At 34.0% G+C, this 60,948-nt stretch overlaps 3 protein-coding genes and 1 long non-coding RNA gene across 4 annotated transcripts in view; 1 reads left to right on the top strand and 3 right to left on the bottom strand.

The window, feature by feature from the left end:
- The window catches only part of LOC133206087 (ketosamine-3-kinase-like), an 18,416-nt gene extending 11,764 nt beyond the window's left edge, over positions 1 to 6,652 (bottom strand). The window contains exons 1-5 of the mRNA XM_061342018.1: positions 6,587 to 6,652; positions 6,276 to 6,422; positions 3,965 to 4,048; positions 2,206 to 2,306; positions 1,103 to 1,262 (exon numbers count right to left, since the gene is read on the bottom strand). Of these exons, the coding sequence (XP_061198002.1) occupies positions 1,103 to 1,262; positions 2,206 to 2,306; positions 3,965 to 4,048; positions 6,276 to 6,419 (489 nt within the window). The 5' untranslated portion in view covers positions 6,420 to 6,422; positions 6,587 to 6,652. The remainder of the gene's footprint in view (positions 1 to 1,102; positions 1,263 to 2,205; positions 2,307 to 3,964; positions 4,049 to 6,275; positions 6,423 to 6,586) is intronic.
- Positions 6,653 to 8,516: 1,864 nt separating this feature from the next.
- Positions 8,517 to 9,062, bottom strand: LOC133171697 (uncharacterized). Its single transcript, XR_009718849.1, has 2 exons — positions 8,914 to 9,062; positions 8,517 to 8,814 (listed from the first exon to the last, which is right to left on the bottom strand). It is a non-coding gene; the product is annotated as an uncharacterized LOC133171697 (long non-coding RNA).
- A 5,569-nt stretch (positions 9,063 to 14,631) lies between these two features.
- LOC133205535 (polymerase delta-interacting protein 2-like) lies at positions 14,632 to 24,782 on the top strand. Its single transcript, XM_061341368.1, has 12 exons — positions 14,632 to 14,732; positions 17,926 to 17,989; positions 19,100 to 19,200; positions 19,540 to 19,639; positions 21,203 to 21,269; positions 21,852 to 21,962; positions 22,166 to 22,272; positions 23,011 to 23,058; positions 23,144 to 23,167; positions 23,459 to 23,587; positions 23,691 to 23,767; positions 23,977 to 24,782. The coding sequence occupies exons 1-12, from the start codon at positions 14,647 to 14,649 to the stop codon at positions 24,101 to 24,103; spliced, it is 1,041 nt and encodes a 346-aa protein (XP_061197352.1). The 5' UTR covers positions 14,632 to 14,646; the 3' UTR covers positions 24,104 to 24,782.
- A 6,909-nt stretch (positions 24,783 to 31,691) lies between these two features.
- LOC133206413 (uncharacterized) lies at positions 31,692 to 37,576 on the bottom strand. Its single transcript, XM_061342393.1, has 2 exons — positions 37,315 to 37,576; positions 31,692 to 34,447 (listed from the first exon to the last, which is right to left on the bottom strand). The coding sequence occupies exon 2, from the start codon at positions 34,236 to 34,238 to the stop codon at positions 31,884 to 31,886; it is 2,355 nt and encodes a 784-aa protein (XP_061198377.1). The 5' UTR covers positions 34,239 to 34,447; positions 37,315 to 37,576; the 3' UTR covers positions 31,692 to 31,883.
- Positions 37,577 to 60,948: the final 23,372 nt, after the last annotated feature.

Here is a 60,948-nt window from a genome sequence, read left to right on the forward strand (position 1 = left end):
CATGTGTGACTAGCCAATAAGATCATCACCTTCTAAACCATTCATGTGTGACTAGCCAATGAGATCATCACCTTCTAAACTATTCATGTGACAACTAGACAATATTAAGATCATCACCTTCTACACCAATCATGTGACAACTAGCCAATAAGATAATCATCTTCTAAACCAATCATGTGTGACACTTAGCCAATAAGATCATTGTCTTCTGAACCATTCATGTGACAACTAACCAATGAGATCATCACCTTCTATACCAGTCATGTGACAACTAGCCAATAAGATAATCACCTTCTAAACCATTCATGATACAACTAGCCAATAAAATCTTCACCTTCTAAACCATTCATGATATAACTAGCCACTAAGATCTCCACCTTCTAAACCATTCATGATACAACTAGCCAATAAGATCTTCACCTTCTTAACCATTCATGATACAACTAGCCAATCAAATCTTCACCTTCTAAACCATTCATGATACAACTAGCCAATAAGATCATCACCTTCTAAACCGTTCATGTGATAACTCACTAATAAGATCATCAGCTCCTGCACCAGTCATGTGTCTATCAGAGTGATTGATAAAACCCATTCAATCCCTCATGTAAACAAGACTATGTACACTGTCACACTGATGAAATTTGACTGTAATAACTAAAACATGCTGAATTGGTGCTTTGAGATGAAAACAAACTGATTCTGTAAGACTGAATCTCATTCTCCTATCTATGATACTAATTGATAATTTCCATTGACTTTTAACGTTTATTTTAGATAAAAGGTCCATCTAACAATATAACTGAACAATGTTATATCCTTTTTGTAACAATCTCTGCGAGTGGATCAAAGGATATAATTTTAATTAGATTTATAAATGGATCATCCTAAAGCTTTCATTTAAAAAAAAAATATTTTCTGATTTTTCAAAATAATTCAATTATTCAATTACAAAAAAGATTTCTTGTATTTTATGGTCCAAGCGAATGAAATAACTGGTAAATATTTTCATTGCTGGGATTGTTTTGATGACACAAAATTTACTGGAAAATAAAACATAGTTTGAATAACTTAATTTGAAATATAATTTTAAGCATCCTACCACCCAGTTATTTTGCCAGGTATTGTCTTGTGGTATGTATCCACAACATGTGTTTATGTCGAATCCAAACTGAGTGACGGGGGACAGCTGGCCTGCTTTACCCACATACTTCTCCATTTTCTTTGATTTCTCCAACAACTCTGAGTTTAGCATATGTAATCTGTGTTTTAAAAAAAAAACTCAGGAATGAAAGAAAATTTAATAAATATCCCCAATAAAAGAGCATAGAAACACTTCTAATAAACTGACAAAAGTTGCTTTTTTGTTGTTTGTTTGTTATTTTTAAACTCTTCCCCTTCAATTAGCTTTCCCAGAGGACTATGTTCACATATGATAAAGAAGAACAAGTCAATCAAATTGTGCAAATGTAAACATGCATATCAGACATATCAATACATATTACACAGCATCAACTGCAAAATTTGCTTCCACAAAATGACTTAATGAAAGCAGCTATATACATGTACAATTAATTCCAAATTTAGATTTTATTAGACAATTATATGTTATACATTTATAACATATAAACCACTTTAAAGATGATATTACATAATGTACCACTACAAGACACTGGATCCTTCATCCTTATAATTATAATGGCATAGCTTCTAAATGATTTTAAACAAACTTTTATTCCTTCACTCAAGAATGCTTTGTGGCAAGTTTTGTCAAAATTGGCCCAGTAATTACTGGAGAGGAATTATAAAAATAATGTCTTAAGGACAATGGACAGACACACAATAGATAAACTTTGATCAGACTTTCAGTTGAGATGAGCTAAATATTTACCTACAAACTCTCAACTCCTTACATACTTACTAAACAAATAAATTGTATGCAGGTAGATCAAAGAATAATTTTAATATTAAGTTGTCATCTGACACATTTATTACATCTACAACTACTTTGAAATACTTATATTGAATAATGAATACATTATAACCACTCTGAACTGCATCATACGAACACCCTACAACCATTATGAACTGTGCCCTATGAACACCCTATTACCTCTCTGAACTGTATCCTATGAACATCCTACAACCACTAAGAACTGTTTGAACAGTCTATTAACACTATGAGCTGTTTGAACAGTCTATTACCTGGCCATTAATTCCCCTAGCTTCCCAGCTTGTGAGGACAAACTGTTTATCTCAACATGTTCCATAATCAAAGCAGAACCTCCTTCTGGTAGGTCTATGACCTAGAAAATAAACTTCTCATTTATGACTGGCTTGGTTTGCAACCTTTAAATTTCAATGGATACCATCGTTTTGGATTACATATTATGCACAATATATATTTTTTGTTTCTTTTATCAAACCATGGTCCATCCTCTCTGGAAGACATGAATTGAACAAACCTAAATCGGCACTACCACTACCTAAGATAGCATCTTAATATCACTTATCATGGTCCTCTTGCTGTTGAAAAGAAATTTTAAAATGTTTTTCTTATATATTTTCAAGTAAAACTCTCGTATCTGTAACTCTAACCTACCCCTGTGGGCCATGACTTGAATAAAATTGAATCTACATTACCTGAGGATGCTTGCCCATTAAAGGTGCTTGGACACAGATTTGAAGTTAATATTTTCTCAAATTTTCTGTATAATTTCATGACTTATATGTTGCTATAGTATTTCATACTAAAATATAATAAAAATCTTATTTCATCTCGAAGTTATCAAAACTTCGAATTTCTTGACGCGTTGGATTTACACATCCTTGCGCTTTCACATATTTTAATTTTATTCTTAATACTTAAGAAAAGTGGCAATTTTGTTGTGCATTAATGAAAAATATTAAAACTATAACCCAGAAAACTCAGAGTAGAAATGTTCGAAAGCAAAACCCAGTCACAGTATTGTAAGTTCGTGCTCAGTCGTGTGTGCAGAGTTTAACAATTGAACACACCCGGTGAATCGTAAACATTAACAATAACAGAGCTCGTGCCCTGTTTACAAAAACAGTTTACGTTTCACGGGTGTGTTCAATTTGTTAAGCTCTGTACACATCAAAGAGCACGGACTGACAATACTGGTGAGCTGGTTTTGCTTTCGAACATTTCTACTCTGATCTTTCTGGATTATAGATGTACTATTTTTCATTAATACATAACAGAATCGCCTCTTTTCTTAAATATTAAGGATAAAGTTAAAATTTGTGTACCAGGGTAAGTGCAATGATGTGTTAATCAAACACGTCCCGGAATTCGTAGTTCCAATAATTTCCAGATAAAATAAGTTTTTAATTATATTTTCGTGTGAAATGCCATTGCAATATATAAGTCGTGATATTATACAGAAAATTTGAGAAAATATTAACTTCAAATCTGTGTCCAAGCACCTTTAATATCCCTACTCATGGCCCTGCTGATATTGAAAAGATTTTTAAATCTATACTATGTGATTAATTAAGCTTTCACAGTTTCACTTAAGTTTACTGATTACAGGCCCAGTGGCTTTTGAGAAGAAAATTGTTTAAAAGATGTCATCAAATTTGTGATTATCTTCTCTTGAAGGAGGGCATGCACCTTCATTTGAATAAACTTGAATCCTCTCAGCCAAGGATGCTTTGAGGTAAGTTTGGTGGAAATTAGCTCATTAGTTCTGGAGAAGAAGTCAAAAATTTAAAAGTTTACAGACCGACAGATGCTGGGCAAAATCTGATCAGAAAAGCTAACTTGAGCTTTCAGCTTAGTTGAGCTAAAAAATCAGATGATGAATGAAGTTAAATTAACTGCCAACTAGAATTTCATTTATTTAAATAAATTATTGAGATGGATAAGACACGAAGGAATTTTACTGGAATTTTAAAAATTTTCCATAATTATATCCAAGTTAGAATTTCTATGATGTACCTTAATTGGTTTTGGAACTTGGATAATTCCTGCTGCATATAAGTATTCCAAACTTCTATATTCCCCATCAAACATCTGTCGAGCCTGTTAATAAGTATAAAACCAAAGATTTTAACTTTATTTAATGACAGGTAACTTAAAAGGTTTAGGACTCTTTGTATAACACTTTATATATTGTTTCTACAATATTAAAAAATTTTGACCTTTGACATCAAATAAAAAAAAATTAGCCCAATTCTTAGTTGAAGGAGAGACATATATGACATTTCAGGAAACAATCTAGACATAATCTACTTCCAATACTCGTTATTTTTCCCCTGGAAAAAATCCACTTTTTTGTTTAAATATCTGCATCCATTACAATGGTAAATATCCTAAAATAGTAAAAATAAAATAAATCTAGGAAAAAAATCTTTAGAGATTAATTTATTTTTTAATTGCATATGATTTATTAATTTGTATCTAAAAAAAATTACACTGTAAATCCTAACTGAAAATGCTCTATAACCCCCAACCAACTGCTCTGAAAATGCCAATTGTCTTTTGGGAGGTGGGGTTGGGGAGGGGATAGATCTCAGGGTCCTTGAATAACTGCTTGAATAACTGGATTTTTTTTTACCTTATTATTTCAGAGAGGGTAATTTCCTCCCTAAAAGTCATATGAATATCTGTGTTTATAACTTTGGTTAAAGATGTAACAGAGTTGAAGGTGACTATGCGTTGTAAATAGTGAGGCCACACTCCTACTAGCACTAGCTAGTGGGTTAACCCTTTAGCTCAGTCGGTAAAGTGTTGGATTTTAAATCCAAGGGTTGTAGGTTCGAGCCACAGTGTGGACACACCTAGCTAATCGGTCATATTGGCACCCAACTACAAAACCCATATGGTGAGTGGTGTTTATAGAGTCTCGTATGAGAGATTTCTCAGGGGTAAGAAATCTCAAGGAAAAGAAGGGGGAAGTGTAACAGAGTTGAAAGTGGCTATGCATTGTATATAGTGAGGCCACGCTCCTACTAGCACTAGCTAGTGGGTTAACCCTTTAGCTCAGTTGGTAGAGCATTGGATTTTAAATCTGAGGGTTGTAGGTTCGAGCCACAGTGTGGTCACACCTAGCTAATCAGTCATAAAGAATTTATAAATGAACTGAGAAATTTACTATTTCTGAATGCTCTCTCTCTCTCTCTCTCTTAAGGGGATGAAGGACACATGGTCACATGACTTTGTTAAACTACGTCATAGTCTCCATTTATATAAGTGCAAAACGTGTAAAGCATCAGTTCCTGTATAAATTTTTGACAATTTTTTTTCTTTAATTACCATCTTATATTAAAAAAAATAAAAAGTTTAACATTCTTGCAAACATTAACAAATTATGAAAAAAGATTGATCCACTCCTCTGTTTTTTTTAAACTGCACGTCCAACAAGTTGGTGACGTCATACACGATCTGCTAGTACAGCAAGATCATACTCGGTGAATACAAGGGCGGTTTTATTATGTAAAAACAGGTCATAATCAGTATATGATGAAGTATTTTGAGAAACGGGGAAAACAGAAATTATTTTGGCATGGCTGATGACGGAAATCTTATGTAGGTATATCTTATTTCGCTTATTTAGCTTACGTGTGACGTCATAGTTGGTTTTTCCCGTACTCGAGAAATGTAAACATGACAAGTTTTTGTCCTGCTTATGTCGTCTTTAACGATGTGCTGTGCAATATTGAGGTCAGCTTCACCATTCGAAATTTTTACAGTTAATCAATAATTTGAAGGACTTGCATTTCAACGTAAATTTAAAAATATTGAATGATAGGATTTTTTGTAAATTACGTTTTTTGTTGTTTAAGTTGTCTTAAAAAGTTCGTAATTTTCCCTATCCAGATGCAGTGTGATAGAGGAAACTTGCCTTTTTGAATTTTAAACCCAATTCATACTCTGAAATATTTTAAAAGATACATGTTCACTTACATATTTTTTATATATGCTTTAAAAATCCAATTATGGACAGAGTAATGAGCCCGGAAACATGGAGAATTAAAACTCCACTTAGATACTGTAGGGCATAATATTTGTCAATCAATATCTCTAAAATAAGATAAGAAACCTAATGATATAACTGCTTTAAGATATGTGGGACATACTTAATAAGAAATATACAAAATATAAAAAAAATTGAATGACAAGTATTTTTTCAGCTAAAGGTCCTTCTTCCCCTTAAATGCAAATATAATTATTTCAAGTTAATTTAACATTTTATATATACATGTACTCTCTACAAGTGACGTATTTTATAACTGTTGATGACAGATACCTCTGATTTGTTGTTGACTTTGACAAATATTTTCTGTCCTGTCCCTGTTTGGTATATCAGTCCTTCGCTAATACACCCTGATCCACCCGTGCCCAAACACTTCAAGTCTTCGTCGTCCAACTCTGCACGCAATAAAGTCTCCATTCCCTACGTGAACAGGTGAAAACAATTACAATTTAATACAATGATTTATGATAGAGTATTAATTTTAAAATTTAATTCGAGCATTCATTGGATAAAGATAATACTGTGTAAATTATTGTTATCATTATTTCTTACTGTCACTTATTACAGATTAAAATAATACAAACTGTATTGTCTGTTTCTCTGCTTGATGTCAATGTAGAGAGAGAGAGAGAAAGAAAGAAAACTATAACGGGAAAAAGGACGAGCAAGCTAAAATTAGAACCAAAGCAGATACGCTTCTAATAATATTCCGATTTCAGCTGTTGACAATCAAGCACTAAACAAACTCCCCCCTCAACGAAATCCGAACCTATATATATATATATATATATATATATATATATATATATATATATATATATATATATATATATATATATATATATATATATATATATATGACTGTCATCATCAGAAAAGGGCCCTAAAGATCAAAATTTCACAAATTGAGTGGTTCCCCCCTCAATAATTTTGCTGATATATAATACTATAGAAAACATAGCTACTATATGCTTGTATCCCCTTAATGATAACGTCTGATGACCTTTTTTTTGTTTTTTTGTTTTTACTTTTCAAAGAATTTTTGGTAGGGCTCCCAAACTGAAAATGTCTGGTTGTGCCCCCCCCCACCCCCAATTTGAAATTGCTTCCTACGGGCCTGAAATGCAGGCCCGTAGGAAGCAATTTCAGTTGCCATACATTTTCAGTTGAGGGGCACTATCAACTACCAAAAATTTCTTGACAAGCAAAAAAAAAAAAAAGAAAGAAAGAAAAAGAAAAAAAAAAGGACATCAGACGTATTTATTGAGGGGGCACAAGCATGTAGTATCTATGTTTTCTAGTTTTCTATAGTAATCTATATATCGGCAAAATTATTGGGGGGGGGGGCACGGCCCCCCGTGCCCCCCCCCCCGGTTCCTACGGCTATGAAATGTACCCCATGTACGAATATCGCTGTAAGGAGATTGGGGGAAATTTTGCAAGTCCAGGCAGAGGGAAAAGAAGACGAAGAGAACGTCCAGGAAAAAATTGTTCCAGATTAAAGGAAGGACTAATGAACATTTTGATGAACATTTGACAGTTCCCCATTTCAGAGATACTGCTTTTTTTCTAGACTCCTTCCTGTAATCGACTGAAATCATTAAAAAGGAAAGAAACCATTTCAGCCATTATTTAATAAGATAAAAATTTTGCGATCTAATCCGTTTTACAATTGAAACATTATTTTGATTTATTTTCATCTTCATTTATTTTATTTTGGATACCCAATGGAGAGTGATTATAAAATTACATTACGATGAACATGTTGTCAGTTAAATCCCTATCAGACACCAAGCACATATATAACACCAACTGTGCATCATACTAACACTCATTTATTTCCGACAATTCTTGTCCCTCTCACGTAACAGCCACCCCCGAAAAAAAAGTTTGCTCATGATACCTATACTTACCTTCTGTGATGGGCTTGACAATATTACAGTCATAAGCATTACTTTATATGTATTTTGAATTCATAGAGATGTTTCATGCTGAAGCATGATAAAGCGTCAAATTATTCATGTTTAAATAAGAAAAAAGATACAGTACTGCACGGGCATTCTGAAAATGAAATGTCATAAAATCTCATGGATATATCATAACATTTGTATTTCTTACTTTTCATTTTCAAACAGATATTTTTTTAACACCCCCCCCCCTCCATTTCAGAGTGGAAATCAATTGGGAGTTCAGACTGTCCTCAGATCATTTGCCTGGGCGTTCATTTCATTTTATCAGTAGCTACACAACTGTATACTGTCTTCCAATTTTGAACTCCCCAAATACATCAAACATTTTTTATCTTATAAAACGAATAAATCTGAACACAAGCTATCCGACAATAGGTCTTGTAATACTTTTAAACACTATTAAGAGAAATGTTTTGTTGTAAAAAGTTTTCTCTACTATACAAGCATTGAAAAATATTCTACAGATTTTATTTAAACATTGCACCTACAGTAGAGATAAAAAAAAAATTGCACCTACAGTAGAGATAAAAAATGTTAACATTAATGAAGAAAAATAAATTTATTTAAATTTGAAAGTTTTTTTTCTACAGTAATAAATTACACGAAAAAATGACATTTTTTTTTTTAACTCATATAGCTGTCCTTTATAAAAGACATAGATACACATTTACATCAGTAATTTTACTGTCAGTCCAAAAATCCAAAGTGAATGCTTTCCGAGGTTTTTTTCTTAGTTGTATCCATTCATTTTTTCAACAAGCTTACGCTTGATCGGGGAATGGCATCAACACTAGATCCCTCTCTCATAATTCGATAGCGATCTTCCTTGGTCAAAGTCGACCCTGAAAGAACAGAAATGAATTATTTGTAACTAGGGAAAAGTGAAATATAAAAGTTAAAAAAAAATGTCCGTCTTTTAAGTCTGACAGAATATAACATACCGAGGATTTTGAACTGTGTTTCGATCTTCTGATACGCCCACTGGATACAAAAAAAGAAAAGATTCGCAACTACAATCATCTTGGTGTTTCCTTTCTTGCACAGTTTGCTTCGAATAACTTGGCAACGTGTTGTCAAAACATGCAGCTTCTTTCGTCTTGGATCGAAAACGTTTCACTGTTGACGTCACAATTGAATATGACGTTGCGCACGGTGTTGGTACACATTGACGTTACGTCAAAATAACGTTATTAAAGTCATAACGTTGTTACAACGTTTTAAACGTTAATTGCATATTTTAGTTGTTTAATGTGAATTTTATTTATTTATTTTTTTTAAAATCTAAATAAAATAACAGAGCACAAACTTTTCAATTTTTGAATCTTCGTTGAAAATATTAAGATGTACACTAAAAATCTTATACTCTTATAAATATTTAATAAATTGTCAGATTTTTATTATGAAATTGTCACAGGCATACATATCCCCATTCATATCCTTGATTCCTCTTTCTATTTCTTTTTTCTCACTTTGTACGCTCAGTCTTGCAAAGAGAAAACACATCAAGTAGCTTTCTCTTTCAACCGTCTCTCCTTCATTTTTTTTTTCCATTAGGTCATTTCAAGTTTTCTATTTCTATCAAACCCCGCATGCGCCTTGGTTTCTGACAATCAAGATCAGAGAAAAGCACAGAAAATCGGTTAATGCGCGGTTCCAGGAAATTTTGCGAGGGGGGGGGGTTCCAACCAATTAAAAAAATATGACTCTAGAAGATTTTGACAGCAAAAAAATTATAACTGAAAATCCCAGGGGGGAGGGGGGTCCGGAACCTCCTTCCTGACCTCCCCCACCTTTTGAATTCTGTCATTTTCTTTCTATATTTTTCTAATATGTTTAATCAGATAATGTACCTAGCATTTACAACCTTGATTTTGCGAAGGAATATATTTTTCTACGATAGAGAAAATGTGTCTTTCTACGAGAAAAGTGGAATTATGAAATCAAAACATTTAAATGATCATGTACTTTTTATGACAACCGCTGTACAAAGTAGGATTTCCCCCATAACCAGCCCCCCCCCCCTCCCCGAAATCTATACTCAGGAATCTTACACTAGAGCTAATTTTCCCCTCTTTCTCTCTCAGAGTAGGTTTTCCCCTGTTTTATCAATGTTTAAATCATATCGACATTGCTAAAGTTTATATAAAAGTCGACTGATTTTTTAATAGAAATATGAGTGTTTTCGCTCAAAAATTTTTCAAAGGATCACTTCTAGTTAAATATATGGCCGATATTGGTTTCAATCTTTAGAAAAAGCTTATCGATATCCGTTCCGGTCCCTGACTTTAGGCCACATGCGTGTAGTTTCTTGTTTTTCATGTATCGTTTTAGTTCTAGTCAACTGTCTTCATATGATCCTATATCGGTATTTACAGAAACATCCTTTATAAGAGGGTCCTTACTTGATGCCTGGGTAATGGCAACGGGACATAAAACCTTAACTGACCTTACCACGTTCTTTTCTAATCTGTAAACCTTCCTCCTGCATTTTTGACATAACATGTCGCCAATGCACACAATTTTCCCGAGGAATGAACTGCATCTACTCTGCATAGCGCAGTATCTCTCCCAATGGCACAACAGTACTATTACACAGAGATGTTCTTGAAAGACAAACACAGCAATTTTTGCTCGGCATGATTTTTTTTTCGTGACACCTGCAGTATCGAGTAACACAAAGTGAATGATTCGTGTCCTCGAACAAAGTGTGCTTACACTGAGGTATAGTTCCGGTTGATTAGTTAAAGAGAATTTTTGATCTGCATTTCCATAAATGTCTTTTATATCAACAGCAAACATATACATTTAAGGAAGAAAATAGAAGTAAAATGAAAAAGCCTGTGTGAAAAATTAAATTCGGGTTTATGAACAGGTGAAAAATTTGAAAATATAAAAGTGTGCCAACAGGTGGATTCGAACCAGGACGCTAAAATTGTCCATGGTGAGAGTCTACGGACTGTCTCTCTGAGCTATACTGACTATGTGAACATACGTCTGACATAAATATAATCCAGTATGATAGAAATAGGTTTTCGCACTTTTTGTAGGTTTTTTACGAATTTCGACCCTAGGGCAGGGGCGCCCCTAAAAAATCTTGTTTTAAATCATTCTTCAGATCAAAATCTATCAAAATTTCATAATTTAAATTAGGGGTAGGCCTGCCCTGAAGGACTTCTATTCCAAAATTTACGCAAAAATTAGTGCTTTAACGGATAATATACTGTCTTAACCAACTTTGGAGGTTAATTTCAAAGTTGCATATAAAAAAATTAGGTTCAAAATGCAAATTTGAAAAATTTATACAAATATACGATAGAAAACAACTAAAGAACATTGATTTTTAAATGTGACTTTTTCAGGAAATTGTTCTCTCCTATAGGTCAAATCTTTTGTTATAACGAAAACATCCTTTAGTATGAAATTTTAGTAGTTAAAAAAATACAATACAAGAAGCATTGCTCTTGCAAGCCGTAGGATAGGTATGACTAGGTGAAACTTGGCGAGACACTTAATCAATATTATGCACATGTAGTTTTATGAAATATAACTGGAGAAAAAAATCCATTAAAAATAAAATTCCTCGTTTTTTTTTAAAATTAAATGTTGACACAACTAGACTTTTTTATTACAATTTTTGTGAAGTTCCATTAAGATTGTCAACTGCGAGAGCACCTGTGAAAAAATTACAGAAAGTACATTTGTAACCATATGTCGCCCCTCCCCCCTCATATATAAGTACTGGAATGATATTTTATAGCAGAAGGGGTAAATTGGCTCTTGAAGGAATCACACTTTATAACTGTTACACAGAGTAGGGATTTCCCCGGAAAATTGAATGTGGTGTGGGATTTCTGATGAAGGGGAAATAATACTCAAGAGCCAGTTTTCCGAAAAAGACTTTAGAGGGGAAAGGCCGGTATAAAGTTCTTGTTTTAAGTTTGGGCATTTGTACTGATACGTTTTTGTGAATCGGTAGATAGGTTCTAGAATTATAGGAGGTCGCTAAACTGAAAAAAAATAAATGGCCTTATACTGAATTAAACTTTTTTTTTTTCTTCAGCCCAAGTAGTTAAGCTCTCTTTATAAATCAGGGGGGGGGGGGGTTACTGACATGAAAAAAAAAAAAAGAGATGGGGACGTTTCGCTATTAAAAACCCTACTAAATTGAAAAAAAAAAAAAAAACTAGCCAGAAAAAATAAAATTCAGATACCCTTTTACTTTTTCGTGGAAGGGGGGGGGGGTGCGGGGGCTCTCATTCTCATTTTAGCAAAGAAAGAGAGAGAGAGAGAGATCAATAACGTGATATGTTTAGATATTGCTGCAGCAAAATAAAAAGGGGGTATCGGCCTATGAATGAAAATTTTCAGAATATTTAAAACAAAAGATTGTTCTAAAATATTTGGAGAAGGACCTTTTACCCTAATTGGAACTCCGGACCTGCAGAAAATTGGGAAAAAAAAGAGCACGGCGATACAATTTGACGCTCCCGACGTCATTCGTATATATGTAGTGTGTAAAATGACGTTTTTCGTACCTGTGACAAAATGGCTACATCTATATTAATGCTTGCGTTTATTTCATGTAGACGATAACCGTGAAAATTATGCTATTATCTAATACAGTATGAAATGTTCTTTCAAGATACAGTAATGATTGGTATGTATACGACATTAATTTATGTATATTTGATATGTAACTGAGACATATTAAGTATTATTATACTTTCATGTTAAATACTAAAATCTGATTGGTTTAGACGCATTTAACAATCCGTAATGTTACCCTCAGCGTTAGCAACACACTTGACAACGGGTAACATTACGAAAATATCACATGCGTTCAAATCATGCGCGTACGGTTCACCGTAGAATTCTCAAAACGTCGGTTGTGCGTTTGAAAGAAGCCGAATAAACGACGTCAATAAAAGCTTGCGTCCGATGTAGCTTACTTGAAAACAACAAACGACAGACGAAACATCCTTGCGAGTGCTAACTTTAGATGATAAAGGACTTTTTGAGTAGCAAACAAACAATAAAGAGGTTGGTAAATCTTTTCCGAAGCTTTCTTAGTGAGAAAAATAGACGCGGGGAGTTTGGAAGCTTTCTAAGCGTGAACTTAACGACGATCTCCGATTTTTTTTTATGACATCCGAAATCAATAAGACATTCAGTATAATAAAATAAATAGTGCACGTTTTTGAGGGTAACAGTTGAAATTGACACCCCTCGGAAAACCATTGTCAACCTCCGCTGACGCGTCGGTTGACAATGGTTTTCCTTGGGGTGTCAATTTCAACTGTTACCCTCAAAAACGTGCACTATTTATATAATAGTACAGCGACTCGTACGTGCATAACAAAATGGCTACACTTAACAAAGCCTTACTAATATTAACGTATCAGCAGTTATATAGCATGTATCAACATAACTAATTTTAGAAACATATGTACTTAAAGATTATTCATCAAAATTTATCTTTGTGTGGCATGTATGTCTAGTATACATCGCCATGCGGGCTAATGTCAACTTTAGGAAACGATTTTTTCCTGTTGGACATATTACTTACGCACTGTAGATACAGCCCAAACTCGTGAAATTGAGAAAATGATGCTAAAAATTCAACAATATCACAAAGAATGCATACATATTATTGTATTTCCTAAATTTTATTTAATTTAGAGGATTGGAAGTGGATCTTTTTATATCTTGTAGTTGCGAGAACAATAATTTATGTAACGTTGGACACGGGAATTTCGCCGCAATAACCAATAATGAATAAAGCCATATCATAGCTAAGATATTTTTATATTATTAAAAAGAGAATTTTTAGAATAATTTATTACCTTGGATAAAATAATTAATTTCGTTTTTAATTTCTAGTAACTTTATCATCTTGAAAACGCCAGTTTCTTTACGACATCTAAAGAGTCAGATTTTATAGTACCAACACCGTGCGCAACGTCATATCCTTTTTTTTATTGGTGACGTAATAATATCCCAGCTTCCTTAATTTTTTGTTTAGTTTTGTTTGTTTGTTTGTTTTTTTTTAAATTTCTTTATTTATTTTTCTTTCTTTCTTTATCTACACGCATTAATTAATCAATTGATTAATTAATAAATTTATTTATTTATGTATTTATTTACATATTTATTTATTTTTTAAGCTGAGTGAAATTTTTCTTTAAAAGAATTGTTTTATAATAATAGCAATCACTTTTTATATTCGTAAAGAACATTTGTTCTAATTTCATGTTCTTTCCCAAACCCCTCTTTAAAAGAACAATTGTACACTTAGAGAGGCGTTTGGGGAAGAACATGAAATTTAGTATGCTGGAAAGAACATGAAGCATGGTATTGTGGAAATATCCAGCACTTTAAATTCAAATTAAATATATATATATGTATTAAATAACCAACTAGCTTTTCCTTAATTTTGAAAAGTTGCCACTTTTTTCTTTTCCAGTAAATAAATTTGCGTATTTTATTCTGCAGGTTTATTTTATTTTTTATGATATATCAATATTTCATTCCTTTAACAGTAGTTTGGTCTACCGACCTACTTGTAACATACTCCAGAAAACCTTTCTCTACTTATCCCGGAACATTTAAATCCGTTTGTGAGAATTAAGAATTACACTCCAAGGTGGCATTTCCTATATGTTTTCGTACAAAGAATGCGTCCTGTGTTGTGCTTGTCCCTTTTAAGAACAAATAGAAAGTGTATTTTTCATAATATTTGCAGAAGACATCTTTCCTTAAGGTATGTCCCTATTTTTTCTGAAAATATATGCTGTATGTGCTTTTTGTTTTATGTAAGTAAACTAAATTTGGATCCCGCGCGTCCCTGACAGAAATAATATGTTGACGGTGCGACCGCTTGGGCGAGCGCAAAACTTGTGTATTTGGATACCCTATTTACTTTTAACTTAAATCTTCAAACCGCACGAGACATCTGGAAAGTTTAATCTACAATTTATCTGCAATATCCATAAAATCAAAGTGTGATTGTTATTTGTAACTGTGAGAACGCAGTTAGCAGCAAGATGCATTTGTGTTGCATTGTGGGTCTCAAGGTTACCGAGAAAAAAAAATATTTGGATCAATGTGCACAGTGCCAATTTTTAGGTCACCTGAGTCACTCAGGTGACCTATTGCTATCTGTTTTCGTACGTTGTTGTCCAACGTGCAATGTCCATAGGTCGTAAACTTTCGAACATTTTCAGCTTCCTCTCTTTAAGCACTGAACCAATTTTGGCATATCACATCAATGGGTGAAGGGGTACAAAAATTATGAATTTCTTGCCCCCCCCCCCCGGGGGGGGGGGGGGGGGAGGGGGGGCTGAGGGATGGGGCTAAAACCATCAAAATTAGTGCTATCTTTAAAAATATTCCTCTTTACTCCTGGACACCAAGCAGTCAAACTGTTGGCAGGATTTTAATAAGAATTGAGCCCTTTATCAAAATTGTGAAATTTATGGCCCAAGCGTCAGGAGTTCTGGTGTTATGGAGGGGCTCTAATGATCATATAGTTAAAATGCCTTAACTCTTTAAAAATCTTCTTTCCTCCTGTTTAAAAAGCAGATAAACTAGGTGCATGATTATAATGATCAAGGGTGCCTCTTACAAATTGTGAAATTTGTGGCCCCAGAATGAAAGGGTTCTCCGGGAAATGGGGGGGGGGGGGCTCTATTGATTATATAGTGAAAGTGCACTATTTATTTCTTTGAAAATTTTCTCTGCTCCTAGGTTTTTAGTAGATAAACCAAGTATATAGGTATGATTTGCAGAGGCATCTCTTTCAAAATTATGAATATCATGGCCCCTGGGTAAGGGGTTCTGGTATTAGGGCAGGGCTCTATTGATGATATTGTGAAATTGCATTAATTCTTTGAAAATTTTCTTCTCTGCTGGGACTCAAGTTAGCAAAATCCTAGTGAGAACCCTGCTGCCCCTGGGTATTTAGCAGATAAACTAAGTGCATGGTTATGATGATCAAGGATGCCTCTTTCACAATTGTGAAACTTGTGGCCCCAGGGTGAAGGGATTCTTGGGGAAAGGAGGGGCTCTATTGATAATACCGGTATAGTGAAAGTGCATTATTTCTTTGAAAATTTTCTTCTTTGCTCCTAGGTATTTAGCAGATAAACCAAGTGTATAGTTATGATGAGCAAGGGCGCCTCTTCCAAAATTGTGAATATATCATAGAAATGCATTATTTCTTTAAAAATCTTCTTCTCTGCCCATCTGTATTAAGGAAACATACTGAGTGTATAGTTATGAGCAAGAATGCCTTTTCCAAAATTGTGAATATCTTGGCCCCTGGGTCAGGGGCATTGGTATTAGGGTGGGGCTGTATTGAATCTGTAGTGGAAATGGATTATTTCCTTGAAAATCTTCTTCTCTGCTACTGGGCATCTAGGAGGCAAATAAAGTATATGTAAAGTAATAAGCAAGGATGTTTTTACCAGATTTTGAAATTCTGTATCCTTCGGTCAATTTATTAATTTCTACTAAAAAAAGTTATTCCCCATTGCTATTCACCTATAATAGTTAATCACTATAAATAATGTAACTTGGAAGGTCAATTGTATAACAGAATTATATGGCAAGAAATTTTATTGTAATTTAATACTAAAAGTACTTTCATAGTGTTTAATGGTCAGGTATACTTTCAAATAATAGACAAATGAAAATTGGACAAAAATACCATATCTTTGTACAATATATAATCTTCAAAGACTAAGAGAGGCTAACGAGGGGGAATGAAATGTTTTAACTAATACATGTAGTGCTTTGTTTAGCCCACATGAGTATAGTGACAAATGGGGGATAGTACAGGCAATTAAGTAGATTAACTTTAAGATTTGTTATTGATTACTAAATTAATATTTTGCTGATCCCTGATCATCCTATTTCTCTGGTTTTTGGGTAATATAGCTTTATTTATCACTCCTTGGGCCTCTTGTATTTCTTTGTAATGACAAGGAGATATCCAGAAGGCACTGCTTTGAAAATTGTTGTTAAGTGCAAAATCCCCTATGGGATTTTTCAAAAGTTGGGATGTATGAATGTGATAAAATGCCTATGAATTACTCAATAGTCTTTCTCAAAGAAAAAACAATGTATTAATCTATGCTATAATGCTTTCTCAATAATATTCAAGTCATGTGTTTTATGATTACATAACACATATATATGAAATATTACTGAGCCATCATGAGGAGCCATAATAAGGACAGAAGTATTTGGTGTCAATCTTGAAGTTAAAGTTAAAGTATGATTATTGTTACCTGTTACCTATCCTCCTTGTTCCTGGTGGCACATAGGGCCTCCACAGAATGTCTCCACTCATTTCTATTAGCTGCTGCTGTTCTTGCTGCATTTGGTGACTGCATGTTTGACGTATAAACTGCCATTTTCTCCTTCTTTTTTACTTCCTCGATGATTTTTGTTGTTTTGTGTAAAATGATTATGATGATTAGAGTTGTCAAATGTAGATACAGAACAGTTGTAGTCTATACAGAAAATTGTCAGTGTAATCATCATTATTGTGGAGTGTATAGGTCTTGTAAAAATATATCCATGTATTTGTTCCAGGAAATTCTAAGAGGACATTTCTGTGTATTAATGGGGCTTGGAAAACAAAGTTTGACCTACTTTGACACCTCACTGAGAAATCCTCACAGAATTATGGTTGTAGCACAAATTACTGACAAGAACACCAATACTTTTTGGATTATTCTCTGTAGCATGAATTAAAATCTTTTTGTTTCTATTGATAGAGTTGTTTATCTTGTGATAAAAAAAATTGCCAAAGGCACCAGTGGCCAATGTTGGGAATACATGTACTACAGTACATGTTGTATGTATTTTTTTCACTTTGCAAGAAGGCGACCAGAATACTTAACATGGCAAATTAATGTAAAATTACTGATATATATATTTTTTTGTAGTTGTGTAGCAGTTGGACCTGCACTTGATGAGAAAGAAGAGCATGAAGCTTACGAAATTGGAGAGGTATGTTACCATGGTAACAGTATTTACTTATATAAATTGATGAAGGACAAAAATTAGTTGTTATATATCAAACATTTGCAAAAAAAACTCCTTCAAAACAGTAGCAAGTAAATGTCAAATCTGTGATAAATTTTCAATACAGATTCAAAATGATCTGCAAATAAATGGTTAGAATGAACAGTTCCATCAATATAGAAAGCCATCCATAGTCCTCTCAACACAAACAAGATGTGTTTCTGAAACACTGATGCCCCCGTGTGGCAGCTTATGGTGAAGGTTAAACTTTCTCAAATGCAAGTCAAACTCCAAGGTCAAGAGGTCAAAAATGTTGTTACCCAAAGAAAGAACTTGTGTCAATGGATATACCTGGTAGATAGCCCAAGCACCAACCATTCAACAGTTATGGTCAAGGTTAATGTTTCCTAAAAGTGGGTCAAACTCTCACTCAAGGTCAAAGGGTCAAATTAATGGTATGCAGTGAAAGACCTTGTCATAAGAAATAAACATGCTAAATATAAAAGCCCTAGCACCAACTGTTCAAAAGTTATGACCAAGGTTAAAGTTGAGTAAAGTTTGCAAAAGTGGGTCAATAACCAAGGTCAAGGTCAAGAGGTCAAATATGTTGGTACCCAAAGGAAGGTCTAATACACATGTGAAATATGAAAGCCATAGCTTCAACCAATCAAAAGTTATGGGCAATGTTAAAGTTTTTGCATACAAACAGACAGACAGACAGATGGACGGACAGGGCAAAAACTATATACCCCTTAATCTTTGATTAGGGGGGCATAAAAGCTTAGAATTTGTAATGTTTATGTATTTGTAAGAATAGACATAAGTTTGTTTTACGTATTGACTAACTCAATGTTGCAGATTTGCATTGCAAATGAAATGATATTTAGAGACATACTTAGTCTAGTAGATACAGTCAAACCTGAGGATTCATAACATTGAGGGTAAAATTCATAAACAAAAAGAGATGGAACCATCCAAATCACTTTGAGGTATCCATGGTATTTGAGATATCAATGTTGGAGAACCAAAGTTCAACTGTTCATAATTCATGCAATTCATAGATATATGGAACTTGGATTCATCCTCTGTTTTTAGACATTCATCAACAAAACTTTTGGCTACCGAGGAGTGATATTTGGACAAAATCCTGCCACACTTCACATTACAGAACCACCAGAACAAGGACTAGACAGTATGTAAGTATCTATGACAAAGATCCAACACTTCATCTAAACATGATGGGAGAATTTTAACAGTGTCAGTGGATGTCATAGCCACACTTTATAGCACAGGGCCATTAGAATTGGGTAATGTGTAAGCATTAAAATCAGCATCACACAATTCTATTTATAATCCAGTAATGCTTGTAAGATAAGTCCAGAAATATATGCTATATTTAAATATCCATTAAATTTAGAACTTTTAAGCACCAGTTTTGGTAAGTGAGAAACATGGTGAGTATGGTAAATTAGAAAATGGTCAGAGCCTAATTTTTCACTTAACAATGACAGTGTTTGTAAAATTTTACTTTGTAGAAAAACAGGAGGATTCTTGGGAGGCAGAAAGAAAGAGAAGAAACATAAATATTATCATGTATTGTGTGATGAGAGAGATATTCGCCGGAATGATGTTAGTGTATGTAATAAAACCACTAGACCACTAGATACCCTTGTAATTGTCTCTTGTTTTTATTAGCTCACCTGAGCTGAAAGCTCAAATGAGCTTTTCTGATCACCCGTTGTCCGTCGTCCATCTGTCTGTCTGTAAACTTTTCACATTTTCAACTTCTTCTCAAGAACCACTGGGCCAATTTTAACCAAAATTGGTACAAAGCATCCTTGGGTGAAGGGGAGTTTAAATTAAAGAAAAATAAAGGGCCAAGCCCCCTTCTAAGGGGAGATAATCAAGAAAAGACAAAAATAGGGTGGGGTCATTAAAAAATCCTCTCAAGAACCACTGGGCCAGAAAAGCTGAAACTTATATGGAGCATCCTGGGGTAGTGTAGATTCTAAATTGTTCAAAACATGACCCCCTGGGGGTAGGGCGGGGCCACAATGGGAATCCAATTTTTACATTGAAATATGTAGAAAATATCTTTAAAAATCTTCTTCTCAAGAACCACTTAGCCAGAAAAGCTGAAACTTATGTGGAAGCATCCTTCAGTAGTGTAGATACTAAATTGTTCAAATCATGACCCCCGGGGTAGGGCGGGCCACAATAGGGAATTCAAGTTTTACGTTCAAATATATAGGAAAAATCTTTAAAAATCTTCTTCTCAAGAATCAGTGTGCCAGAAAAGCTGAAACTTACATGGAAGCATTATTTGGTAGTTTAGATTGTAATTTGTTCAAATCATGACCCCCGGGGATAGGGTGGGGCCACAATGGGGGATCAAAGTTTTACATTGAAATATATAGAAAAAACATTTAAAAAGCTTCTCCTCAAGAACCAGTGGGCCAGAAAAGCTGAAACTTACAAGGAAGCATTCTGGGGTAGTGTAGATTCTAAATTATTCACATAATGATCCCTGGGGGTAGGGTGGGGCCACAATGGGGAATCAAAGTTTTACATTGAAATATATAGGAAAAACATTTAAAAAGCTTCTCCTCAAGAACCAGTGGGCCAGAAAAGCTGAAACTTACATGGAAGCATCCTTAGGTAGCAAAGATTCGAAATTATTCAAATCTTTACCCCCAGGGTAGGGTGGGGCCACCATGGGGAATCAAAGTTTTACATTGAAATATATAGGAAAAACATTTAAAAAGCTTCTTCTCAAGAACCAGTGGGCCAGAAAAGCTGAAACTTACATGGAAGCATCCTTAGGTAGCGAAGATTCAAATTATTAAAATCTTTACCTCCAGGGTAGGATGGGGCCACAATGGGGAATCAAAGTTTTACATTGAAATGTATAGGAAAAATCTTTATCAATCTTCTTCTCAAGAACCAGTGGGCCAGAAAAGCTGAAAGTTACAAGGAAGCATCCTGGGGTAGTGAAGATTGTAAATTATTCAAATCGTGACCCCCGGGGATAGGGTGGGGCCACAATACGTATTACAGTGGGAAAATCTGGTGAAGAACAGCATGGCCAAAGTTACTCAGGTGAGCGTTGTGGCCCATGGGCCTCTTGTTTATTTAGACTTATTTAAAATATAATAATAATCATGAGGATATTGAATATTTAGTGTCCTTCTTTTATAGGTACAAAGGACTTATACTGCAAGTGACGTTACAAACAAAATGAGTAAATTTTTAGTCCATGTAAGAGGTATGTAAGGTTATAGATATGTTCTCTTCTTTATAGTACCCCCTTCTTTCAAATTTTAAGAGATTTGTCTGTTTGTCCATCTTTATCATGCCTACACTATACAGTGTACATGTATCTCTGTCCTCTGTAGAGATAAACATTTGATGCACATACATAAGTATTCAGTGCTTAGGAAAATTATTGCTAATGAAGGTGTATAATGACCTTGGTTACTTTGACAAGGTCAAGGACATAGGGACTGGAAGTGTAACCCTTTGTGTAGGGGGTAGATGAGATGATTTAGAACTGCAGATTTGACATCAAGGCACATGTATTTAAGTTCAGAGGGTTAATTTTGAGACAGAAAAGTTCTTATGACTTACTTTACTCTGTTGTTTCTCATACACATAAAACCCACTCTAACTGAGGTAATTGAAAACAAACTGAGAGACAAGGGTGACTGAACGTCCATGTAACTTTCTAATGTAAGACAACAAAAAATGGAATTAGTTTGTAATAATGAGAGAGCAGTGCTACTTGTCATTAGCCACTGTCTCAGTATCAACATCATGTGTAGAACTATAACCATCGTTTTATTTTTAGGTGTTGACTTAGTTCCTCATGAGGATATTCTGCCCTATCAGAGCACAGAAAATCCGGTCATAGACAACAAACTGTTTGCCAAATGGCAGAACAATACAGCTGCTTTCATTGGTGAATCTTAGCCATTAAGTTTCCTTCATATGTATCAAGATCTTCATGTTTTTAAAAAAAAATTCTAATACTCCAAAAAAATTACAAGTTAGGCCAAGTTACAAAAATGTGTGTAATTATAAGCCTTCAAAACAATGCTTATAATTTTTAAAACCAATATTGACCTAATTTTAGGCTTGAGATGTTGACTTTTGTTATTTCAGAGGAGATAAGCACTCTTTCCTTTATGAGAATTACCAGTGTCTTTCAAGAAACAACAGAAAATGTCCGTGTTACTGTGATGCCATTTTATTTAAAGAAGTCGGAATACGTAAGATAATGCTCTCTCTACAGAATACCCTTTAATATCATCATTGTGTAAAAAATGGTTTTACATATATTCTTAATGGGAAAAAAACTTTATTTCTGAAGCAGTATACATGTGCCATGAATACTATATTTTTTTTTTATCTCAAATTCAGATTTTAAGTTCTCTAGGAGATGAAGTTATACAGCTACTTAAAAGCTTCTTATACAGTGTATTAAGGTTTATCAATACTCTGATAAGAGAGATTACTCTTAATTACATAAATGTCTGTTAATCCTTTATAAATTTGTCAAGTTGAAGTGTCTTTTTTGTCCAATTTTGCCCTGCAAGCTATGCTATAATTGTTAGTATTTTACTTTAAAAAATCATTTCTTGTGGAAAATCATAAAAGTTAAAGATTTTATATGAGTGAGCAGAGGGTTTATGAACCTTAATGAGTTCATATAATGTATGACATTTTAAACTTTTTTGTGTGTGAGAAAAATAATGAATGCAGTATGAAAACAAACCTATATATGTTTTGTTTAAACTTAGAATTTGATTTAATTTTTTTTTTTTTTTACAGAAAAATGCACATTTGTTTTTGATAGCTACAAATATTAATCATGTCTTATCCAATATTTTTGAATATATGCCTTTTGTGTTGAGGCTGAGTTGATCTGTTAGATTAATCTACCCATATTTGATACATACATTTGTAGGACTTACCTATATCTTTTACTTGTATATTTTCTGTGACAGGTTCCGGGATATTTTAATTTTAGCAGCAGACATGCTGATAAGACTGGGGTGAGTATCATTAGCAATCAGTGTGTGAAGTCTTTTGGTAAAAACTCCATTCTTGATCTATAGAGATACTTGTGTTTGTTTTCAGGGGGACAGTGGAGGGAAGCATTATGTGAGTACAATCTTCTGATGTCATTATATATATTTAATCCTGAAATAACTTTTAGGACTCAGCTGTAAGAAAAGCTTATCCGTTAATTTTAACCATCAACATTTTATACATGTACTTGTATAGTAAATGACAAGTTAATTTAAACTTTTTACATAGGGATCTTGATTTTAAAACAATTAGGTAAATTTAATTTCTTTGAGTTATTGGCCTTTTACTAGTGAAAAATACCTGTGTTTTTCATTTTGACAAGCACATCTCTAATATCTAAAGATCATCGATTTTATTTTGTAGTGGCGGTATGTGATAAGAATTGATAACCTGAGAGATGATATTATACAAATTCGGAATCGTAAATGGACAACGTTAAGTATTCCTAACTCTCAACGATGCTCTCCCTTATCACAAGGTGTTGTAGGGATGGTAAGTTAAGAAATGTTAGTATGTTTATTATCAACAATTCAAACAAGGAAATTAATTTGTTCTTTTTTATGCATGAATACATGTGTTCAGTTCATAATTTCAGCAACCTAAGATTTACCCTGGAAGAACTTTCCAATACTGGAGTAATGTAGAACTTGATGCCCCCAGTGGTGCTATGTGGTGAGAATGTTTGGTCATTATTTATTTTTCTAATGAAGCTTTTAAAATTTTGTATCTGTGAATAAAGCATGGATTCCATAACTTATACTTCACAAGAAGACCACATATTAGCACTACCTTTTTAGTTTTGACATTATGTACATTATACAAGAAATATCAATTAATAATGTTCAATACATTATGATATGTTCCATTCTCTTCACTGCCAGGGCTACATATGGAGTTGAGAAAGAAGATGGTGGAATGTTTACAGTCAAAGTACCTCGGGTAATGCTGGAATCACGGAAAGATAAAGACGATTTTCCCAATGTATCCCCACCAGTAGGAATGGTCTAATGTGATGTTGTCAAACTGATTCTTTAGTGATTGTAAAACTCGGCCATTTTTTTATGCCCCCGAATCGAAAGATCCCGGGGGTATATTGTTTTTGTCCTGTCTGTCTGTTTGTCTGTCTGTCTGTTGTCAACTTTAACCTTGCCCATAACTTTTGATTGGTTAAAGCTATGACTTTCATATTTCACATGTGTATTCCTTGTGACAAGACCTTTCTTTGGGTACCGTCATATTTGACCTTTTGACCTTGACCTTGGAGTTTGACCCACTTTTGCAAAATTTTATGAGACTTTAACCTTGGCCATAACTTCTGAACAGTTGGTGCTTGGGGTTTCAAACTTCACATATATATTTTTTGTGACAAGGCCTTCCTTTGGATACCAACAACTTTAACCTTTTGACCTTGACCTTGGAGTTTAACCTACTTTTGAAAAACTTTAACCTTGGCCATAACTTTTGAATGGTTGGAGCTAGGGGTTTCATACTTCACATATGAGATCCTTGTGACAAGACCTTCCTTTGGACACCAACCACTATGACCCTTTGACCTTGACCTTGGAGTTTGACCTACTTTTGAAAAACTTTAACCTTGGCCATAACTTTTGAATGGTTGGAGCTAGGGCTTTCATACTTCACATATGTAATCCTTGTGACAAGACCTTTCTTTGGATACCATTCACTTTGACCCTTTGACTTTGACATAGGAGTTTGACCTACTTTTGAAAAACTTTAACCTTGGCCATAACTTTTGAATGGTTGATGCTAGGGCTTTCATACTTCACATATGTAATCCTTGTGACAAGACCTTTCTTTGGATACCAACCACTTTGACCCTTTGACCTTGACATAGGAGTTTGACCTACTTTTGAAAAACTTTAACCTTGGCCATAACTTTTGAATGGTTGGAGCTAGGGCTTTCATACTTCACATATGTAATCCTTGTGACAAGACCTTTCTTTGGATACCATTCACTTTGACCCTTTGACCTTGACATAGGAGTTTGACCTACTTTTGAAAAACTTTAACCTTGGCCATAACTTTTGAATGGTTGATGCTAGGGCTTTCATACTTCACATATGTAATCCTTGTGACAAGACCTTTCTTTGGATACCAACCACTTTGACCCTTTGACCTTGACATAGGAGTTTGACCTACTTTTGAAAAACTTTAACCTTGGCCATAACTTTTGAATGGTTGGAGCTAGGGCTTTCATACTTCACATATGTAATCCTTGTGACAAGACCTTCCTTTGGATACCAACCACTTTGACCTTGACGTTTTACTTACTTTTTAAAAACTTTAACCTTCGCCCTAACTTTTGAACAGTTGCAGCTAGGTCTTTCAAATTTCACAGGTATATTCCTCGAGACAAGACCTTTCTTTGGGTACCAACATTTTTTTATCTTTTTGCCTGGATTTTGACTTGCATTTGAGAAACTTTAAAATTCGCCATAAGCTGCCATACGGGGGCATCAGTGTTTCACAAACACATTTTGTTTTCAAGATAATTTTAAATATTTGCTTCAGTGATTTGAAACATGTATGATCATTTTAAATTAAGCATATCTATTCAATTGTATTAGTTTTAATATTATTAATTGGAAAAATGTACCGTTTAAATGGCAAGACATAAGAATCTTATTAAAGTGTTTTGCACTTTCCCTTTTCTTTTTCTTTGTAAAGCTGAGAGAACAAAGTACATAAAAAATATCAGAAAAGATTCTTATATATTTTTTTTAAACATTGGAAATCAGTATTTTCAGTCCACATTGCTAAAGGTCATTTTAAGTTCACTTACAAATAATAACTTTCCATTATAAAAATGGACACAGTATAAGTACTCAAGGAGGTCCCTCATTAAACAAAAGTCAAAACAGTTTAAAAATTTGTGATTAAGAGCTTAGATTGGCACCTTGTTCAAAATCAGCATTGAATTTAAATCCATATGAAAGGGTAAAAAAAATGGTGCTGAATTTCAATTTTTTGAGTTCCCTGTGTTTGATGATATATTTTTTTTTTTACTATTGAGAAAAAAGAAGTTGAACTTAAGATATTTCTTATATCAGTGCGTAAATAAATACAACCAAGCTTGTGCATCTTTTATTTTTTGGGAAAATATGGAAAGTGGTAAGTGACAATTAATATAAAATTTAGTTTAAAGAGTTTTATCCTCAGAGTCTTAATATGACCATACTTTATTCTATCAGATTTATTCTTTAGAATTGTAAGGTACTTCTCTTCATAGAAGTTGTGAAAGGCTCTCAAAAATTAATAAAGAGACATGAAACCTTTTGACCTCTCTGTATGCTGTTATTTGGAGTTGGTGCTGATTTTCATTAGATGTAGATGTATTGCCCTTGAACCCCCCCTCCCCCCCAAAAAAGCGCAGTTGGTCAAATTTTTCAGGTGACCTTGTTTATTCTATTTGCAAGTCATCTTTGAGTGCTGAATGTCAAACTTAGTAAAACAAACGTAATGTAAGTTTACCATTTGGGGGGAAGTTGTTTGGAACTTAAACATATAATTAAAACAAGAAAACGTTCCTACATACATGGTACGTGAGGAGATCAAAAACACATCCCCATTCTTGTGGATTAATATCAATTATTGTTCCTTTCCCTACTGTATGTGTGGTCCTTCCCCAGTTGTACTTATCTAATAAAAAGTGTTTGTCATCAGACTACGGCTGCATTTCATTTCCGGAATATTTTAAAATATTGATCTTTTCATTTCCGACATTTTGTAGTTTTCATTTCCGACATTTTAGAGTTTTCATGTCCGACATTTATCATAAAATACTTTTCCGGCAAAGAAAACAGAATTGAAACTTCCCTTATAAAAAAAATATTAAAGAATAAATCGAGAATAATTCAGTGATATCCAAATAATAAGTTCTGCTTAGCTTTTAAAGAATTTTATTATGATTTTATGTTTGGACATATGAAAGTGTTCTGATTTTTTGCTCATCTCCTTTTCAAATCAGTCTGGTTGAGTTTGAGATCAGACAGGTTAAGATGGAATTTATAAGACAGGCGCGTAGCCAGCATGGAAGGGAAGTGTACGCAGAGAACGGCAGGGAGACGGGATGGGTGGGTTATGTTCCAAATTACACAAATCAAATTTTTTTTTTTATTAAAAAACATTACCAAATTACCATGATTTAATTCTGCTACAACAAAAAGATGTGGGGGGGGGGGGGGCAACCTTTCAATAAATATTTTCAATAGTTAAATGTTAGGTGTTTGGAAATAAGTGGGGGATAGGCCATTCCCCTGAACCCCTTATGTGCCTGCTGGTGAGGGCCCAGAAGCTCCTGAGTTTTCCAAATATTTCATTCATTAATTAACCTTAACATTAATTATAACAATATCGTATTTTAAACCATATACTAGTAGATCATAGCAATGTATTGAAAACAGTGGCAAATTAATGAACGATTTATTTGGATTTGTTAATGATTAAATAAAGTATTTAAATTAAAGGTTTATTATATAGTCGTGATAATATAAAATTCAAATAGAAACAGTTTGACACAAAATAATTGGAAACACGAACATTTGTTGGATGGTACTGAGATTTTTTCTTCGAATAAGCTCTCTCTCTCCCTCTCTTTTTTTTTTAAATGATGTGTACGCACTTGCGTATTTGCGTATAGACAGCTACGCCCCTGTAAGACATACAGTAACTATATTTGAGGGAATAAAATTATCATAGTTGAGGGAATTCATATTCACAGACATATAATTCAGTGAACATTAAATTTGGTGAACAAATTGCATGCTTATTTATTTTACAGAAGACTTTTTACTAGACTTAGTGCTGCATGTACTGTAATGTTTTTAATCGGAAAAATGGGGTTTGAAATAAATGTAATATTTATATCCTTTAAAATTCAATTTCCACCTACTTCGCTAACATTAAATTGTCAGAAAGTTACTTGTACCTAAAAAAAAAATCCGGAAATGTAAACAAATAAATGTCGGAAATAAAAAAAAAAATGTCGGAAATGAAAACAAAAAATGTCGGAATTGCAATGCAAATTCCGGAAATGAAATGCAGCGCAGACGGCTACAATCGACGTTTGATATAGGACTAAGTTGAGCAGCAATGTATGACATGTGACTATACCTGCTGCGAGTTAACTTTCTTAAATTGTGAATTAATTTCATTATTAGTCAAAAAAATTAGAATAATACTAAAATAACTCATTATACTTTCGATAAATATACAAGAGGCCCAAGGGCCTTAACGGTCACCTGAGTATAATACAACAATTTAGAGGATCCATAGAGTATAAAATAAACTGATAGATGAAGCTTTGTTGCCCAAAAGCAAGAGAAACAGGATGATCAGAATCAATGAAATAATTAGTCTAGTATTCAGTAACAACTCATACATTAAATTCTAATTTATCCCCCATTTAGCACTATCACCATGCAGACTATTAACAAACTAATAGTTCCTCTGTACTACTTTTAACCCCACATCGCAACCTGTCACATTGGCCTCTCTTGGTCTTTGAAGAACATTTAATAAGTTATTTTTGTCTCTTTTTTATCTATTTATTATTTACAAGTCTATCTTGTCATGAGCCCTGACTAGGACCAGAACACTTTACCAAATGGTCCTGATGTTCAAAATCTGGTAAAAATATCCTAGCTTATTAAAACTTTAATTCTGTTCGTCTTCAATATGCCAAGGAGCAGAGAAGATTTTCAAAGAAAAAATGCATTTTCACTACAGATTTAACACACCCCTACCCTAACACCCATGTCCCCGGGTCATGAAATTCATAAATTTGGTAGAGGTACCCTCATCATCATCATAACTATGCATTTAGTTGAAGATTTTCAAAGAATTAACACATTTTCATTTTATAAACAAATATAGCCCCCCCCCCCCCAATTTAAAATTTTGTAAGAAGCTCAATTGTTCATCATAACTATGCACTTTATTTATTTGCTCAACACTAAGGAGCAGACAGGATTATTTAACAGAATTAATGCATTTTCACTATATTATCGATAGAGACCCATCCTTACACCAGACATCTGACTTAGAGGCTATGATTCATGAAGAAGCACTCTTGTTCATCATAACTACACTCTTAGTTTACTTTATAACCAGGAGCAGAAAAGAAGATTTTCAAAGAATTAATGCATTTTCACTATATAATCAATAGAGTCCCCCCCCCTCCCCAACCCTGGGGCCATGAATTTCACGATTTTAGAAAAAGCATCCTTGTGCATCAAAACCATGCGCTTAGTTTGTTTAAATAATACCCACTAGCAGAGAAGAAGATTTTCAAAGAATTAATGCATTTTCACTGTATAATCAATAGAGCCCCGCCCTAACACCAGAACCCCTGACCCAGGGGCCATGAATTTCACAATTTTGGAAAAGGCATCCTTGTGCACCATTACCATGCACTTAATTTGTTTAAATAATGACCAGGAGCAGAGAAGAAGATTTTCAATGAATTAATGCATTTTCACTGTATAATCAATAGAGCCACGCCCTAACACCAGAACCCCTGACCCAGGGGTCATGAATTTCACAATTTTGGAAAAGGCATCATTGCTTGTCATAACCCTGCACTTAGTTTGTTTAAATAATACCCAGGAGCAGAGAAGAAGATTTTCAAAGAAATAATACATTTTCACTATATAATCAATAGAGCCCCGCCCTAACACCAGAACCCCTGACCCTGGGGCCATGAATTTCACAATTTTGGAAAAGGCATCATTGCTTGTCATAATCATGCACTTAGTTTGTTTAAATAATATCAGAAGCAGAGAAGAAGACTTTCAAAAAATAATGCATTTTCACGATATAATCAATAGAGCCCCGCCCTAACACCAGAACCCCTGACCCTGCGGCCATGAATTTCACAATTTTGGAAAAAGCAATCATTGCTTGTCATAATCATGCACTTAGTTTGTTTAAATAACATCCAGGAGCAGAGAAGAAGATTTTCAAAGAATTCATGCTTTTCACTATATAATCAGTAGAAACACCCCCCCCCTAACCCCAGAACCCCTGACCCAGGGGCCATGAATTTCACAATTTTGGAAGAGGCATCATTGCTTGTCATAACCATGCACTTAGTTTGTTTAAATAATACCCAGGAGCAGAGAAGAAGATTTTCAATGAATTAATGCATTTTCACTGTATAATCAATAGAGCCCCGCCCTAACACCAGAACCCCTGACCCAGGGGCCATGAATTTCACAATTTTAGAAAAGGCATCATTGCTTGTCATAACCATGCACTTAATTTGTTTAAATAATACCCAGGAACAGAGAAGAAGATTTTCAAAGAGTTCATGCTTTTTCACTATATAATCAATAGAGCCCCGCCCTAACACCAGAACCCCTGACCCTGGGGCCATGTATTTCACAATTTTGGAAAGGGCATCATTGCTTGTCATAACCATGCACTTAGTTTGTTTAAATAATACCCAGGAGCAGAGAAGAAGATTTTCAAAGAATTCATGCTTTTTCACTATATAATCAATAGACCCCCCCCCCCCCAACACCAGAACCCCTGACCCAGGGGCCATGAATTTCACAATTTTGGAAAAGGCATCATTGCTTGTCATAACCATGCACTTAGTTTGTTTAAATAATACCCAGGAGCAGAGAAGAGGATTTTCAAAGAAATAATGCATTTTCACTATACAATCAATAGAGCTCCGCCCTAACACCAGAACCCCTGATCCAGGGGCCATGAATTTCACAATTTTGGAAAAGGCATCATTGCTTGTCATAACCCTGCACTTAGTTTGTTTAAATAATACCCAGGAGCAGAGAAGAAGATTTTCAAAGAAATAATGCATTTTCACTATATAATCAATAGAGCCCCACCCTAGCACCAGAACCCCTGACCCTGGGGCCATGAATTTCACAATTTAGGTAGAGGGTTCAATGCTTATTACAATCATGCCAACAGTTTGACTTCTTGATGTCCAGGAGTAAAAGAGAAGATTTTTAAAGATTGCATCAATTTTGGTGGTTTTAGCCCCACCCCTGGGGCCCCAGGGGGGCAGGGACCATGAAATTCACAATTTCTGTTCCCCTTCACCCATAGATGCTATATGCCAAATTTGGTTGAAATTGGTTGAGCGGTTTTAGAGAAGAAGCTGAAAATGTTCAAAAGTTAACGCACGACGCACGACGACAGACAAAAACGGATAGCAATAGGTCACCTGAGTGACTCAGGTGACCTAAAAATGTTTTATAAGGAACATTTCTACTTTCTAGACTTGTGTCATTGACAATAGTATAGATGTCAAGCGGTCCAAAATAATATCATTTCAGATACTGCATCTCCCAATATTATCTGCAATTTAAGTCAGAGTTAACAAGAATCTTGGATGCGATTGAAATTTAGACCTAAATATGTCAGTCTCATGATCCCAATTTATGGTCTTGGGGTCTCGTCTATAAGAACCCATTGAAGAGCTCTTTGTACAGTTGTGTAAGCCAAGAGTGAGACTATAGCGATTCGTGAATACCTCACCAGCAACTTCGAAACCCAGCTGTCAATTCAGATTGTACAAAGATTTCCTACTGATTAAAAAAAGACAAAATTAAATAATTAAGGTTTAATGAATAAATCATTTGGCACAAAATGATTGGTTGTAACATTAACTTAGATGATGTGTTTAATTTATTTGTTATATATGATGTCACTACTAGTACTTCCTATATGACACATGGGTTTAAAAACATTGTAAAAAAAAGTCTTGCTGAGTAAATTAAAATTAAACACATCAAGCATGTCAGTCAAACTGGGCCTGTTTTAACAGCTTCCGTCGAAGACTTGTTCCTTTGAGTGGTCTTTTGATGGATTGAGAAGTGAGAGACAGTGCCATGCGGACCTGGGTTAACCACGGCTTCTCCTTGAAGCTGTTGGCTATAGTTAGTGATTTAATGGCGCGGTCCCTTGCTGTACACCCTTGATGTTTGGTCACCAGATCCATCATGGGATTGACGACATCCTCTTCTCTTAGACCATTATGATAGAAGAAAGGCCTACTCTGATTCTCTTGGCTAATCATAGGCAGAGGAACCGCCCCCTCGGCCGCCTTCGCCTGAGAGATTAGGGCTGCGGAAGTGATGCGCTTGCGTTTACGATTCTTTTTGTCGGTTTTGTTGGTTTCTGTGGGTGAAGATGGTGGCTCGTCTATCATCGATGTTTTTGTTTTCTCTAAAGAATTCAGGTCCGGTAAAGAGGTATGCAATTTGGGAGTTTGGAAGAATTTTTGTTTGGAGTCTTTTGTCTTTTCTTTCTGTTCAATGTACGATTCTCTATCAGAGTCGTCTGCAGCATTTTCACTAATTTTTCTATTGCGGTTCATAACTATTGGCGGTAATTTCGACGTTTGCTTCAACCGTTCCTCCGTTGGAAGCTTTGATATGTGGTCCTCCTCTGCGATAGGACCCTCGTGGTCGTGCATATCTGACTTAACTTTACGTAGTCCTCTACTAGAAAAGGCTGGTTTAGCTGCATTTTTCTTCATTTTGACCTCTGGCTCTTGAGCATTTTCAGATATCACCGGAATATTAACTTTCATAGGTGGAAGCGAAATATAATTTTCCGTACCTGTGGATTCGTTAGCTGTTGTCTGTGTCCCTCCTCTCAACAGCTTCCCCATCATAACTGACGAATCGACAGTGTTTTCTGTTAGCATTGTGTTCTGTTTCATAGAAGAGGCTTTCGGAACACGAGGCACAGCTTTCATTTCTCTCTCGGACGAGTCACTTTCACTTTGCTCTGGATGACCAAATAATCCTTTTGAGAACGAAGAAGCCATCTCCGACTTATCAAAAACATTTCCCCATTTGGTATTTCTCCTAAGCTTAAGACTTTTGAAATTTTCCAAGGCTCCCATGTTTCTAAAATACACCTCGGGATCCTCTTTCTTCAGTCCATAGACTTCATAGAACGTCTCCAATGCTTTCTTTTTGTCCTTTTCTCTAGTATCTGCCCGGGGTTTACCTGTCATGGGACTTTTGGTAAAGCCATCAACCACAGGTTCGCCATGACTCACCAATGGACCTCCGGAATATTTCATTTTCTTCAATGACGATTTGTTTGGACCAAATTTTGAGTATGCTCTGTCTTTGGCACCCTCACACCACAGTCGTATGCTTCTGAGAGTCTGGACAGTTACAGATCCAAGTTTTCCAATCGGGACTTTCGTCCACTGTCTGGTCAAAAGGAACGATGCGCATGGCTTCTTGCTTCTACGCAAAGCAATGTTAAGTGCACACAGGTCGTGTCCATCCCGGGCCATGACTGAAGTTATATCGTGATTAACAATCAACCTTAGCACATTGAGTTGACCTTGCTCCGTTGCCTCGTGGATCGGGGCTTTCTTGGTCTCGATGTGGGCCTGGCTCGTGCACCATAATTTATGAGGATGCACTCCAATAGGTTCATCTGCTCTAACACCTTGCTTTATCAGCACTCGAGCAAGATCTGCGCATCCGTAATGTGCTGCGATGAAGAGTGCAACTTTCTGTTGAAACCGACCGATTACTTCATCTGTCGAAATCTGGGCTAAAACTTGTGGGGTGAATCCCATAATACACAAATTAATGAATTCGTTCCATCCATCCCAGTTCTCTAGACGGATTGTGGAGCCACTATCAATTCCGTAATCATAGAGCACGTGACCATCGTACAGTTCCTTCCCATCCTCTGTCACCAAGCGAAAAATCGAAACTGGTAAGCCGGACCTATTTCCGGCAATCGTACGCAAATCGTCTACAAGCATAGTGAGCACATTGAGATTTTTATCCACGATGTCGATGGTTTCTTGGTTGTAAGTGGTGAATATGTACAGAGCCGGTTTGATTTCCTCCTTGAGGAGCACCCTGATGGTGGCTCCAGCTGGAATACCGAGATCGGTGAAGCACCAGCTCTCTTCCAAGTCGGCACCACTGTAGTGAAGAACAAGTATCTTCGTATCCTTTCGGTTCATTTCGTCTATATAAATATTAAGTTTAGTCTGAAACATCTTTTTGACCTCCCCAACGGTCGCCCCGATGGGAACGTCGAGGGACACGCGGTCCCCCTCAAATAATCCAAAAACTAACATTGTTGGCGGATCTTTGATTCTTTCTAACATAGTAAGGACAATCGGACTTAGAATACAATACAAAATCAAAAATCAATCGAGTTGGGCAATCCGAAAAATCGGTTTGAGAACTTCGATTAATTTTCTGCTAATATTCAAATCCACACAGTTAATCCTATGCAACGCACTTCCAATCACAAAAGAGTCTAATTGCTTGACCACAGCAATTAGTCTCTGTAATGAGGACGCCGGAAGATTACCTGTAATTAGAAAGAAGAGAGTCAGGATTAAAAGGATAATCTAATATTATTATGGTTATAAACAATGTTTGACAATTCTGACTTATAAAAAATTATTTAAAAAAAAGGACAAAATAAGGGACATGTTCTGATTAATGTTTATAAAGTGGCATTAATATTTCAATGTTTATTTTGAAATTACATGATGAAGGTAAATACATAATGATTAATCTTAATCGATCTGGTGAACTTTTAATAATAGTCAATGCACTTAATGATTGTTTGCTAGCCTACTGCTAATTCATCAAAGTGAACAATGTAAAAGATTAGGAGTATAATGAATATTTTCACGAATCATTACTCATTTATTTGACATAATATTGTCCAGATTTTGTTTTGAAAAGTAAGTGGAATTTGTAAAAGTTTAGCGTTCAAAGTGCATCGCACTTTTTTTGTTATTGAAATTCGTCTATTATTTTAAATCTTTATTTCATATGAAACTTCTTTAGCACAATAACATTGAAAGGCTCTGTGCTTTGAAGGTGAATTGGTTGAAAATATTTTCTATCTTTCATTCAATTTTTTTTTTTTTTTGCTATATACTGATCCATTTTTTAACAAGTCCATGGCCCCAGTAACCCACTACTTCAACTACCAAAGTGATTTACTGTATAATAATACGACATTTAAACCCCTCGGTTCATGGTGCAGTGGCGACCGATGTCTAAATAGATGTGTTTACTAGTAGTGGCGTTTAAATATTTGGATAATACACCGCGACAATATCAAAAATCTCATTAAAAATCAAAAGAGTTACGCCTTCCGCTCTTCTTAAGGTCCATGACATAATTAAATAAAAACGATTCTGAATTACTTCGAGAGAATCGTTAGTTTGCCCAGTAAATTACATAACCATTAGACACACTTGTGAAGAAATTATTTTTCAAAGAATAAAAATGGTCGTGGTAATTAAGAATTAAAACGTATTAAAATATGTGTCAAGTGATGTGTCATTACTCGACAGGTTCAAAGATCTGACTTGCAGAATTCATATCTTGAAGGTTTGATAATATGCTTCCCCCATTGGTAATGATTCCCAATGTAGTAGAAATATTAAAACACATTTCCAGCAGTACTTAAACTGAAGCCCCAATAAATGTTCCAACTATAACTATAACGCTCAGAAAGGATTTGAAGAACACAATCCCCAGAAGCATCAACCATGTATTACTGTTTGAACTAAATAATCAAATACGCAAAATTGTTTAAACATTTTCTTACGTAAGCTTGGATGAAAAAAAATAATACATAAAAAACGTAACTTGATAATTTTTCAATCAATCCTAAGTAATAAAGGACAAAACATTAAAAAAAAAAACCTGAGGACTTTTAATGTTTTTCCTAGTTCAAAAAGAGGCTGGGGGTGCACTAGTAGAATTGATTTTAAACTTATTTTCAAAAGAGTGAGCAATTTTATTATATCTAGTAAGATTGAATGAATGTTACAGCTATTTGGCAATATTTGTTACAGATATAGAACAAAATTTATAGTTCTACTTGAGGGTTGTTTGTCTATAAACATAAGTTTATAAAATGTCTATATGGGGATTGTTGACCGTAGTAAAAGGTTGGCAAGTCAATATTTTATTTACCATACACATTTCTATATTTAAATGGAGTTCTTTCGTCTGTTTAGTCGTGGCAATTTAACTAACGTTCTAAAGAGATTGGACTAAATTAAATTTAAGTTCAGTAGCGAATATCTTTCAAGAAATAAGAATCAAAGTTTTAAATTCAAAAATAAACTTTGAATCAATACATTTTAAATATGAAAATTCGGCTGACGGTATCAAATGAACTTTTATGTTCAATGTTACATATACTTTAAATGCAATACGATTGATGACGTATGTTTGTACAGTTCATGACATCGTGTGACTTATTTGATTTAATAAATGATAAGTTTTAAATCTTCATTGATAGAAGATGAATTGAGATGTGATATTACATCTTTATCTAACTCCTTGACAATCAGCCTTTGTTCCTGGTCGAGTTGAGGGATTTAAAAGGTCGATACGACAGTCAATAACATGGAATCGAGAAGCTGTTTCCTCCTGCATGTGTTGGATATTTCAGCTGAATGTTATATTACGTATGTCACATAGGAATATGCTGGAATGTTGGCAATTTATGGGAAAGATTTATAAATGATCATAAAAATGAGAGAGAGACATCTGATGTTGCCAAATAAATTAAATGATATTTTATTTTTGTAAGTGGAAGGGTTTGAAAATCTCATTTAAGTTTTAAAAGCAATTTTTCAACTAAATTGGATACCTGAATATAAACAAGAAAACTAAAAATAAACAAGTTACATCTAAATCAATTTTCTTTATTAGAGTGGAAGATCAACTTCTCTGAAAACGTGATCACTCTATGAGAACGTGACGAAGAAAACAAGATCACAACAGTTTGCCATTCAACTCCACGAAATTAATCAGTACTTACAAAATGTCAAATTTAATCATTTTTTCTAAAAGTTCGCTGGCACTTTTAAACCTTCAAAAGGATTAATTATGAATAATCTCATTTTGACACTTCTGTAGATTAATAAATCTACTGTAATTAAAAATCAATTAAGTGCATTTCAATATGCATAGGGCTTTCTTACAGTGTTATTCACTCACAAGGAATTAAAAAAATAAAGCTCCAAAAGTCATATACATGTACTTTTTGCATTTAATTCCAGTATTTAAAAAAATCTAAATCAATCCGAGACAGCAACCTTTACTAGTACTCACATTGATAAATCAGAACTATTCTTAACGAGATAATCTAAATGTAGGGAATAATAACAGAAAAATCACAAATTTCTGGTTTATACTTACTTAATCTTTGTATAACCAGCGACGCTTCCGTGTCCGTCGAGGGACACCCCATAGTGAAAAAATTTGAAAGTCCATGATAAAATATTAAATATAATTTCTAAAAACCTTGAATATTCTACCCCATGTTTGTAAGATCACTTCAGAATACCAAAGAGAAGCTAGAACAAGAACAATCTAATTAAAACCCATTCACAGACCGTTGCTATGAGATGCAAGATAGAATCGCTGCTTAAAATGAACAGAGGCGCTAGGAGATAGGCTGAGGGGATGAAACAATGCATTAAAATCCCCTGACATTAAATGGAAACAATGTCTCAAATTCATTATCATGCGGAGACATTTAAATTAAAATCTCCCACAAGTTATAATGGATCAGACATTGCCTATTTTGCATCTTTAAACCATAAAGTTTTGGGCATAAAAATGACATCTTTAAATGTGAGAAAAACAGGAGGGTCTGGTTTCTTTTTTTCGTTCCCTCCATCGGCCCCTAGCTAGAATACAAAGAATTATATTTCGGAGAAGAACAATGCTACGATCCGTTTGTTATTTTAATAAGTGTGAAAGATAATACTCTATCAAAATATAAATAATGCACTGTTTTTTCCCCCGACCCGTCTCACCACAATAAGAAGATATCGGAACATTAAAGGACCAAAGTTTTTAAGTACATTGTTTGAAAAGCTTAGGCATATTAAATATTTAATTATGTATTGTTGGTTTTTTGCAGGTTGAATAACAAAAAATAATGTTTCTCTTTACCATCCTTTTGTATTGCTTATAGTTTTTTAATATATACTTCAAGCTGCAAGCTACTCGGAGGAAAAATTATCAAAAGCAAAAATCCAGATATACGTCGCTTTATTGGTCGAATTGAGTTGCTAAACTTTTTTTTAAAAAACATGTTGAAATTAATATTTTAATAATATTATAAGAAATAAAAGTAACCTAATATTGAGCAACTTAAGAGGTAATATAGAAAAGAAAAAAAAATCAGTGTTAAATGTAGTTCTGAAATCCACAAAGTTTGTGCTGCATTCAAATTTGATTAGAGGGAATTTCTGACATAGAACTATACAGTATTAAAAGAACTGTGACGAGAATATTTAAACAAATTACACATGTATCGATATGCGCTGAATTTGATCCTAACCAAAATATGTACAACTAATGGACCATTTCTTTCTTTAAATTAAGATTTCAAGTGATAATGATCGTGCTACACGATATTCCTGAACACCCCCCCCCCCCACCTTCAAAAAAGGGGCGGGGCTAGGTTCCTAAGATTTGCAGCATAAGGACCATCAGCTACAATTATACAAACAGCGTTCAGTTATGCTGAGAGACTATATTGTCCTTTCTGACATATTTTATTTCTTAAATAAAATCTGCAACATGACGACTTTGTCATATACAAATTTAAATTGAAAAATTCTAAATTTTTGTAGAAGGACAATATGACTCCATTTAATTCGGAATAGGCTCTATCACAACTGCATTGTTACAGCAATTGTAAGTATATCCTGCAACAGACCGGCTTCTGGGATTTCTGCTTCAACAACCTCTCATTGAAATCTGTCATTTAGTCAGTAAATAATTAAACATTTACATTTCTATCAGCGGTATTGGTATAAAGAGTTCCATAACCACGAGACCTTCTACAGTTACAACGTGCTATATTTCGTACAATGTCTAGTCAATTACCAACCATTTAATTCAACACAGATTAATTCTTTATGAAACATCGAGTTATTCTAAGGAAGAAAGTCACCTGTCATGTGATGATTCTGTCAAGGTTCAAAATGTCTCATATTTTGTTCATTCGGAATTCCTTGTAAATTGAGTTATCAAACGTATTACAAAACCGTGTTATATTGGTAACTTTTAAAGAGATGGTAGGAAATAAATCAGTTCTCCAATTATTTGTATGAAAAAAATGATAAAATCTCAGAGAGCTTTAAATGTAACCTTTCACCTTTTCCAATAAAATCTCAAGTGTAAACTGAAACCTTAAGAATATAATCCCAACCCAGCGTTAACCAAGCAGGTTATCTGCTCATCTCAGTAGCTATGAAAAGGTAATTGGAATTACAAAATTAAATTGCATGTTTGTTAAAAAATCAGAACGGACTGGTATTTTAAAAATTAAACTTTCACAGACAGTTCTGAACTAGCAATTCTCGATTAGCTCTTTTTAAGTAACTTTAATCTCTCAGGGTTCTCCATCATGTGAAAGTTTACTTTACGCGAAGCACTATTATTCGCGTTTTTTGCGATCAAATTTGCAATTAACTGAACCAATATCCTCTGTCCATTTTAAACACAGTCAAACCTTTTTGAATGACTTATTAAATGCAATAATGGTATGATTTTGTATATAAATGATAAAAATTGAATTGCTGAATATTGAGACAGTCTCGTCCTAGATTATGCCATGTTGTTCTGTTCGTGTAACGAGCATGGGGACATGCATTCAGTCGATTATAAAGCAAATTTCGGAATCAGAATATAATCGGGGCACTAATTATTTCAATTTTAGTTTCTAGTAGATATTGACATTGATGATATATGATGAGATGATATACACTTTAACTATTTTGTTCATTTATTAATTAATTTATTTATTTATTTTTGTTTCTTTAAAATAGATGTTCTCATCAAAACAATGTAATGAATTTTACCCCATTTCTTATCATGAACCTTTAAGCTTTCTCCAAATTCATATTGAAGATAATGTAGCATATATATTACCAAAAACTCATTTGACATTGTGCATGAACCTGTTTTGAACAATGCATTTTGTATGTCCTTGAGCAGGTTGTCCACTTCATTAATGTTAAATAAGATATATTGATTAAATTAATTGTACCACAAATAAATACCATTACATGCATACTGACCTCTTACTTATGAAAGTTAAGCCGATTTCCTAAATGACGTCAAAGAGTCTGTTTAATTTGGAAATATTTTTGAAATGTACATGACCGCACAAGACATGCTGTTCTATCCAAAGAAGTGTCAACTGATTTTTAAAAGAAATTATCCAGTCAGTTTGAAGATAGAAATAATAATTACAATGAATTCATCTTTGCCTCCATAAGATTTAGCATTTGGAGGCTCTTTCAGCCAAAATATGGCACAATCAGTACTGCAGACTTTTCTATACTGTAGTCAAATATGATTTAAATAATTCCTTTCTTTGTCGATTAGTTGTATAAAATGAACATGTTTGAAGGGATTCTCCAATAGGATAAATTCCGTATCTATCTCATTAATGTAACACTGACTCACGTCACATGTAATACTAGTTTCTATTCATTAGCATAAAAAGTCAATGGAAAGCCAAAAGAGCGCAAATGTTAATAGAAGACTCACCCGAAATGTCAAAAATAATATTCCAATCACTTCCAAAATAATCACAAGTGCTCGCAAAAATCAGTTAGCGATCTCAAATTCACCGTGTGTTAGGGAATTAAAAGTTCATTTAAGCCCTTCTCTAAGAAGAAACGAAAATATACAGAGGCTTTAAATCGGGTATATGGTAGTATATCACCTAGAAAATTAAACATTTAAATATATGTATATCGCCTATTTTCTTTTAGGTCTACGATAACGCCTCTGGTTAAGATCTATGTACAAAGAAAACTGATCTCTCGCAGAGCTTTGTAAAAATTTCAAAATTTTAACAAAAACTTCAAATAATAATTATTTTTAAAAAAATGTTCCGTAATGTTTGATTCTAGAACACTTTGATTGTTGAGTACGGCAACTATACAGTGAATTAAGGGTAACATGTGGAGATTTGAGCGTTTTCCGGGGCTTTTAATGATTTGGCGGACTACAGCTTATAATTGCTTGTGATGAATACCTTCCATTACTGCCTTGTTCTAATTGTCTAAATGCGTTGATAAAAGTATTCTGTTTCAAATGATCAATAGTATCACTAAATGATTTCACTTTTCCGGCGTGCGATTACAAAAGTTTGGGGTTCAGATAAAAAAGGAATTCATTAGTGGCCTAAATGGTGTTTAAAGAAAAATGGATGTTAAAAGCTAAAAACATAGAGACATTATTCTCCATGTATACAGATAGAATTATCGAATTGCATGTGGCGTATACTGCTGAATAAAAACGAATAATGTTGTTTAAAAAATATTTTGTTTGTCGAGCGTCAACTCAATTCCAAACGTTTGCTTTCATAAATAAATATTTCATGATATTCTGATTAATTGATGAATTTGCACTGCAACAGTAACCTCCATCGATATTTTGTGTTTACTCTGAAATCACGTGATACTTTGATCAGTTAATGTATTGATGGTGTTAAGATCTTAATTAGCGGCCAATCTTTCAGTTAGTGGAGCTGCATTGTATGTCTCTAGTTAATTCACAAAATGAAAGAACAAACTGTTTAAAAAATCAATTCTTAATTTTAAAACTTCAGGCTAATTTTGTAGTACAGTGCGGACAGTGGTCAAGAACTTTACACGTACATCCAACGTTTTCATAACATATAAAAATAGATGTGTAAAAACTTAGATGAGCTTACTTTTGATCTTGATTTCACGTGCACTTTTAAACAATAAGTTCCTTTTGTAAATGTGAGACTGAGATCAAAATGAGAGCTCTTCTAAGTTTGAGTCTGGTGATGGGTGGAAAAGTGTAGACGCCACCATAAAGGTCGCTGTTTGATGGTGACCATGCAGACAGGATTATGGGAAGGCGAATTACCACCTGCTGAAATTCTTACCTATCAACACTGCGTAGCTCTTGATAAAGTTCCAAATATTGCAATGAAACAGCATATTTTTGATAGTGTCCAATTGCTACAACGAACAACTTACTCTTGATTAAATGTTAAAGTGCATTAATAAGCAGCATACTCTTGATAAAGTTTTTGAGTGCTGTAAAAAGCAGCATACTCTGTGGCAAGTGTCCGAGTGCTGTGCTAAACAGCATACTCTTGAAAAATTATCCAATGCAGTAATGAAAGCATACTTTTGATAAAGTTCAAAGTGCCGCAAGAAAATGGCAATTAGCTTTTAGAAAAAAGGAAAATGTAGAAACAAATGGTTACGAACACATTATCCTATTGGTTCACCATTTACCATATGATCATGATCATAAAATATATACTGATGCACCTGTTGAATGACCATCTTGAGCTATATGTATTACATTAAAATAAAATCGAAAAAAAAAATGAAGCAACATTGTCCGCAACAGTAACACCCCAACACCCCCCCCCCCAAAAAAAAAAAATCATGCCTTGACTTTATTACAGCTCCTGTTGCTTTTATTCATTATAGTTTGAACACCAATAATGCTTAAATTAGTTGAACTGGAATTTCATTTGGCATTGAAAGTACACAGTCCATTAGACAATTGATCTTTAAACGTGGCATTATAAGTACTCAAACTAAGTGGTGTGAACTGTTGTAGAAAACCAAAAAGTCATTCTTGGTCTTTAGATGGTCTTAGACGATATTTTGTTATCAAAATACCAATTACATGTAATTCTGACATGTATTATTTTATTCTGACAATTTATATTTTACTCGTATTGGGAATTTATATGAAGTTTTTGTTTTATTTTGTTAAATTTCACAGGATTTTTGTATAAATTGATTTAATATCCAAATGAAAGGATTTATTAAACACATGTGAACTCCAAGATAATAATTTTAACAAATATTTACTGATAAAAGCAACTATTTTTTATGGTCTTTCATTAAATGAAAAATACTCTACATTGTATGTATAGTCCAAAGCCCAAGGTCTCAAAATAGTCAATCAAAAAATATCTGACACAGTTTTTCTCTTAGTATTACCAAACAGGTTTGAAATTTTCATCCCCTTATACAGTTTCTTTAGAAAAATTGAAAGTACCTTAATGTATTTTTTCTTCAAATGTCCAAATATTAAGAGAAGAAAAAACTCTCAAAGATTAACAAATTTACCCATGTCCTTTATATACTGTGACATTTTAATGGAAATGAGTTATGTGATTTTTTTTTTTTGATTTTTTTTTTTTTTTTTTTTGCTTAGACAATAATTTGTGAAGAGTATGAATTTGAATTATACTTTTTTTGTTCAGTTGAATATGATCAAGATAAATGTTATGCCTGAATATGTATAGTCCGTAGCCCACTTGGGTCTCTGGTATAGTAAGAGTGAAATCTTTTTAACTGCTTGACAGAAATGGACAGAAATTTTAGACAATCTACCAAGAGGATGTAGTGTTACATAGAACATACTTGTAATACATTTCATTTGACTTCATTTTTTTGTTAATCTGCAACCAACATGGGCAACTGATCTTGGCCAAGCCGACAAGTGCATGGTTATGACAGACCGGTCGCCCCATAACATGTACATGTACTATGTTTCTCCCCCCTCCTCTCTTTTTGTCCGTCATTAACCTGCATAAAAGGTTATTTTCTGATTCTTCACTTAAACTAACTAAAATAATAAGGATGTCTATATTAAAAATATTATTCACGTTCATCAAAAATATAATTTCACATAAAAACAGGAATGCATGGACTGCTACTGCATGATTGTGATTGTCCATACAGTGATAGTCCATGTTTCAGATTTGAAAGAAATGTACTGAAGTACTTAATGGTTAAGTATACGTACATATTAACTCAAATATTATCTCAAACACATTACTCCCACCCCCTCCGCCAATATTTTATGATTTTCTGCATAGCATGTATTAAGTTTGATTGAAAATCCTGCGAGAAGAAAGCTAACCCGAATTTGACTGCACTGCTATGCGGATCAATGAATACAGGAGTGTCATTCGTTGAACATGAAAAATTACAAAAAGGCATCTTATATTTAAACAAACTTGAAACTTTTTTCACGCAAGAATGCTTGGCGTAGTAGTATGAAGAATTGAAGTGCAATTCTTTTACGGCCAACAGATGGTAAAGCGTGAGACAGTACGTGTTTTGATCACAAATACCTTTATGCTGAAGAGTGCTATCAAAACTATATAGACTAGTGTTTCTTTAATGGCTTTACTATATGTTTAGGAACTTTGGTGACAGGTACATATTCGATACGTTTTTACTCTGCACTTACATGTTTTTTCTAAGAATGTATTCTTCTATTATTGATTGTATATCTGAATTAATGAAATTTTAAGAAATTTATGAATACAATATCAAAAATTATAAATTATGGCAGCCGAGTACATGATAACTGTTTCAATTACAAAATTCAATGGTTTTTTTTTTTTGCGTAAAAAGATAATAACACAACATTAAAAGATATTGGCTAATCCTGAAGATAACGAACAGTAATCAAGCTCAAAAGTCCATTGAAATAATAAAAAACGGGAGCAAAGCAAACACGGACCTCTAAAGGCATCAGAGGTGGGATCAGGTGCCTTGGAGGAGTAAGCATCCCCTGCAACCGATCACAGCCAGTATGTGCTCCTTGCAATATTAAAATATAAGATAAAATGGATTGCAAAAGTACATGTATATTTTAGTTCTTTTGTAGAATGCAGTCCTGGTGAGCAAATCTGGAGGAGTAGCGTTTTGAAAGAATTTAACGCATTATTATTATATTATTTACAATTAGGGTCGTCAACGAGTAACCGGTTACTCGAGTACTCGCCGAAAGGTCCGAGTATCGAATACTAAAATCTTTATTCGAGTACTTGGAAAAAAAACCCCATGTATTCTGTGCTATTTGTCGAGCAAACTAATTTCAGAGTTCATCGTTCAGTTACCTGAATAACCTAGCGTGGATTTAAAAGACTCAGTCATGTTTTGACAACAATTAAGTCATTAGCACCCAAGTCACCAACACTGTATTATATTGTTTATAGCCGAGGACACGTCATGATTGGAGTTCGCAGTTCAACATAATTGAATAAAATATAGTATGAACACGGTAAACAGCTGTTTTAAAAAAATTTTAATTCTCCGCGAGGCTAAAATGTCGGGCACTCAATCTGATGATATAACCCAAAGCCTCATAATTAAATAGCATGTTAATTTTGGGGAAAAAAATTATCAGGCATACAATCTGATGATATAACCCAAAGCCTCATAATTACATATAGCATATTAATTTTTGATAGTACACAGTTGTGTATGGTTGGGAACAACACCACATAGAATTGAAATTCTGAAATATATTTAGGTTTGATTTGATACTAAATATCATTCTAAACATCTCTCAAAACAAAATTGAATGTTTATTATAAGTATTTATATTTATTAAAATACTTTGGATTTTATCTTTTTGTTTTCTTTTCACTCTAGACTTAATCAACGTCGGCGTTTAGATCCAGAATTTATGTTCAATGACGTAGAACAATACAAGATAAATCTTAAGTTTGATCTTTCTTGAAAAATGACCGAGTACTCGATTACTCGGTCGGAAAGTCATGCGAGTAACGGTTAATAAAAATTTATCGATTTGACAACCGTCTTTACAGTAAATCAGGGCAAAACCATTCATTAAAATTTAAAAAAGAATTATATATATATATATATATATATATATATATATATATATATATATATATATATATATATATATATATATATATATATATATATATATATATATATGTGTGTGTGTGTGTGTGTGTGTGTGTGTGTGTGTGTGTGTGTGTGTGTAACTGGTTAATTTTACTTTTTTTACCAGGTATCTTTGAAATGGGACCAAAAACTAGAGGAGGGGTAGCGTTTGAGGAGAAAATCAAAGTACTCAGAAGTACAGAGAGCCGGGCTCATTTACAGAGTAGTGAACAAAGACCGTTTTACATGAAACATACATTGTAATATAGTAAGATAACAGTGATGCAGCAAGGTCAAACGTTTATGTTTAAGTCCTCAGCGGGCGGTTTTGCATCAAGGTGTACAAGTCACGTGATCCCCGCATTAACACAACCTTTATTTATAGAACGTGACGCAGACAGGGGGACCTTATGAAAACCTTCGTATACTTTTAAACAAATAATAAATCGAAGAAGAGGAGAGAAAGTATATTACCGTTAATTTTTTTTGTCTATCGAATGTCTTTAGTTAGTTTACCTAACCTTTCTTTTTTAATTTAGTGTTACCTCAAAGGTGGTTGAGCATGCGGATTATATTCTTACTCGTAAAATTGATTTGGCGGTGAGGAAGCAGCATTTCCGGTTGAACACCGTAACAAAAGCCGGCTATTGCTCTACGAGCAATGAGCCCGGCTAAAAATCATCCGGATGGCAATGATTGTTACTTTAAGGATCACAAATCGGTTTCCAACTCGACATTTAGATTTATTATACTTTCATGTTAAATACTAAAATCTGATTGGTTTAGATGCATTTAACAATCCGTAATGTTACCCTCAGCGTTAGCAACACACTTGACAACGGGTAACATTATGAAAATGTCACATGCGTTCAAATCATGCGCGTACGGTTCACCGTAGAATCCTCAAAACGTCGGTTGTGCGTTTGAAAGAAGCCTAATAAACGACGTCAATAAAAGGTTGCGTCCGATGTAGCTTACTTGAAAACAACAAACGACAGACGAAACATCCTTGCGAGTGCAAACTTTAGATGATAAAGGACTTTTTGAGTAGCAAAAAAATAATAAAGAGGTTGGTAAATCTTTTCCGAAGCTTTCTTATTGAGAAAAATAGAAGCGGGGAGTTTGAAAGCTTTCTAAGCGTGAACTTAACGACGATCTCCGAATTTTTTTTTATGACATCCGAAATCAATAAGACATTCAGTATGATAATATAAATAGTGCACGTTTTTGAGGGTAACAGTTGAAATTGACACCCCTTGGAAAACCATTGTCAACCTCCGCTGACGCGTCGGTTGTCAATGGTTTTCCTTGGGGTGTCAATTTCAACTGTTACCCTAAAAAACGTGCACTATTTATATAATATCGACGATGTTTTATCATTTGATAATAATTGCTTTTATTCATATGTCGATTCGATATTCACGCATTGATGAAGTTTCCGTCCTAGTTTCTTTAATACACCGATCAAAGAAAAAATTATAAGATTCATTTCTTAAGGAAACGAAAATTGAATGCCAGTTTCATTACTATTGTCAAATAAGGAAAGACATTGGCAAATGTACATGTAAATATATATTGGTGTTGAAGACCGAATATACTTCCCAGTTTGAAACATTAATATCCCACGAGAAAGGACGTTATAAGTAACGTTGTGCTGAGTTTTACTCACCTTTTTAAAGCAATCGGTAGCTCATTCGGAAGAGCGTTCGCTCCGTAATCGTCAAGTTTTGGGTTGAGGGCCCGGCCGCGACGACCCTAAGTCGATTTTAAAAAAGTGTGTTGGAAATGTTCCTTTGTTAAGCGCTCGGCGCTTGATTTGAAGTCATTGGACGTAAGTTTTCTTCACTAACGTCTAAATTGGGGGTACTTTGTTTACATTATCTACACATCAAAAAACGTCTTCCTGAATTTAATACCGATTGTCATACCTTGATATTTTGTGAGATGGCCCTTCATTCTTATTACTTCTCGTGGTTTGAGGGAGGCAAATAGACTGATGAATATAATATATATTTACGTTCTTCCAGAATTGTGTTACTACAGCGATCAACAAGTTGAGATGGTATTTTTGACGGACTATAGATTTCTTTTTTAATTGTAACCAAACATTTTCTGAAATATTTATTTCTAGAGACTGTATTTGCCCAAGATGTAGTAATAATTTTATTTTCTTCCATAAAGACAAAAAGTAGTTCTGATGATTGTATTGCCCAAAAGGAAGTAATAATCTTATTTTCTTCCATAAAGACATAAAGTAATTCTGACGATTGTATTGCCCAAGTTGTAGTAATAATTTTATTTTCTTCCATAAAGACAAAAAGTAAGGGAGGTCGATGTACGGAGACAGTCATTCTGAAAGATGTAATTTCAATCAAGAAACTATCAAACAATAACAAATCAAAAATAATTTTCTAATATATTTATACATTTTTCAGATTTTTCAATTTCAATTTAATTCCAGTTGTTAACAAATTGTAAAAAAAAAAAAAAAAAAAAAAAAAAATACAACCCCAGATCATAACAGACAGTTGGGTTTTCGATGGCGCATACACGGGATTGAGGTTGTCGATTTCGTATGTATTCGTATGATTATTAATGTACATACGATTATTAATTCCAATAATCGCCTGGCATACATGACTGAGTAAATTTTTTCGCCTGGCATACATGATTGAGTAAATTTTTTTTCCATAATGATGATCCACAGTCCAGTTCTTTCGTTCCTTTCTCCAAACATCGACGGACAACCATCAGCTTTTTCTGTTACTGTCTCTTATACTTTAAATATTTTTTTCTTTTCTTTTCGTAGTTTAAGAAAATAAAAAGTAATCCTTTCCTATAGTTACATGTACTATCATGTGTTGCTATTCATCATGAGTCCCTCTCCAGTCTTGAAAGTCACTTCTTTGCGTATAATGAACTTGGGGTTTATTCAAGGCCGATGCCTGTTTTCTACACTACCGAAATCTTCAATTTTTTCATAAAACTTTTTATCGTTGTCCTTGGATTTTGATCATTTCTGTTTTATAAATTTCATTTACCTTTTAAAAGTTTCCTCCATTTTCCGTTGTTGTCACTTTGTCTATCTTACTGAACGATAACTGAATGAATTCTAGAGATAAACAGAGGAATTGTACATACTGACGTCACCAGAAATTTAGTGACATTAATTCCGACCATTCTTCCCAAGTTAAGGGTTTCTGATCCCCTCCTCTCCTCACTTATGATGAGAGTAGATCAGAAACCCTTGACTTGGGAAGATGATTCTGGCCAAATTTCCGAATCCAATATGTTCTCCATAAATAGCAGAGTGGAAAATAGTAGTGACAACCTTGTCTTTGTTTTACGCAGTGATGTTTATTGAGTATGTTAGGTTTATGTTTTTTATGCATTATGGACAATGTTTTGTTTGTGTAATGCTTACTAATCAGATAAGAACATTAGGTATATTTTATCAATAGACAGACGCCCACTGCAGTCGGTAGAACAACAGAGTGGGCTGTGGCTACCGGATTCTCTCGGTAAAATAGAAAAACAATACCTACAAATTAACGTCAAATGTAGGCAAAGGTGTGTCCAGCAAATATCCTCTCGAAGAATGTGAAAAGTATGACTTTGACTGGTCTTTCCAGAACAAATAATCTTGAGATTATCTGTCAGTCCTCTCCTCCATGCTTATCCTGGCAGTTATCTGCATCTAAGTAGACTCACAATTAATGGGGTCGTTATCCGCCGGGAGGGCTGATCATTGCCACAAGTTGGAAAGGTGCCGTGTACACTATAAATGATCACTCCTACAAACACATGAGGGATTTAGAATGGGTTCGTAAATATATTGGTTCTCCCCAGTACTCTACTTCTGTTCAGAATCTAATCAGTTTGATAAATTTTACAAAATTATGCCTATTTTTTTTTTTATTACTTCTGATATTTGTAGGAATAGAACGAAGCATTAACGTGGACAAAAAGTTAGGGATCGTAGTTTTACTTCGATAAAAATATTTTCAAAAACTGAATTTATGTTACGACAAAGCCACATTAGCTAAATAAACATGCCATTCACCCAGATTTACTCTCGTTTACCACATGTTCGAGTAGTCTTGCCATTGTGTTGCGGCAGGTGTGACAGGTCGACAGGGGATACTTACTCCTCCTAGTCACCTGATTCCACCCCTGGAATTTGCAGGCATCTGTGTTTTATGCCCTGTTCATAGATTTGTTTTGTTTGTAGTTTTGGGGTTTGATCTATCAGTGTTATCTTCGTCTTTTTCATAAAGCATATATATCTTTTTTCAGAAATGCTCTTTGCTTATTTAAAATGTGTTTAGTCTCCATTTTTTGAAACATAAAATAGACTTTATTTCATTTTACCGTCATTTAAACGATATTGTAGAATGGAGATTTGACCCATTCATACCCAAAAATCATTTTTTTTTTTTTTTGGCTCCAATAGACCCAGTTTCACTGTATATGCTTAATTGTCAACTTGAAAAGAGATCATCAATCAACAAGTCAATCAATAAAACAAATGAATCCGATGACAACATTAATGCTGAAAAATATTACTTTCCCATGAACTGAAGAACTATATTACTTGTGCGACTTGTACGCCCTCACCTCTTTGTGCACGATTTTTTTTTTTTTTTTTTTTTTTTTTTGGCAGTATTTGTTAATTTTATCTATTCATTATCGAAAATGATAGACTTTTTAAATTATAATTGCCAAAAGAAATATATTTATGTATCTAAAGCTAAATCATGCAATATTTGTAGATTTCCCCCCTGGCTTATAGATATCTTTCTGTGTCAGTATTCCTTGTAATTTACATGAATGAAGAGAACAATGACGTTGCGCACGTTGTTGGTACTATAAAATCTTACTCTTTAGATGTCGTAAAGAAACTGGCGTTTTCAAGATGATAAAGTTACTAGAAATTAAAAATGAAATTAATTATTTTATCCAAGGTAATAAATTATTCTAAAAATTCTCTTTTTAATAATATAAAAATATCTTAGCTATGATATGGCTTTATTCATTATTTGTTATTACGGCGAAATTCCCGTGTCCAACGTTACATAAATTATTGTTCGCGCAACTACAAGATATAAAAAGATCCACTTCCAATCCTCTAAATTAAATAAAATTTAGGAAATACAATAATATGTATGCATTCTTTGTGATATTGTTGAATTTTTAGCATCATTTTCTCCATTTTACGAGTTTGGGCTGTATCTACAGTGCGTAAGTAATATGTCCAACAGGAAAAAATCGTTTCTTAAAGTTGACATTAGCCCGCATGGCGATGTGTACGAGACATAAATGCCAAACAAAGATAAATTTTGATGAATAATCTTTAAGTACATATGTTTCTAAAATTAGTTATGTTGATACATGTTATATAACTGCTGATACGTTAATATTGGTAAGGCTTTGTTAAGTGTAGCCATTTTGTTATGCACGTACGAGTCGCTGTACTATTACTTAATATGTCTCAGTTACATATCAAATATACATAAATTAATGTCATATATATACCAATCATTACTGTATCTTGAAAGAACATTTCATACTGTATTAGATAATAACATAATTTTTACGGTTATCATCTACATGAAATAAACGCAAGCATTAATATAGATGTAGCCATTTTGTCACAGGTACGAAAAACGTCATTTTGCACACTACATATATACGAATGACGTCGGGAGCGTCAAATTGTATCGCCGTGCTCTTTTTTTTCCCAATTTTCTGCAGGTCCGGAGTACCAAGTAGGGTAAAAGGTCCTTCTCCAATTATTTTAGAACAATCTTTTGTTTTAAATATTCTGAAAATTTTCATTCAAAGGCCGATACCCCCTTTTTATTTTGCTGCAGCAATATCTAAACATATCACGTTATTGTTCTCTCTCTCTCTCTCTCTTTTAAAATGAGAATGAGAGCCCCCCCCCCCTCCACGAAAAAGTAAAAGGGTTTCTGAATTTTATTTTTTCTGGCTAGTTTTTTTTCAATTTAGTAGGGTTTTTAATAGCGAAAAGTCCCCATTCCTTCTTTTTTGCATGTCGGTACCCCCCCTCCCGATTTATAAAGAGAGCTTAACTGCTTGGCTGAAGAAAAAAAAAACAAGAAAAGTTTAATTCACTATCAGGCCATTTAATTTATTTTTCCGTTTAGCTACCTCCTATAATTCTAGAACCTATCTACAGATTCAAAAAACATATCAATACAAAAGCCCAAAATTAAAACAAGAACTTTACATCGGTCTTTCCCCTCTAAAGTCTTTTTCGGAAAACTGGCTCTTGAGTATAATTTCCCCTTCATCAGAAATCTCACACCACATTTAATTTTCCGGGGAAATCCCTACTCTGTGTGACAGTTATAAAGTGCGATTCCCTCAAGAGCCAATTTACCCCTTCTGCTATAAAATATTATGCCAGTACTTAATATATATGAGGGGGAGGGGGCGACATATGGTTGCAAATGTACTTTCTGTAATTTTTTTCACAGGTGCTCCCGCAGTAGACAATCTTAATGAAACTTCACAAAAATTGTAATAAAAAAAGTCTAGTTGTGTCAACATTTAATTTAAAAAAAAAACGAGGAATTTTATTTTTAATGGATTTTTTTTCTCCAGTTATATTTCATAAAACTACATGTGCATAATATTGATTAAGTGCCTCGCCAAGTTTCTGGGGTTTAAAATAGCTATCCAGTATTACACCTCTGTGGTCGAGGGGTCATGCCTATCCTACGGCTTGCAAGAGCAGTGCTTCTTATATTGTATTTTTTTAACTACTAAAATTTCATACTAAAGGATGTTTTCGTTATAACAAAAGATTTGACCTATATAGGAGAGAACAATTTCCTGAAAAAGTCACATTTAAAAATCAATGTTCTTTAGTTGTTTTCTATCGTAAATTTGTCTAAGTTTTTCAAATTTGCATTTTGAACCTTTTTTTTTTTATTTGCAACTTTGAAATTAACCTACAAAGTTGGTCAAGACAGTATATTATCCGTTAAAGCACTAATTTTTGCGTAAATTTTGGAATAGAAGTCCTTCAGGGCAGGCCTATCCCTAATTTAAATTATGAAATTTTGATAGATTTTGATCTGAAGAATGATTTAAAACAAGGTTTTTTTAGGGACACCCCTGCCCTAGGGTCGAAATTCGTAAAAAACCTACAAAAAGTGCGAAAACCTATTTCTATCATACTGGATTATATTTATGTCAGACGTATGTTCTCATATTTAGTATAGCTCAGAGAGACAGACCGTAGACTTTCACCATGGACAATTTTAGCGTCCTGGTTCGAATCCACTTGTTGGCACACTTTTATTTTTTCAAATTTTTCACCTGTATAAACACGAATTTAATTTTTCATACAGGCTTTTTCATTTTACTTCTATTTTCTTCCTTAAATGTATATGTTTGCTGTTGATATAAAAGACATTTATGGAAATGCAGATCATAAATTCTCTTTAACTAAACGCAATCAACCGGAACTATACCTCAGTGTAAGCACACTTTGTTGGAGGACACGAATCATTCACTTTGTGTTACTCGATACTGCAGGTGTCACGAAAAAAAAAATCATGCCGAGCAAATATTGCTGTGTTTGTCTTTCAAGAACATCTCTGGGTAATAGTACTGTTGTGCCACTGGGAGAGATACTGCGCTATGCAGAGTAGATGCAGTTCATTCCTCGGGAAAATTGTGTGCATTGGCGACATGTTATGTCAAAAATGCAGGGGGAGGTTTACAGATTAGAAGAGAATGTGGTAAGGTCAGTTAAAGTTTTATGTCCCGTTGCCATTACCCAAGCATCAAGTAAGGACCCTCGTATAAAGGATGTTTCTGTAAATATCGATGTAGGGTCATATGAAGACAGTTGACTAGAACTAAAACGATACATGAGAAACAAGAAACTACAGGCATGTGGCCTAAAGTCAGGGACCGGAACGGATATCGATAAGCTTTCTCTAAAGACTGAAACCAATATCGGCCATATAAGTCAACGTGTATATTTACCTAGAAGTGATCCTTTGAAAAATTTTTGAGCGAAAACACTCATATTTCTATTAAAAAACCAGTTGACTTTCATATAAACTTTAGCAATGTCGATATGATTTAAGCATTGATAAAACAGGGGAAAACCTACTCTGAGAGAGAAAGAGAGGAAAATTAGCTCTAGTGTAAGATTCCTGAGTATAGATTCCGGGGTGGGGTGGAGGGCTGGTTATGGGGGAAATCCTACTTTGTACAGCGGTTGTCATAAAAATTACATCATTCATATGTTTTGATTTCATAATTCCATTTTTCTCGTAGAAAGACATATTTTCTCTATCGTAGAAAAATATATTCCTTCGCAAAATCAAGGTTGTAAATGCTAGGTACATTACCTGATTTAACATATTAGAAAAATATAGAAAGAAAGTTTCAATAAAAAAGGCAGGCGGGGGAAGTCGGGAAGGGGGTTCCGGACCCCCCTCCCCCCTGGGATTTTCAGTTATATTTTTTTTTACTGCCTTCTTACTCAAGTCTTTGCATTGTGAAATAGGAAATAATACATTACTGAACTTTTCAAATATTATACTTCTGTCCTAATTTAAATCATTAAAATCATTTCAGATTATTGATCATTATTATTTTCTTTTTTTTATCTTCTAAAGAATGTCTTTATTTAGACAATAGTGTTCGAAATACCAATGTATATTGTATATTGTGGACTATAATTATAGTACTACAGTAAAGTATCTTCTTTGTGTTGTAGAATTAATGCACATGCATGCCAAATTTAAAAAGAGCTGTTAATTCTTGCAATATATACAAAGTAATATATATCTGTGTATTGTGTATCAATGAAATATGTGTGTAGTATATGTCTTTTTCAATATGGATAATGTTTTTGTATGTACTGTAAAACTACAAATTCTTACTTAGAATATTAGCGTACTGTATACTGTATACAGGGTTATTTTCGCCCTTTCACACTTGCAAACAATTTTGCCCCGTTTTAATTTCGCCCATTCACAGTTTTGTTTAAGAAGTTATACTTTTTTCATTGAATTCACCCCATCTTAAATTCGCCACTTGTGTCTAGGGCAAAAGGGGCGAAAATAAAATGGGGGCGAATTTTTCCCTGTATACAGTTAAACGACCACAACGGTCGGTCGAAAGTCGTAGGTGACGAATATGGCTGCTTGGTTTTCTTAGTAAAATATTAATATTTACAAAATAATGCAAAGTAACGTCATACTATGTAGGAAAGGTGTGTTAATGTGTTTACAACTAACAACATTCTAGAATGATTTGAAAAATACATCTTTGATTGGTCTTTCCGGGACGAATAATCTTGAGAGGATCAGCCAATCCCCTCCTACACGTTTTTGCACCAAATTTAGACTCATATATCTAGTGGGTAGTTGTTCTATTACACAGGTTGTCCGACGGGTTGGCTGACCATTGTCTTACGTTGGAAAGATTGATGTGAATAAAAGAATTAGCAATCCCACAACCAACTGAAAGTGAATTAAAGGGGGCTCGTAAATTTATTTGTTTTCCTAAGATTTTGTGGGTCTTCTTATAAGATTATAACCAGTTCAATGAATTTTACAAAGAATATAAATTAAAATTGTTAATTAATTCTGACGTTTGTAGATGGGAAGAGAATTATTACAGTATCTGTCTTATTATCCTTCTCCTTCATTACTAATTATATTGTTTGCATATAACGACGACTTGGTACATTATATAACCAGAAGTCTCTGACGAGACTGTAGCTCTACTGCTGTACTTATAAAGGAATATAAGTAGCACTTTGACTTGAAACTTTGTAGCAGCAATACATAGAATAATGATCCTTGTTGTAGTCTCTTTTTTGTGGCAAGATTTATTGCAATCAGACTAAAACTGTAGGAGGAGTAGCCTTTTAAAATAATTTTACAGAAATATCGAATTAAGTAACCATAACAACATCATTCAAAAAAATTAAAATAAAAAAAAAAAAAACAATAAAGACAATTATGTATCTCACTGTAGTCTACTTGTATGCCAAATTATACTGAAATCAGACAAAAAGTGTAGGAGGAGTAGCGTTTTGAAAGTATTTCAAGAAATTTTTATTTTTAGAAGCCATGGCAACACTGTTCATCGAAATCCAAAACTGGTAAAGAGAATTATGTATCTTAGTGATGTCTACTTTTGTGCCAAGTTATACTAAAATCAGACCAAAACTGTAGGAGGAGTAGCATCTTGAAAGTATTTCAAGGAAATTTCTATTTTTAGTAACCATGGCAACACCATTCATCGAAATCAAAATCCGGCACACAGAATTATGTATCTAAGTGTAGTCTGCTTGTGTGCCAAGGTATATTAAAATGAGATCAAAACTGTAGGAGGAGTAGCATTTTGAAAGTATTTCACAGAAATTTTTATTTTTAGTAACAATGGCAACACTGTTCATTGAAATCAAAAACCGATAAAGAGGATTATGTAGTCTACTTGTGTTCCAGGTTATACTGAAATCGGACCAAAACTGTAGGAGAAGTAGCGTTTTGAAAGTATTTCACAGAAATTTCTATTTTTAGTAACCAGGGCGACACCATTCATTGAAATAAAAAACGGATACACAAAATTATGTATTTTATTACAGTCTACTTGTATGCCAAGTTATATTGGAATCATATCAAAGCTGTAGGAGGAGTAGCATTTTGAAAGTTTTTTCACAGAAATTTCTATTCTTCGTAACCATGGCAACACCGTTCATTGACATCAAAACCGATCTATAGAGTTATGTATCTTAGTATAGTCTACATGTGTGCCAAGTTATACTGATATCAGACCAAAACTGTAGGAGGAGTAGCGTTTCGAAAGTATCTCCCAGAAATCTCTATTTTTACTAACCATTGCAACACATTTCAATGAAATCAAAAACCGATACACAGAATTATGTATCTTAGTGTAGTCTACTTGTGTGCTAAGTTATATTGAAAACAGACCAAAACTGTAGGAGGAGTAGCGTTTTGAAAATATCTTTACAGACGGACGGACAGACAGACAGACAGACGGACGGACACCTTACTATCGCATAAGCTCTTCTGGTCTCTGACCAGTAGAGCTAATGATGTGCGCCCTTGTCCGCAATTGTTATTTTTCAACAACAAAGATGATTTCCTTTCTAGTGACAGGAACGAAAACTCAACGGACTCAAAATCAGTTCACTATATCCGTAAATTCAGTATATCAGAGTTCGTTATAACCGTAAAATTTTACAAAGAATTAAATTGTTGAGAATTTTGGCGGGCACCCAGAAAAAATTTCGCTATATCCGTGAATTCGCTATGCTCGTGTTCGTACTAAACGAGTTTTACTGCATTTGAAATGGAAAGTGAATCAATTAAAAACTAGTGTATGTACAACAAGTTATTGAACTCTACGAACGGATTTAAGTTGGTAAGGTAAACATTGAATTTACTGTGGATCTGTTCATATTTTAAGATTCATACTTTTAATTATCTCACCAAAACACAGCCAGTAAATACGTATAAAAATATAAAAAGTATTGAAAAATTCAGTAAATATTATACATTTATTGACTGGGTTCGAGGGCAACATGCGTTTTGTTGGACCCAAGAACCAAACTGTTTGCTTGAGGCCGTTAGGCCGAAGGCAACCAGTTTGGTTCGAGGGGTCGACAAAACGCATTTTGCCCGAGAACACAGTCAATAAATGTTTTGTTAATACCTTTTATTTACTTGTTTTTTTTTTTTTGTTGTTTTTTTTTTGGACATACATGTATGTCAAACACCAACGAATGCAAATGAGATTTAACTGACCCCGCCCGTTGTGTGACGTAAGAGGTCCAACATCTCATCGACAGGTCCAATATCTCACTCCGCGGTCAAACATAGATTTTTTATGCCCGCTCAGTAAAACATTGGAAATGTTAGATTTTTATTAGTACTGATTTATATAGGAACAAATTTTTAAAGGTATAACAAATGTATTTCCTAACTGGAAACAATAAATACACGTATTTCCTAAGCAGAATAGAAATTTCATGTATTTCCTAAAATGCAGGAAATAAATGAAATTCTTGATTACACATATGCCCCCCTCCCCCCCCCCCTCTCGCACTCTACGGGCCTGTGCAAGCAGAGTTTAAAAACATATTTCAATGCGAATCGTAATGTCGCTTCACTCATTTACTTCAAGACGAAATGTTCAGCTGTATTTAAGCATTCCGAATAGATTGCAAGGGATATCAAAGAAAAGTTTTTACCTAATTAAAAAAAAAACTCTTCTCGCAATGAAATGGATAGATCTTCTTTCATATTAAGGAAATCATAGTATTGTAACGTGAAGCGGTCACATTTACTAATATATTAGTAATATTTCATTCATACTATGATTAATTTATCATCAGGGTTCTAATCTTAATTAAGAATATTTCAAATACTTAGTATTTCAAAATGGTTAAGCTTAGGGTTAAAATGTTAAGGAAATACATTTTAATAAATGAATTTGTTTTTTTTTTCAAACTGACTTATATTGAGTAACGCCCATGTTGTAAGTTTTAAATTGGACTTTCAGTTAACTGCAAGGTCAAAGATGGGCTAAATTGCTTACTTTTCTAGACATTTTTTAATTAAAAAAAACAAACATACTGTAGAAGAAGAAAAACCTTTAAAGTCACTTAATATTTCGAAATTAATGATGTAGCAGTATCTACAATTGAAGTTAACAAAATGTCTCTGAATAAGACATGATCATGATAAATATTTAGATTTAGATTATGGTAGAGAAACTTAGGGGTGGATCAAGCTTTTCAATAATTAATTTGTAAATATTGACATTAACATAGAATCTTGAAAATTTTTAATTTTACTTGTACAATGTATTACATTTATTGAAATTATTTCATTGATTTTGAAGCACAATTTGTTTAAGATTTTCTATAATTGTATTTATGGTATGCATCCATACAAAAAGACCTGTGGCGTTTCGTCACGTGACCATACATTTTTCTTATGCTTAATATGGGGATGGTTTGCGGATTTGTCTAGTAAGATAACAAGGTAGATGAAATCAACTGCAAACTAACGTCAGAAAAGATTTGCCGATGTCAATATTTACAACACCTCCATTAATTATAAGTTCTTTGTTAGAAATGTTCCTGCTTCCTCTTGGCAGACAATCAATAATCCTCTATCGGTCTGCTATTTGACACTGCTTATTTTTCAACACAAATTTAGTAAAATCAACATCTGTAGATACACAGAAGATAGTTTCTTCCCCGTAAAGGTCGATATCCAACAAAATATATGGCCATAGTTAATAATAGGAAAGGTGTTAATGTAGGTGCTGTAAACTTTCAATTCCTTTGAAAATCTGGTTTATTGCGAGATAATAGCATGTATATCGTATACGGTACCAATTTTGATGCAACCGATGCGCATTTCAACAAATTATGTCTCTTCAGTGAAACTTATGCCGAAACGTTGGAAATCCGAAATATTTAAATAATAATAATAAATTTCAAAAAAAAAAAAAACGTCGAAGAGCTGAAAAGGGGGTTGCCAAGAAAGGAGCAAATTACGTCGAAGGATCAGAGCTATGCATGAGGGAGATAATCCTTAATTTTGAAATACATTTCTAAATTTTACCACAGCAATTAAATATATATCCGTATTTTCAAGTTAGTGCCGAAATACTTAGCTACAGCGCTGTAGAGACCCTCGGAGGCTCACAGTCCACCAGCAGAGGCCTCGATCCAGGATCCAAAATTTAAATCATATACGGTACCAATTTTATGCACCAGATGCGCATTTCGACAAATTATGTCTCTTCAGTGATGCTCATGCCAAAACTTCGGAAATCCGGCAGTGTTTAAGCAAAATACATGAAAGACAAAGAAAAACAAGAGGCCCAAGGGCCTTAACGGTCACCTGAGTATAATACAACAATTTAGAAGTTAAATACACTGATAGATGAAGCTTTGTTGCCCTAAAGCAAGAGAAGTAGGAAGATCAGGATCAACAAAATAATTAGTCTAGTATTCAGTATCAACTCATAAATTAAGTTCTAATCTGTCCCCCACTTAACACTATCACCATGCAGACTATTAACAAACTATTAGTGCTTCTGTACTATTTTTAAGCCCACATTAAGACCTCTACCATTGACCTCTCTTATGGTCTTTGAAGAACTTTTAATAAGATAAGTTATTTTTGTCTCATTTTTATTTTTCTATTACTTACAGGTCTACCTGATTATTAAAACTAAGAAAATACTTTTTGAATTATATGATAAACATTCTTGCATAATTATCTTATTCTATTAACCTTTCAAATACATTATTTACAGTGATTAATTATCAAAGGTGAATGGAAAAGGGGAATAACTTCTCTCAGTAGAATACAAATTAATAGAGCACTGCCCAGGACTAGAATGCTTAGACAAATGGTCCAGATGTTCAAAAATCTGGTAGAAATACGTTTACTTATATCATTTAAACTTTTACTCAGTTTTCTTCCGATATGCCCAGAAGCAGAGGAGAATTTCACAGGTACAATGCATTTTCACTACAGATTCAACAGTGCCTTACCCTAACACCAGAACCCAAGACCAAGGGTCAAGAAATTTACAAATTTGGAAGAGTTACCCTCATCATCATAACAATGGACTTCAAAGAATTAACACTTTTCCACTATATTATCAAAAGCCCCCCCCCCCCTCGTTATGCCAGAACCCCTGACCCCAGGACCACAAGATTTAAAAATTCTGTTCAAAGCTCCCATTTTCATCATAGCTAAGCAATTTATCTATCAGCTCAACGCTAAGGAGCAGACAGGATTAATTAATGATTAATTAATAGAATTAATGCTTTTTCACTATATAATCAATAGAGCCCCCCCCCCTTCCTCAAGAACCCCCAAAACTGAGGCCATATATTTAAAAATTTTGGAAGAGGCATCCTTGCCTATCATAATCATGCACTTAGTTTGTTTAAATAATCTCCAGTAGCAGAGAAGAAGATTTTCAAAGAATCAATGCATTTTCACTATATAATCAATAGAAACCCGTCCTAACA

The sequence above is a fragment of the Saccostrea echinata genome, unplaced genomic scaffold, assembly GCF_033153115.1.
Source record: "Saccostrea echinata isolate AGI-Se365-2 ecotype Australia unplaced genomic scaffold, CSIRO_AGI_Sech_v1 ptg000054l, whole genome shotgun sequence".
Taxonomy (NCBI): domain Eukaryota; kingdom Metazoa; phylum Mollusca; class Bivalvia; order Ostreida; family Ostreidae; genus Saccostrea; species Saccostrea echinata.

Bases quoted from the DNA above. Each gene is read 5' to 3' on its own strand.
- LOC133206413 (XM_061342393.1), bottom strand. From the start codon at position 34,238: ATGTTAGAAAGAATCAAAGATCCGCCAACAATGTTAGTTTTTGGATTA.
- LOC133205535 (XM_061341368.1), top strand. From the start codon at position 14,647: ATGCGTCCTGTGTTGTGCTTGTCCCTTTTAAGAACAAATAGAAAGTGT. The intron at 14,733-17,925 runs GTATGTCCCTAT...ATTTTTTTGTAG, and splicing joins AGAAGACATCTTTCCTTAAG to TTGTGTAGCAGTTGGACCTG. The intron at 23,168-23,458 runs GTGAGTACAATC...TTTATTTTGTAG, and splicing joins ACAGTGGAGGGAAGCATTAT to TGGCGGTATGTGATAAGAAT.